Source organism: Schistosoma mansoni, chromosome 1 (assembly GCF_000237925.1).
Source record: "Schistosoma mansoni strain Puerto Rico chromosome 1, complete genome".
Classification (NCBI taxonomy): Eukaryota; Metazoa; Platyhelminthes; class Trematoda; order Strigeidida; family Schistosomatidae; genus Schistosoma; species Schistosoma mansoni.
In genome coordinates, this window is record NC_031495.1 from 14,196,381 (window position 1) to 14,250,574 (window position 54,194).

At 35.7% G+C, this 54,194-nt stretch overlaps 3 protein-coding genes and 1 non-coding gene across 4 annotated transcripts in view; 1 reads left to right on the plus strand and 3 right to left on the minus strand.

Moving 5' to 3' along the window:
• The window catches only part of Smp_035370 (hypothetical protein), a gene marked incomplete at its 5' end in the record, with an annotated part of 10,592 nt that extends 2,960 nt beyond the window's left edge, over nucleotides 1-7,632 (minus strand). Inside the window, 2 exons of the mRNA XM_018793348.1 lie at nucleotides 2,494-2,619; nucleotides 7,516-7,632. Of these exons, the coding sequence (XP_018647870.1) occupies nucleotides 2,494-2,619; nucleotides 7,516-7,632 (243 nt within the window). The remainder of the gene's footprint in view (nucleotides 1-2,493; nucleotides 2,620-7,515) is intronic.
• Smp_tRNA_01597_Pseudo_TTG.1.1 lies at nucleotides 4,367-4,433 on the minus strand. The gene has a single exon. It is a non-coding gene (tRNA).
• An 11,887-nt stretch (nucleotides 7,633-19,519) lies between the features above and the next one.
• On the plus strand, nucleotides 19,520-28,234 carry Smp_035360 (hypothetical protein; the record flags this gene model as incomplete). Its single annotated transcript, XM_018793349.1, has 11 exons — nucleotides 19,520-19,533; nucleotides 20,914-21,015; nucleotides 21,047-21,181; nucleotides 21,216-21,342; nucleotides 21,375-21,595; nucleotides 21,629-21,792; nucleotides 23,972-24,011; nucleotides 24,170-24,498; nucleotides 25,457-25,861; nucleotides 27,969-28,106; nucleotides 28,219-28,234. Exons 2-11 carry the CDS (start codon nucleotides 20,944-20,946, stop codon nucleotides 28,232-28,234), a joined length of 1,647 nt encoding a protein of 548 aa, XP_018647871.1. The 5' UTR covers nucleotides 19,520-19,533; nucleotides 20,914-20,943.
• A 3,774-nt stretch (nucleotides 28,235-32,008) lies between these two features.
• Smp_141230 (serine/threonine kinase) lies at nucleotides 32,009-36,422 on the minus strand (the record flags this gene model as incomplete). The annotated part of the gene is made up of 2 exons (XM_018793350.1): nucleotides 32,009-32,907; nucleotides 35,081-36,422. The coding sequence occupies 2 exons, from the start codon at nucleotides 36,420-36,422 to the stop codon at nucleotides 32,009-32,011; spliced, it is 2,241 nt and encodes a 746-aa protein (XP_018647872.1).
• Between the last annotated feature and the right edge of the window lie 17,772 nt (nucleotides 36,423-54,194).

Consider the following 54,194-nt stretch of genomic DNA (forward strand, 5'->3'; position numbering starts at 1 on the left):
TGGGGGGTCTGGGGTTGGGGGAGCGCGAGCCAGGGGTGGGAGGACCAGCTGGGAGGACCCGCCCGCACCTGACAGCGGGTGCGGCAGAGCGTGGGGTTGATGGGCAGTGAGCATCCGCGATCCTGCATGGTGAGGTTCGAACCCAGGACCTGCCAGTTTCGCACGTGAGCGCCTAACCACTTGGCGGGATCGTGGATGCGTACTGCTGAGGAGCCCCACAATATGACGAAATGGCCATCCAGTGCTTCCAGGTTTTCCATGTTGGTCTAACTTCCATTGATTCATGATTTCAACTATTAAAATTTGATAATTAATTTAATAGTTTATTACTTATCTTTAATTACTTATCAAACTACTTACTCTGTCTTTTTTAGAATTTAAATTTATTATCTGAAATGTTCTTGGTGCAGTTGTATCCACTGTGGATTTCATTTTAGCTAACTAAACTCAAATCATATTGAAAGAATCGATAACAATAAAAAGATCAACCATTTGATCAAAAATCAAACAAACAAACCGATATGTAATGACAATATGAACAACATTAGATGTAAGATAATAGAAAATGTTAAAAGATTTTCGTCTTCCGCTACCATAAATTTATCGTGAATGTAGGTTTTAAACGTTGTAACTGTAACATTTTATAATTGTTAATTTATTCAATTTAAAGTGAAACGATTTTATTATTTCTTATAGGTATCATTGCCAAGTTTTAATTTGATAAACTCTACCCATTGCTCACGTATAAAATGTTAACTTCATATCACATATAATCCCCAAACCAAGTGTGAAACATGAGATTTGCTAGTTTATTGTCAATAGTCTTATAAAAAATTTAGTGTTGCGTACATATGTTGTATATTACTGTGTAAAACTAAGAAAAATTTATAAATAATATATTTGTAATATCCCAATGAGTAGTAGAAAAATTAGATTTTCTGACGTTTCGTGACTCAGTGTAAGTCACTTCTTCAGAAAATAAATAACCAAATCCACATTAATCCAAGTTTAAATAGTACAACGGAACAACACGAATATTAGGTGCGATCAATCAAAAAACAGATCTGAATAAATCAATGTCATATCATTTCGGTCAAGGTGATTCATAAACGGCAGCATGTACATTTGTGTGTATGTGTGCACTGTTAATGATGAAAAATGTGTTACCTTTATAATGACAAAGGATAGAGTTTAATTTGTAATGTAATGGTGTGAATTGTAAGGACTTGAACTCTTTACGTTTATTATAATTTCTTATTATCCACAAATCTATTTCATCGAAAAGAAAAAATCTCAGAGCTTGTATAAATATCACTGAACCATGTGATTAGAGTGAGCTAACCATTCGGAAGCAGAATTCATTGGTGACTGCAGAAGATAGTCTAGCTCTTCCGGGCAACCATCATTAAGACGTTTTGGCTTCATTAGGCAATTGATGAAGTTAGCTGCACATCACGTAAAAATCGTCAAAGATACCTTAATTTATAGATAAAGCTTTTTATAATATAGGTGAACTGGTTTATCTTCTCAGCAGTCTCAAATAGATAATTCCCCTTCCCCCAAAAACCAATTACTATCTTTTCGAATAAAGATAAAAGTCGAAAAAATAAGTTTTATTTTTGAACGGAAGCTGTTTCTTTGACCCATATAAATCATAGATGACATTTCCAAGAATGGAAGAAATATTCGGATCACATAACTGTTTAATATCTTCGAAAAGGTAGTAAGAGGAAAGCATAGTATATATTTATAAATCCCCTACATAATGCATCTAAGTATTTGTCTATTCTCAGTGGTAATCAAACGTTTGGCTCCCACTATTCTCCGAATATTTCACAAAAGTCATGAACATCTGACTTCCAAATCAAATGCCAGAGCTCTGTCAAAGTCATTTCAGGCCTACGTTCATTTTGTCTCCTGAAACAAAATGCATTGTACTCTTGAATTACCTGTCGAATGTAATAATTGTCGTAAACGATCGTAGAAATTACGAAGGATTATCAAATCACCCCTTTACTTTAACATTCTGAAGTCACCGACATTCTAGCAACATCTCTGCTGGACGTACGTGATATCTCAAAGTTCTTCGATCAATGTAAATTGGTAGTTAAGCATAACTGCAGTTCGAGAATTATATGAAGTGATCATAAACCCTCACATCTGTTGATTTGTTAAAAACGAATGAAATCTAAGTCAGTGGTCACTTACATTTTGAATGAATATTAACTATTCTTGTTTTGTGTTAAGTATTTTGTTGTATAAAAGGACTCATATTTTGCAGATCATTCATTATCATTTGACATCCATTCATCGTGAGCCATTGAATCAATAATTTAGATTCGCTATTAGCCATCGACTAAAGCAATAAACCACACAAATCACAACTCATATAAATATTCCTCCGTTATAATAATGAAACATTTATTCAGCTACTCTGTTAACTCGATAACTATGAATAATTTCAATAAATTAACATTTACTAAAAAAACTTACCGCCTTTAAATGGGCATCCTGGTATCTTTTATCAAATTTATATTGGAGGGGTTTATTTTGACAAGGTTTCACTGAATAATGTAGGTTATACATAGTCGTATGTCCAGCGGCAGTGAAGGAAACAGACTACAATGAGTGGAAGACCTAATAAATCACATATGAGAAAGTTATGAAATATAGGAAATAACCAACAATATTAGTTTACCCATTATTTTTGACAATATATACGCTAGTAAACAGGAAATCAAAACAGATTTTGTATTGTTCAATGATCTCATCATTTAATGAATAATTTCTGGAACTAATTTAATATACCACGAGAAATTTTATAACTAGTCAATAACTTAATTAGAAATGTAAAAATGACATTAATTGAATTCAGTGGTATGTAGAGCGTTTAAAGAAAAGCATAAAATAAGTTTTCAAATTAATGATGTCAATCAAATGTTTGTTTGTTTTCTATATTTAAAAACTGAAGTCAGAACTGATACTTGTCTACGCAAAATACTCAAGATTCACTGGTCGGATACCATCAGTAACAGCCTTCTATGGGAGAGGACAAACCATCTTCCAGCTGAAGAGGAAATTACGAAAAGACGTTGGAAGTGGATCGATATACATTAGGGAAATCACCAAACTGCATCACGAGGCAAGCCCTAACTTGGAATCCGGAGGAGAAGCAGAAAAGAGGAAGGCCAAAAAACACATTACGCCGGGAAATAGAAGCAGACATGAAAATGATGAATAACAACTCGTTGGATGGAGAATACTGGCGGGCGGCCTATACTCCTCCAGGAGGGGTAATAGACGTAAGTAAACAACTGTTACTACTGGTCTTAATATTTAATAGAAAAATCTACTTTTCATCTTTATATATCTTTGATGTTCAAGCATATAATAATACAAGTTTCTTGAAATATTTATATACAAACATTCTAAATACAAAAAAATACTTTCAATAAATTCTAACAACAACAACAAATACAATAGAAATTTCTGGATAATCTAATTGTCCATATTCTCATGTTTTACCAGAAAATATGTCACATGTATCAAATGATAATCAAGAACCTGGTACAGTTTTGATGGACGCTGATTATCATAGTGACTCACTATTTACTAGTGGTTTTTCCAATGAATGTGTTGACAAAATTCTAGAAGAACCAAACTCTGACCTCAGGTCAAATGTCGATCCTCATCATCCAGTCAGTCCTACCAGATTCTCTATTGAATGCAGGTAAAATGTTATAAACAGAATCACGTTAAACGTAACTTGCGAAAATGAGGATCCATATATTAAACAGGACACGCACGCACTCACTCGATATAACACTCATTTTAATTAGTAAATAATCACACTCTAATATAAATCTTAATAGATTCCAGCTAAAATTTTAATTAAATAAACAAAATTTTATGTTTTATATTTAAAATGAAGGAAATTAATTTTTCTTATTGATTCATTCAGTTTCCTAACTGAGGTTAAAATGAAAATTTTAATGAAATGAATTACATTCAAAGGAAAAATGAAGGAATTTTTATTTCAATCTACTTGTAAAGAGTTTGTCCATTACAATGCTATTTTCCTCTTGTTTACTGATAGTTATTATCAGAAGGGGGGTTTGTGGAGATTTTTAGTTATTTGATATAGTTGGGATCATGAATCAATTAAAGCCACACCACCATGGAAAACCTGGAGACACTGGACGGCCGTTTCGTCCTATTGTGAGACTCTATAGCAGAGCGCATCCATGATCCCGCCTCACAAGATTTGAACCCAGGACTTACCAGTCTCGCGCGCCAGCGCCTTATCTCTAAACCACTGATCCGGCATCCAACGGTGTTAGCGTCTAACTGCATCTCAGAGTTGATGTTCACTCTGGGACTCGAACCCGGTACCTTTCGCTTCAAACGCCATCGCGTTATCCACTCGGCCACTGAGTTCTGATAGCCACTTGCTGAATGAACATCAACTCTGAGATGCAGGTACATCCAGCTGACGAGTCCCAAATAGGACGAAACGCGCGTCCTGAATTCCACTGCTAGCCACTATCCATCTTTGCTTACAATGCTTGTGAATTAAGGCTATATCGAGGCAATACGCACAGTATGTACATTTGCCAATAAGAGACTGATCAGTTGCAGTCCTAAACATCAATGGGAAGATTCAAACAGACAATACTAAATGAAGTCAAGATAGATATAATTTCACATTATAAAGGTATGGTGCTATTTTAGAATTCATGCCAGATGTCATAATGCAAGTTTATCACTAACGAATAACACATATGGGTGAAATAACTAAAGTAATTGTTCTTAAAATAGTGGCCTATTTTGTGATGTCACCCTTTTCACAGGTACAAAGAGAGAATAATAACCGTAAAATATGAACAAAGATCACTAAGAGATGAATAAACAAGTTTGTATCTAATCTTGGATTCTATAAAATTGACACAAAATCGTTCTTAGATTAGTTTTAACAAATATTCAGCAATCATTTAAATAAAATTAACAATTATCTTGGTCAAAAAACCTAAAATTTCATGGATAAATTATATATTCAGTCGGGTATTTTAAAAATTCATAGAATTCTGTTTTCTAGCCTACCTAAGAAACTATTCAATCCAGTCCATTACAATCACCAATACTCTCCATAGTATATGATAAAGTCACCCCTTGCAATAACGTGAAGCAGACTGAAGAATAATTGCGAGTCACCAAGTCAAAAACACCGATTATATCATCAAGAGTAATAGGAATTCTTGAATAGTTTTATAATTATATGGAACATTCTGATTAAATTGTAACTATATAATTCAATAATATCCGTAAGCAAATTTTTTCATCCCACAATGTAGTACTAACTTTGTCATCTAAAACGCCTGAAAATTCTGAATTTAATTTTTAAAAAGCAACAAAACTTTTATAATACCATTTAATCCTATTTCAAAAAGGACACAAAATATAGTTTTCCCTTTAGAAATGACTTGATAAAATGCATTCCCTGTGTTTAGTGTTTTATTCGTCTGTAAAAGGCATATTTCTTTTATAACCCTAAGGCTGAAGTTTAAGTAGTGCTTTTAGTAGTTCAGACACCTTGTGTGTTCAGATGTTTTAATTTAGTTTATCCTACGAACATGAAATGTTTGCCTCTGGATAACCTGAAAGGCAAGTTATGAGAGGAACAGTGTTTTGATTGTCATATTTCTTCATTATCTCATTATCTTCATGATGAAATAAGAATATAAGAATAAGAGAGTTACTTTATCACTTATAAACGATTGTCACTTAATATGGAATTACAAGCGTGTCAAAAATTTAATATTGTGGTAATTTATCTGGACCTATAAGCCTGTAAATGATATAATTGTTGCTCTTTTCGATGCTCTTATGTTCATTACAAACAGTGTGAAGTTGATTTACCACATTTTTATAAATTTTCTGTTATTCCATATTATTTTTAGTCTCAGTTAAATACTATCTAGTATCTGATAAAATTCGAAAGCAACTGACAAAAGCTGATTTTTAACGAGCATTCCAAAACAAATTATGAATCAGAAACATTTAAGCAATCATGAAAAACAAAATCTGCCTAAATGTAAAACGCTGAGTTATGTATATTGTGAGTTTTCGGGATACATGCATTTGTGACATATTTTAAAAACTTAATCCCAGTTGACTTTATTTGCAGATTTTAATTAAATGATTGCTTTTTTATTATGTGTACAAAACTCACAGTGTTTATAAGATTGTTATATACCGTTTCTAAAACAAAGTCTAACTGTCTAAGGCAGCTGTTACAACTGCCTACAGCAAAAGACAGGCATATTTCTTTCTTATTGTGACGATGCTGCGTAAACGCTAATAGTAACATATAAAATTCTGAGCGGTGAACATCGTTCTATCTTTTAAAGTCGAATCGATAATCAAAAGAACTGAAATATTTGTAACATGCTGAGGATTGATGGAAGTTAAGAACAGCGTTTGTATTGACTTGCACTAGACTTTGAATCGCTTTTCAATGAAATATATTATTATCAGACGGACATATGACCTTTTGTGCTTACAAACGTGCTAAGGGTTGAATAGTTACCCCGTCATGTTCGTATTCTGCAGTATGTAGCTTTACCTTATTATATAATGTATTGTATTTATCTTCAATAAAATAATTATCCCTTCCCTTATTTCTGTCTCGTGAACCAGTTAAATTTCCTAATAAATCCCATACTTTAGTAGTTTAAGGAGCAGATATATTTTTGTCTTCACTGTCAATTATATGTGAATCAAGATCATTTGGTGATGCATGAATACAGACAAACAGATACACATAAAAAGTATAAAACCTGAGATCATGTTTATCAACTCACCAAAAGTAAAAGAAAAGATACAAGCTCCGACCTGACTATGATAGCTATCATCAATCCCGATTAATTCTTTGTATGTCCCTAAACCCACCTAACCAAATGTGATCAATTTTATTTTTTGATAATATGGAAGTACTGAAAAGCATATATCGACACTCACATAGGGTCGTGGTCTAATTTAGACGTTTTTTTATAAATAAAGAAACACATTCATCCAATTCTACAGAGATTTGGAACTTGTTGTGGGGACTAAATTGATAAACCCCAAGTCTTATGTACTTTCGGGCTTAGGGATTTTTGAAACGTATTTTAATAAGTCTTTCAGCGATGAGCCCGAAATTTCATGCATATGCTGCATGCAAAGTGGCTAATCTCGACCAAAGCACTACTTTTGGTCACTAGGTTACTGATGTAAAATTTCAAAGTTCATCGAAGAAGTATTAAGAAATATGCACAGGATCTAGCCACAAGCAAATCTGAATTAAAATATGGACTGTTATTTATTCTTAATTTGAAAATGAGCGACCTCCATCCAAGACACCTTGTAAAACGCCGTAGACATACCAATATACAGTGGAATAAACATCTGTGATTAGTAGATATAACTCTTTTTTAGACAATACTAAGTAAAAATAGGAATAAAAAACACAAAACATACTTTATGTTGTTGTTTTTCATATAAGCTAAGTGGTCGAATTACAAACAATTCCTTATCTTTCTGGCCAACATCATACTCAAATTTCAATATAGACATAGGCAATACAAATTTATCCATGCAGAACATGTTAAATAAGAAGCAATAAAGAAAAAGCATTTGATGAATGCCTTTCAAAAGAGTAATTATCCACTTAACTTTACAAAAGATTGTCACCAATCAGCAGGAGAGAAACCAAATGTGTGGATTAACAAGAGGATCATGCTGCTAAATACTATGTATACATGGGATACCATTTAAGGTTGTTGAGTCCTGAACGTTGCACACAAGCCAACAAGATTACTTCTGTTGAACTTGAGAATGCCAAAAGATGGAATTTCAGAAGGATAAACGCCAAACAATATCCACAAATTGAACATCTCCAAACTCGATAAAAACTATACATGATAAACTGACCACCCTGTTCACCCATGTATACATGAACGTCAACTAGATATCAAACATCACGATATGTAGTTCTTTACATTGATCTATGTTGAATATTGTGGCACACACATTCGACAGGGAAAATGTAATACTTAAACTTCAAAAATACGAAGAAAACCCGAAAATTTTAAGAAGCTTGCCACTAGAGTCGATTATCAATCAATAAACATCGATAACAACTTATTTTATCTACTAAACAGAAAACTTCGAACAGCTATGAGGTTAAAACATGATCAAAAGAGATGGTGATCACGTTAAAATTACGAACGATTACAGAACAAGGACAGTAACGACTAATCAAGGTCGAAAAATGCATAAACATTCGAATAATTCACTTCCGTTTGAATTTTTTTTTGATGATTTTATCAGGAGAGACAATATGATGTTTAAATAAACCAATGACTTCTTCGTATTGATGACTGTTGTAATTTTGAATTCCAAATACAATACATTCGTTCGGGCTCATCTAATACTTCTTGATTACATTGAGTTATTCCTGGGATTACTAGTTTATACTACAATTCAAATACTTCTGATTATCATACTGGCGTCGCGATTGAGCCTGTGATGGAACGGTTGGATATAAATTTAGATTTTAATGCTTTTGAGGAGTACATGGAGAGGTTCGAAATCTGGGCTATGACCAAGGAAGATGATGAAGATTTTAATATTGTGGCTCATTTCCTTACATTCATCGGGAAAGAAGCATACAGCCTTATAAAGACTTTGGCACTTCCAGACAAACCGATTTCACTCCCCTATGAAACTCTCAAGCAACTACTGTTGGATCATGTAAAGTATACAAATTCCGAATGCGGTAAGAGAGAAAAATCCGGCAAAATGACTCGACAGAACATCAGGAATTCCACTACTTTACTAAGTCGTCGCAGTTCGATGCGTAATAAAAGTTATTCAGATAATACTTCATTGAGCTGTGAAAAAGTCCATGAAGATGAGCACGAGTTTAGTAAATGCGTGTTCTGTGGCAAGTTTCACCCATGTAATTCATGTATATTTCGTAATTCTAAATGCTTTAAATGTGGTGAAACTGGACACATTCAGTCAGTTTGTAATACCATACTTCATTTTGCTGAAACTAGTGCTAAGATGGATGCTTCTAATGATCAGTTATCTTTATCTAGAAGTGGTATAACGTCACATAGCAGTCCAGAGTTGAATGAAACTCAGAATCATTGTGAGACAAAAATTTTTAACCAACAAACTTATCGGATTTCTCATGTTATTGAACCAGATATGGTTTGTTGTAATAATTCACATACTTCTGATGGAATTTCTTACAACTCTGAGAATAGAATGTTAAATGAGTCAGATCATGATCAAAAACCAAATTCAGTCATGGTAGATGCTGAATTCCCTGATGATCCATTATCTAATGAAACTCTTAATCAATTTGAGGAAAATATTTCAGAAGAATCGAATTCTGATATCATATCAAGTGTCAGTGGTCCTCACAATCAATTTATCTCTAATGATATTCCTAATGAATGTGAAAAATATGTTCCGAATGAGTCGAATTCTAGTCACATTTCTGATGTTATTGTGTCAGATGTTGGGTACTCTCACGAACAATGTATGTTGAGTAGAATCCCTAGTCAGAGGTATAATGAATCAGAGGGGATAGCAAAATTTACCGAAATAATCAGAGAACCAGCTTGCCCAGAAGTGAAGTTTGCACAGACAGAGAATCCAAATCAAGTCCAAGATTATCCTAATGAATATGAGGCAGATGCATGTTTTCCACTGGATTGTTTCGCAGGTAAATCAAGCCTAGTTGAATCACATGTGTTAATTACATATATCAATGCATATCCATCTGTGTATTCTAATATGAATAACAAAAAGGATATGTATCATGATTTTTATTCAAGTCAAAGTCACATGATGGAATACCTCAAATTATATATCAGTGTGTATCCCCAAATACTCACATACAGTAGTCGATGCGTGATATTTGAGAAGATAATACAAATTGGGAACGTCATATTGGCTAAAACATTGCGACGTAAGGACCCAACATTATTTCGTGGGGGAGGATATTGTTGGAAATTCTATGATGCAAATTCTAAATATCAATGATTTCACTACAAAACCGACATGCCGATTGTATACAATTCCAGAACCCAGATAATACAGAGTCTACATTCAATACTTAGTCGGACAGATGTAAGATGAACTTAAGAAGACGAACAATCGATTACAGACACTTACACTCCAATTCGAGCTGTGGCGGATGTAATGTTTAAATAAACCAATGACTTCTTCGTATTGATGACTGTTGTAATTTTGAATTCCAAATACAATACATTCGGCCGGGCTCACCTAATACTTCTTGATTACATTGAGTTATTCCTGGGATTACTAGTTTATACTACAATTCAAATACTTCTCATTATCATAGACAATCAAAGTCTCACGTTTAAACCACGAAGGTCAGGGAACAAACTACCACCATAATCATCCACTTGGGCCACAAATTTTCTTCACTATGGCAAACGACTACTCCTGGGTATGAAGGCTGTAAATCATGCTAAAACCAATACTGCCCTTTTAAATTATCTTTGTTCATAGTAAACGTCAAACAAATACGCTGATAAATGATCGCTGAAATACAGGTGAGATACTGCAATACTACTGAAACAGATAACAGTTCTGGCGAGACTATAAATTATGGACGAACAAGTTAGATATAAAATTACATGTCTCGGATTTTCATGCAAAACTCATCCAAACATCTAGCTAAACTTTCGCTGTAATCAATTCGTGATGAAAACCATAAATCACGTTCCTAGCCCCAACCATCAGCCTTAAATCCTCATTCAAATTATTCGCACTGCTTTATAACCTCCATATAACCCTAGTTACAAGGTGGACATTCCGAGGGTCACCTTCACATAAATTGTAGTCTCACCGTATTGATAAACATTCTATGAAATAAAAAACTTTACGATTTTGCTTAAGGTCATGAAAGAAATTCACTACAACGTAATATTACCAGAGCCAACCATTGAATGCATTCCCACAATAAAAAAACCGAACGATTGAAACCTATAACAAAAATCCAACAGCCAAACATTTACAAAATACAGGTTTTGTTATTTATCGAAAAAGAAATTTTCAGATTACAGAATTATTATATCGAAAGCAGTTTCAAATCAATTATTTCATACTTATCACAGCTTATATTTGAACTCACAACCTGAAAAACCCTTGAGTATTTATATGTATAGTCTTAAGGACAGACTCGTCAATGAGAAAGTTTTGAGTCTGTGGTGTCGAAACAAAATACAATTTTGAACGCTTTCTCTCGGTTTTAAATAAAATATAAGTAATAGCTAGATTCTCAAGTATTGCAAACTTATGTGATACAATTTTATAAATAGCCTTCGCTCAGATTTAGAAATATAAATCCGTAACCTGAAATCGTTTATTGTAAATTGACGCTGATGAACGTATACCACAAAAAAGTGTTCTTATTAGAAGCCGTATCATTTTAAACGTTTTCATACAGTCAGCACATTGTACAAAAAATCAGTAACCTGTGCTACGTAAAAGCAATTCACGCTTTGAATTTCCTCATTATTAGTTGCCAGTAGTGATCAGTTGAAACAATGTCCAATAGCCAATAAACATCACAACATGCCAATATACGCTCAGCAAGGTTTTTCATTTCGATCACTTGACCACTCGTTTTGCAAAAAGATGTCGCCTCATTCTACGTACTTCATCACTCCAAACAAATACTTTGTGTACAGGTAAATGAAAATGAATATTAGGATACTTCCTATATTTTATCGAAAAAGAGAGCAAGCCATAAGGTTGTAAGCGGTCGTTTTAATTCCTCCTTCTAGAGCTCATAAAAGTAACTGTGGTTGAATTTTTTTGAGTGCATTGTGTAGAAGAAACGTAAAGTTACCACAATTATCCAGAGTGTGACAGCACTTTAAACAGTAACACCTTCTATTATGAACCCATCGAAATTAGAAGTCAGAAGCGAAGAGGTCTGAAAATTTATATCTCAGATTATCAATATATAGAGAAGTGAGTGATCCAAACTGGTTAGCGGTTGCAGGTGAAGTTAAGAACGGCGTTCCCGCTCGTGATCAGATACGGATACACAACAGAGAGCCTTCAGCCGTGCGAGCTAAATAAAACTAATATGGATAGCACCAGATATAGAAGACCTTCAGATTTATTGATTTTGGGGATTTATGTGCCGCTAAGAACACATGGGATGAAAGCGTATTATCACTGATTAATTTTTATACCCTAATAATCACTCTATCTGTAATTGTACGTGGGCTCCAACCCTTTTCGGCAAGTCACTTAAAAAGTTTAAATATCACTAGTCAGCACCCGTAAGACCCTTCTGTCTGCAATAGTCTTGATGATGCAACGGATGTTCTAGTTTTACAACTAGTTACCAGTAGCACCTTCTATATTCGATCGTTCCCAGTCAGATAGAAATCAGAAGTCAGACGAGGAGAGACAGGAAAGATATATTTGATTCGTTACCAATATATCGAGGACCTTTTCTATAAGCTGGCTAATGAAACGTAGGAGCTGTGTCCCACGCCGTGTTGCAACGTGATCTGGTACGGATGCATGACCGAAAGCCTTCAGTTAAACAAATCCACTTAAACAACATGGTCAGCATCCAATGTCGAACACTTAATGAGCTATTGATTTTGGGGAATTATTTACAGCTACAGAAGTGTAAACCCAACGAGTTTGTCGTTGGTAAACACTCTTCTGATAGCTTGCTTCGTTCAGCAGCGTCTGGTCGTCTTTCCTTAAACTATGGGTCCAAAATGTACAACATAGCATTAAAGAAATATAGTACAATGAAAAATTCCGGTTCCTTGCGAAACTTCGTCGTTCTTTTCCAGCCGTCCTGGAAAAGAGGAAAAATAAAACGTGTGAGTGCATGTCAAAAATACACTCGTACTTGCGTAGGGACACAAGATGAGCGGGAAAAAAATGAATAAACTAATACACTTACAAACAGCGTAAAAGCGATCGGAAAAAATGGTTTTCTTTTGGTTTTTTTTATATATAAAAATATATATATACGCTCAAGAAAAATAAAAATGTTTTGTTTTTTTTGTTTTGTTTTTTATATAGATAAACAAAATGAGCATATTAAAAATTTTTTTTATAATAAATTATGAAAGGGTAATTCAAGATAAAGCTTATGTCCTACGTGCAATATTCGTTAAGATGTTCTGGAAATCTTACTCGTCTTCCAGAACGCGTTGTTTTAGGTTTGTCTATCGGCGTTGACGAATTATCAAGTTGCGTGTCGGTTGTCGTGTAGGGTACTACGAGTGTAGTGGCTGTGTCGTTTGCTTGTACCGAAGGAAAATCGATGTAGCTAGGGTTTCCTTCTAAGTACGCTGCTTTGAGTCGATCGATACTGATGCTATCGTTCGTACTGTTCTTATCTACTACATAGTACTTAGGTTCGCGCTGAAGAACTTTGAAGGGTCCTTCGTATGCTGATTCGAGGGGTCGTCGATGTGAGTCTCGACGAACGAAGACGTGTGTACTATGTCGTAATTCGGGTTGAACGAAAACATCAGTTGATTGAGGTCGAGTGTGAGCAGGTTTAACTGAACGCATAGCGTTTGAAAGCCTACTCGTGTAAGAGTTTAGATCCATGTTCAATGAAGAAGCTGAAGGATCCACGAATTCTCCTGGAAGTCGGAGTGTCGTCCCGTAAACGAGTTGAGATGCAGTGTATCCAATGTCAGCTTTCACTGCATTGCGGATACCTAGCAAGACGAGTGGAAACGCGTCTGTCCACTGTGAAACGTTTGAAGCTGATAATGAAGCTTTTAGTTGTCGATGAAAACGTTCTATCAACCCGTTTGCTTGTGGGTGGTAGGCGGTCGTTCGGAAGCGAGTGATTCCTAATAGTGAGGTCAGACAACGGAAAAGTCCAGATTCGAACTGGCGTCCGCGGTCTGTAGTGATTGTAGAAGGGCAGCCGAAATTTGCTACCCATCGTTCGACGAAAGCGCGGGCCACGGTTTCAGCAGTAATGTCCTTAATCGGTACTGCTTCTGGCGATCGAGTAAGACGGTCTACGCATGTTAGGAGATATCAGTATCCGTTCGAGTCGGGTAAGGGTCCTACCAAATCTATATGGACGTGGTCGAAACGAGCGTCAGGGGTTTTGAAAGAGCCTAAGGGACATTTGTTGTGTCCTATGACCTTAGATTTCTGACAGCTTACACAGGAGCGTGCCCACTCCCTCACGTCTTTATTCATGCCAGGCCAGCAAAACCGTTCGGCTATAAGTTTGACTGATGCACGAGCACCTGGATGAGAAAGATTGTGCAACGTATTGAAAACGTTGCGTCGATAATGTTTTGGTACTATTGGATGATCCCTACCTGTAGATGTGTCACACAGTAAGGTTTCCTTACCTGTTCCCATCTGCTTAATACGCAGTTTAAGAGTGGTCGAGGATAACTCATGCTGAAGATCAATGTCTTCTTTTTGAAGCTGAGCGAGTTTAAGAAGGTCGATTCCTTGGAAACCGTTCAAGGAACTTATTCGAGATAAGGAGTCTGAGACTACATTGTTTGCTCCAGAAATGTGTTGTATGTCTGAAGTAAACTGCGAAATGTAGTCGAGTTGTCGAGACTCTCGCGGTGAGTACTTGTCTGAAGATGAACTTAAAGAGAAGGTAAGAGGTTTGTGATCGGTAAAAAGCGTGAATTCTCTTCCTTCGATGGAATGTTGGAAATGCCGTACAGCACAATACATAGCTAGGAGTTCCCTACCGAACGTGCTGTACCTAGATTCCGCGTCTAGCAACCGTCTCGAGAAAAATCCTAAAGGTTGCCAAGAGTTGTTAACCCATTGTTGTAAGACTCCTCCGATTGCTGAGTCGGATGCGTCTACTGCGATACTAATGGGCGCTTGAGTGTCCTGATGAGCAAGCAGGGTTGCTTTAGCAATGTGTTCCTTAACTGTGGAGAATGCTTTACGGGCTGTGTCGTCTAAACTAATTGATTTTGCATTTCCACGAAGCTGATCGGTTAACGGTTTCATAAGGGATGCGCATTTGAGTATGAACCGTCTATAGAAACTTCCAAGTCCGTTAAAAGTTCGTAAGTGCTTGATCGTGGTCGGTTCTGGGTAATCTAGAATGGCCGCCACTTTGCTCCTAAGGGGTCGGATGCCTTGGGCATCAATAGTGTGTCCTAAGAAGTCTATGGAGTTAGTCCTGATTTGGCATTTCTGAATGTTTACAGTAATGCCATGCCTTTGGAGTCGATCGAAAACAATGTCTAGATGCTTGAGATGCGATTCTCTGTCCGGACTTGCTATAAGACAGTCATCAACATACGCATGTACGAAGTTGAGACCTCGGAAGACGTCGTCTATAAACCTTTGGAAGGTTTGAGCCGCATTTCTTAAACCAAAAGGCATTCGTAGAAATTCGTAAAGACCCAAGGGAGTGATGATGGCGGTTTTAGGGATGTCGTCAGGTGCCATCGGGATTTGGTTATAAGCTTTAACCAAGTCGATTTTCGAAAAGACAGTTGTACCTTTCAAGGTAGCTGTCAAATCGTGAATATGAGGCAGCGGGTAACGATCGGGAATGGTTTTAGTATTCAGACGCCGATAATCACCAGTTGGCCGCCAGTCATTGCTGTCCTTTTTAGGGACCATGTGCAATGGGGATGCCCATGGACTATTCGATGGTCGAATTATCCCTAGGTCCATCATGTGGTCGAATTCGTTTTTAGCTAACCTAAGCTTCTCGGGAGCGAGTCTTCGAGCTTTCGAAAATACAGGTGGTCCTGTAGTCGAGATGTGATGTGTAACATTGCTGGTTACACAAGGTAATTTCGATTGCGATTGGTATATCCCGGGGTATTTGTCGAGTACTGATTGGTACGAGGGGTCTATGGTGTGCTTAATCGTGACTGGGGATAACCTGCAACCAGAACAAGGAGTTATGCAAACAGATAGTTTAGTGTTTCCGTCTATTAACCTTCTTGAGCGTGTGTCGATGAGTAGATTGTGGTGTTGTAACAGGTCTATACCAATGATTGGCATAGAGACATCTGCAACAACGAAGATCCAGTGGATGGGTTTGCGTAAACCCACGTTAAGGTAGACGTACCTTTTACCGTAAGTAGCGATCGGTTTTCCGTTTGCCGCCCGTAAACTTAAAACAGACTCGCGAAGTCTGTCGTCGGGATTTGCTGGAAGAACGCTAACTTCTGCGCCGGTGTCGACGAGGTAGCGAACTTTCGTAGTCACATCCGTGACGTATAAGAGGCGGCTGTGTTCGCCGTCTACGGTTGCCGTTAACGCGTGCCGGCTGGGAAGTTTCCCGAAATCTTATTCGTGTCACTCGATTTTGGGGTCGGATAATTGCAAGGCTTCCTGCAATTTCTGGAAGACTTACCGTACTGGTTATGATACCAGCACCAGTCGGGGTTGTCTGTCTCTGGACCACGAGAGACAGATCTCTTACGTAAAACGCTCCTACGTGAGGATTTTGACCGACTACGGTCATTACGAACTCTAAGATATCTTGTAAGCGTGTGACATAGTTCGGCCATGTCAGTCGAGGTCGATTGGGGTTTTTCTTTGATGGAAAAAACCTCAGCCTTAGAAAATTTGGTGATTTCCAAGATTCGATCGGCAGATGCAGCTAGCTCATCTATGGCATTGTTTTGAAATGAAACAAGCACTGCCTGCACCTGTTGAGGGAGTTTAGACAAGAAAAGTTGTCTAAATAGGTCATCATCGAAAGTTCGTTGGCCGATGATTTTACTCATTCTAAGCAACATGTCTGTCGCAGAACCGTGTTGCAAGTCGATATTGTTAAGGAGTTGGTCTAACCGTTGTCGATCAGTTAGGTCTCCTCGTTTTAAAATCGATAGTTTAAGCGTTTCGTAAGGTTCAGGAACATCACTAGTAAACATACTAGGTGTTACGTACCTGTTAAACTCGCGTGGTAACGCCTTAACTACCGCGAGGAAACGTGTGCGCGAGTCCGTGATTCCGTGCATGCAAAAATCGGCTTCTGCATAGCAGAACCAGGACTCGATATTGTCGGGCCAAAATGGCGTTAACTGAATCGAAATAGGGGGAATAGACTTAAACTTAAGAACCTTAGGAGAGTGTTCCGTCATAGTAATATAGATAACGAACAATGTCTAATTAAAATATATCCGCGAAAAAAAAGTACCCAAAAAAAAGTATATCACAATATATAAAATTCAAATAAAGAATAACAATGAATAATAATATTCCAAAATGGAACAGACTCACAGTATATTGACTTGTTGTACCAGATCACGTCGGTCTCATCAATGATGATGCAACGGATGTTCTAGTTTTACAACTAGTTACCAGTAGCACCTTCTATATTCGATCGTTCCCAGTCAGATAGAAATCAGAAGTCAGACGAGGAGAGACAGGAAAGATATATTTGATTCGTTACCAATATATCGAGGACCTTTTCTATAAGCTGGCTAATGAAACGTAGGAGCTGTGTCCCACGCCGTGTTGCAACGTGATCTGGTACGGATGCATGACCGAAAGCCTTCAGTTAAACAAATCCACTTAAACAACATGGTCAGCATCCAATGTCGAACACTTAATGAGCTATTGATTTTGGGGAATTATTTACAGCTACAGTCTATACACAAACTCAAAAAAACCTCAAATCTATTCCAGACTTCCGTATTCAGAAATAGCTCTGTTCAACTGAATAACAGGCGAAGTTTAAAAACTTGTATGCTCTTAGTTAATAATTTTACTTCTGTATGTTGCAGTATATATTGCCCAGTGAACAAGATTTATGATCTTGAAAAATCATGTCATGTCATGAATGTACAAAACTCCCAGTTTTTCTTCTTTTCGACATCTAAATTACAGGAATTCGTAGTAATTTTAGAGCCCCATTTCATTACTGTTTGTAGTCAGAGTGGAATAGTTTCAATTTCGTGTCATTATTGATTCGCACTAGCTGAGTTTATCGTTGAAGTTATCAAGTGTTTTCTCAGCTATTAACTGGCAGTTGTCTAGGCTTTCTGATCTGTACTGTAACGTCCGACTATAATGCGAATATAATATCGTATATCTTTATTGTATTCACTAACTGGTTTTGTAAAGGCAATACATTACAGACTCGCTAGTGATTAGTCTGTGTTTCAGTTTTAACAATCCCTCCATGTTCTCCAGACGGATGAGAACAAAGTTCATTCTCTTTCGCGAAATTGACCTGCCACCGAGCAATCAACTAAGATAAAACGACGATTATTTTTACACCATCGTAACCCACGATGGAGTGCATGTATCTTTTTCTGTCATTTTTATAGGCGTACATGAGAAAAGTAAATTTTTCCACCACCCCATCATTCGACGAATGTGTGAAGTGAAGCGCTCTGTAATTACGGAAAAATATTGCAATATAGTATAAAGCATACCTCTGATTAATCAGTAGATGGCTATCGTAGGCGATCTGCGTCGATGACTTGGAGCCTGCTAGATTTGAACGGTAATTACATAGCCTCCCGGTTTTAGACGCTATCATACCTCATGGTTGGTGGCTGACCTGAATAAGCTCTCCATTATGTCAAGTCACTGTGGTGACACATCGGCACCAGATCATGAGTGGTTACTCCGTACTACCCATCCCATGCAACTGCTAACCGGCTTATACCAATCGCTTCTACAAAATTTAATAGCCTTTCAAATATGTCTTCGAACCCCTTCATTACTGACTCCTGATTTGACTGGGTTGGTAAACTTCTGTTATAAAGGTGTTACGTGTAAAGGCGTTGTCAAACTCCGAACATCTGTAGCATCCTTATTGGGTAGCCCAACGTAACCTAGTACATCAAACAATAAACTGTCAGTTTGATTCTTGTTGGAACATTATATATAATTTTTAATTTTACTTTACCTATTCTGACATCGTTTTCACACTTTTCGAATACCCGTGGTATCTGTAAGTTCGCCTATTAAAACCAAACTTGTCTTGTATATATCTACTGAAAAAGAGTAGATATAAATGTAATAAGCTTATGTTTTCGCATGTTCTTCTCTTTTTAGGATTTCAACGTGTTAGCTACTTTACAGAGTCTATCGAATATCCCAAGTACCCTCAGATTTGGTGCTAAACTGCTATAGTACCTTCCGTTTCACACCAAGTATCAGGATCAGCAAACATTGTTCTGATAGATAAGCCACTCAATCAACAACTAGCTGTGCTTGAAGGTGGCGTTGCAAGATGATGGATTATAGTTGTATGAAATACAAAGATAAACAACCTGGCACTATTGATCCTAGCCAAACACTATCAGTTGATGTCGTTTTGTCTCGGGTTTCATTAAGACCAGGCGTCGCGATTTCAGACAAGCTTTACCTAAATGACGTGGTTATGAGTAAAGAATATGAGTAATCTTTTTAACAATCTCGTACACACATCGGTGCAAGGCCAATTTTTACTGTGACCTCGTCAAGGGCAGATTTGACCTTGTAAGTACTCGTGTGGTAAGATGAGTTATGATGTGCTCTTCGCAGAATTTTTGGTTACCTGAAAGGTAGTTTTGCTAATTGAGTGTTTACATAAACATGTCTTATTTTTCATCATATTCAGTTTGCCCTATGTGTCTGTAGCAATATTGCGAAGTATATACCATATGGTACTTCGCACTATCAAACTATAGAGGGCTTGGATTCATCTAGTAAACACCGACATTTTGACTCATCAATCATCCCGATCAGTTGGAAATAGTTGCGGAGTGTAGTTCTGAGCACATATACGACTATAGCGGCATAGAGGTGGAAATCAGTTTACATTAATGCCGAATTTGGTAAAAAACGAAGCAGCTCTTATCAACCTGTGTTCACCCAGTCATCCTCAGTGACTGTAGCTTAGAAAAATCGACAAATGTGTACCACTACGAAGCAACTTTGTATGCTTATTTGCATAAAAATGCTAAGCAGCCAAAGATATCCTTCAAGTCTGTTCAAAATAATATTTCCTGGCCTATCAGTGTATGTGTATTATTGAGGACCCATCATTACCTAATGCCATCTAAATAAAAACCTTTTTTAACTCATTCACTTCTGCAATAAATGGCGTTTACTGGTTCCGATGCTTCGTTCAAAAGAAAAAACTAATGTTTTTGATATCGCTCTATAAATCGTATTAGAACTGCTATGTTGGTGTCTGTTGGCCTGTAGTGACCGTATAAATCATATGAAAGGACTCAACTGGAATCAGTGATTACGGTTATGTAGCTTAGTATACCTGTAGCGTGAATTATGTATACTTGCTTTTTGTCTTCATGTCAAGTTTAGCCTTTGATATTCCTGTATTTGTGTCCTGAGAAGCATTCACTTTCTGTCTTTCACAGCAATCTTTTCTCGTCTAGTGTTGGATCTCAGTGCTTCATAGTAACCAAATTAATTGTTTTTTAAGTAATCAATATGTGGTCCAACATTTTTTTCGTACAGGAACTTGTAGTGTGTGTAATACCGAAGTATATCCTACTTGATTAAAAGGTATTTAGTACAGCAATAGTAAATTACAGAACTTAGGGATATATTGACAGAACATTACAGTATGTGTGCCGAGACTTCTTGATAATAAGCTCTTTTGATCTTTTACTCTTGTTCTTAATGTAACTAACATTGAACCGAATAAAGTAATCGAACAAGCTTCCCAGTAGTCAACAGAAAGTAGGTAAATTGCAGTAAATAACAATATGTCCTAAATTTTCAAGCGCTGTTTTTACTGACCTATGGTTATTTCATTGATACTTTTCCATATAAAACAATATGAAGTTTTTATTTGATCAAATCAAATGTTGACTCGGATTTCAGTTAAATTCCAAATATCTGGTTGTATAGATATTGTCAAGTTTGACTGAATTCAAGTAAATGAAGAAAAATCCTACGAAAAAGCAACATCGGACATGTGTAAGAAAACCATCTCGCAAGATTACTATATCCGTAAGTCGTAATCGCTTTTTTTACTCGTTAGCGTTCCAAATTACTCAAAAGTGATTTAGAACGTTATGGGAAAGTGGGTGGGGTTTTCGATAAACGTCTGGGTAATCGTAATGTCACCTTGACTGAGTCCGAAAAGTCTTTGCAAAGACACATCGTCGAAAAATTGGTACGTACATTAAACATGTTAATATAAATTATAGAGACAACTTGATAATGTCTCATTGGAAAGTGTTGATGATAGAGATCCTTTATTCAAAGCGGCATTTGACTCAAGTTTTCCAGCGCGAAAACTATGCACGGCTGATGATGTGGAAGGCGGGATTGAAGGTAAAACAAAGAATAAACCACTAAGTTTGTAGGTCATATTGTGGAAAACGTCTTCTTCACCGATGGTTCTACCGGTAATAAACCGGGACATAATTTCAAGGACTCTTTGGCAGAAAAAATTGCAGCTACAAAATTGGAAAAATTAAAACGTGTCGAAGAAAATGAAGAACAACGTGAGCGATTAAAAGTCGTCAATGACGAATGGACAAAAAACATTCGTTTTCTCTTAAGCAAAATCCATGGAGTGAAGAAAGTGAGTTATGTGGTTAATAAACGTCATTTTCAGCGTCCAACTACAGGAACTCAGCAGAATAATAATACGAATGTTTCCCGTTTACTAGAAACATTGAGTACCAACAAAAAAGTGGTGCCTATCGGCTTCTCAAATCCCCACAGCCCACAAGAACAGCTCTTTAGGCTTCAGGATATGGTGAGCGCCCGCAAGCCTTCGTAAGTTCTTACTTTATAATTGTGACAATAAATCGTAACATTCTACCCGTCGATCATTGTTTTGTACTAACTTGCAAGAACACTGCCAGATAAAGTAAGATAAAACACTATACATATATGTATTCACCCGATTTTTTGACATTTCACATCAACACAGAACAAGGAAGTCAACGTAACGAAGGATAAAAATTATTGACAATAACATAAGTCGTAGTGTTTCGTCAAAATGTGATATTTTTACTTGTTTGTAATTGATGTCGTATCTAATCCGTATCATAGACTGAATCTCACCGATCACATCGTAGGGTTCACTAGTCTAGATGATTAGACATCACAGAACAGTATGTTTGATCCCAAATTATTGATGGTATGGATTCTTGAACATAAATTTTGTTCTAGTTGACAATCATTGTAATTTTTTAGTAGTCTTAAGTATGAAATATTGTAGCCAGTGCTTAAAAATCAGGTAACTTCGATGAAAATCAATTCCAATGGTCTAGTTTATATAACGATTCCTTATCTTTCTCATCGTCCTGAACATTTCGCTATCACATATCCTATTTCAATCGACAGTTTAACCCCATTAGTTATTTATTTAAACATAAATATTGGTACAAATGGACACCAGATACATATGCGCCACACAAATCTCATTTGATTTGTGTGAGGGCTGTGATACTGCCCAGGTGCCCAAACCGAAACAGGTGGTTTTCTTAGGGGGCCACATCTGGAATCTTTGACCTAAAGGTCTGATCCACAAGGCAGTGGAGCATCGTAAGGAGATGCAGTCCCATGGTAACCGGTGACCAACGATTGATTCATACGTCATTTGTTCCGTCAGAATACTGGAGCCCATAAGGACCATTGATTTGGAATAAGGGTTTTCCAACTCCCCCAGGTAGACTATCCGTATCCACGAACCCGGTTAAATCGCCGGACATTCGCTTTTCGTCCTCTCAATTTCGTAAACAACAGTATTGCCACGAGAAGGCAGTGAGTAGGACTTCCCTGGCCGAGGCTATATACGCGTGGCCATGTGAGAGCATTTCGAGAGAGAGAGAGAGCGAACTCTTCCCAATCTCGGCCGTACCAGGGCATTTGGGGGCGTTTGCAAACATCCTTTACAGTTAATTACATGAAGTTTGACCTCACACCGTTTGAGATCAAACGGCAGTGATTTCATTGATTGATGCTGTTTCGTGGTCAGACCAACATACTATCTCCATATTCCCTTCATAAATTAGGCTCCACGGTCACACAAGCATTCCGTAGTCTTTTTACCGGAGTCTGTACCACCACAGTTTCGAAGTAGTTAACCATCAGACATTCTTTATTCAAATTATGATCTATCAGAATACAAGCGAATAATTGCTCATTCAAATCAATGATGAAACCAAATAGTCCAATGAAAACTATTAAAACCATCTGAGTTAAAACAGTAGTTGGAGTGGTTTGAGTATATGATAAAATTTAGAAATTCAGAAGAACTTAAGCTGTTGTTCGAATAGCACATATAAAGTGCGGAATATTGTGTTGCATAATATTTTCAAGTAAACCCATTCGGTCTACTTGTTTTCTATTGTCCCTCTCTTAGATGTCACCAACAATAATCATCGAAATTCATCGGTCCTGTTGTCTTCCACATGGTAGGGTAGGTAATAGCACCTGTCATATACGGCTAAAAAGTGATCCGGAAGCTGCCCAGGCACTTTTGTGCAAACTCGTTTCATTATTTGAACTTTGATGCCTTATAGAATACCTACAAGCCCAACTGTTCGTAATTCTAAGAGATAAAACAATTATCAAATGAATTTGGCTTGATATGAATTTATCTTTTACTTAGAATTTCAGGTCCCTTTCTGTAATTAGTAACGTATTTAACATAATGCGCAAGCATTTCATATAAAGTCATTTTAAGTACCTAATATGTCCACAAGTAATTGTGTTCTTGGTGTATTAATTATAGTCTCGCCGAATATATTTTAATTCCTACTACATTTTGCAAGTAGCTTTAATTGTTACTAACAACGTTGGACAGTGTTCTGACTGTAGTTTGTCCACCGAATGGTAAGTCATATATATATATATATATATATATATATATATATATAATTTTAATAATCAATTGTTTATGCTCATTCACTTCTTCCCTCTATTTTTTGTAAATCGATGCTTACAGAATTGAAGCGAACGACCACGTCATTGAGTCAGAAACATTGGTAAGTGTATTGGATAAAAACTATGTGCATTTCAAGTTAAACATTTGAAGCTATCAAAGTTAAATTTACTCCTGACTTATTATTTCTTATACATATGACTTCTCTGATGAGGTTAACCGATTGCCCTCTGCCAAATATTTCCGGTTGCATTGTTTTAGGTTTCTCATCTTCGTATTTTACTCAGACTACCGAAAGAAAAGGTCACTGCTATTACTTTCATTTCTAACCAGCTTTGGACAGCTAGATTGCATCGTTTAAAAGACGTTGTTCGCTATCTTTTCTTAATACAGTTGGCATTTGAATATTGCTCTGAGATATTTGAACGTTTAGAAACTGATGGAAAATCATCTACAAATATTATTGAATGTGGTATTTTTTGTCCGGAAATTGTACATGCACTATCCCGATTGTTTTGTCTTACTTCACTTGGTTCGAATCTACCAAAACACATTTTAGTTTTAAGAAAACCATTGACTACTTTCGAAGTGTAAGTATGTACTATATTAATGATGTATAATTATTTTACATTCAAACCATTATTAAAACAAGTTAATCCATATCAAATCTGTTTTGAGTATTGTGTAGCTTTTGGGGATCTCATGTGAACTATTTGCAAACAAATTTCCATGTAATACGTATCAATGCTTAATCTACATATTTATTCACTTCTCTTTATAAGAAAAGTTCAGAAATTAAATTTATCAAAACTGTAGTATAGTTAATTGATAATGGACTGTTAATTCAAGACAGCCCTTTTTTAAGCATAAACAACTACCTTGTTTATAAGAAACAGGTCAAACCATCGAATAAAACATTCAAAAAATAGCTCATTCACATCTCCATATGCTAGCATAATTTATAAAATTGTCATCCAAAAAGGTAATTTCATATATCCTTAATATATTTCTGCTGTTTTTTGCACTAAATCAAAAGGCTTTTTTTTCTTTCCAAACAACTACCAAGATGTCAGTAGACACTATATGTTAGCTATGCCTAAAGTGATTTAGGCGCATGTGGCGTACATAAGATCTTTTACACAATTGACATCTTCAACCATGGCCTCATCTGTTCCAGTACAGCTGTATAGTACTTTTATGAGGAGTCAATTAATGAAAATTATATATATATATATATATATATATATATATATATATATAATATTTTTACAAGTTTGAGTAGAATCTTTATATATTCACAGAAACAACAGGTGGTTTATGGTTTTTTGCTGAGTAATTGCGGCCGAAGTTGACTGTTTTAAGCACAAGTCAAATGCAGGAAATGTCAGATAGGATTGTGGGTAATTATTGATACATGTATCATATGTTATTGTGTTCGTACTGTCATCAACTTGTTTCCATTAAGATCGTTCACTCACTTTAAATAAAAATATCAGACCTTTCGAATGGTTTGTCTTCATAGTTAAGATACTTCTTTTTCCATTTTAGATCCGATTTGCCGTGTCTCGACATTCGCCTTGTAAATAGATCTTCCCCTTTATCTCTCAATGAAATCCCTGTGCTTCGTTTGACTTGCGTTTACAGGATGATTCGTCTAGCTAACCAAGTTTTCCTACTGTATAATAAATTTCTACCGAAGTGCGTTCTAGTGAACCTGTTTCGTCCTTTGAAAACGTTTCTGGTAGAAAGTAACTTCCTTTGTCACCCCGCTTTTATAGTGAACGAAATCAAAAGTCTTTCCGAATCAATCAATTCAGCAGAGAATGCTCCTACACCTGCTCGATTAATATCAGATCATCGTCTTTTAGTTTTGAATACTTTGAAACCAACAGATTCCAAAGAATTTAAAAAGTTAGGCATTCTGCCTCAACTAGAGCCTGTCTTCGAAGAACGGTAAATTTCAATTCATCTGTTTACACATTTTTGGTGAAAGACAATTCTGCTTTTTTTGTTTTGTAAATGTCCTGATTTTATGTCTACTTACAGGGACTTTTGTGTATTATAAAAATTATTTTGTGTTGCGAACATAAAACAATAATGCAATAATAAATCACGTTTTACCAGGTACTTTGTTACCCTTTCTGAGCACTGTTGGTCGGCTTATTATTTCAAAGTATTGTATTCAATATATTCGATCGCAGAGGTCACTTGCCAAAGCTGACTCATATTCTAAATGTTTAAATTAGTCTATTAGAAAACAGGTAACAAGTCATTCATCAGCCAGGTTCCAGACAGATATGTCGTTATCTAATATCTAAGCTAGTTTCGCTGAAAGACTTTTTGAATTTCTAAATAAATTGACTTGTAAGTATGACGAAAATCTTTCATGATCAGACATATGAACTACGACTGATGTTCTATTTAAATTCTGGAACATTTAATTCTAAAATTTACTTTATATATGGTTTTAAAGCTACCAATTTTTTTTTAAATAAACGGTTACAAAATAGTTGTTGTGGTATGTTCACTGGTACATCGGTATTTGAAATTTTCGGTAATGCAAAAGTATTGGTTCACAGCATAATTGTAATCAGTGACTATTCTACTCTCTCTCTCTCTACAATAAATATATGCAATCCCTTTATGACAGTTGTTTGACCATATGATACAAGTTTACTGAAGTTTTAGATGGATTTGAGCGAAATTCCCTATGAATCCAAAGTGCAATAAAAGAGACTTCATGTTTAATTCACTTATAAATGCAGAACTGATCAACATAAACAGTATTTAATAAACACTTGTCAATTTCCTCTTTTCCTACCCTTTGATGTTAGGTGTTACAACTTGAACTGATACACATGCTTTTCTTGCCTTACATTGATGATGACTGACTGTAGTGTATTGAGAGTAATATAAAATTCATTTCACAGTTCACATTGGTCAGTCATTAATAACAAACGCGCAAACCCCTTTGTAATTCTATAGTAACATGTTCTGTAATTCTGATAAACTGCAAACATGAATATATAAAGTTTGTGAGTATCTCGCTTCAGAAGCACTCAATGTTATGTTTCTAATCATGATCAAATAATCTAAAACGAGTGTAAATGAAATTTGAAAGTAAGAAAATCTTTTGCGATTGAATCAATGATCAGTTTTTTATTCTTCCAGAAGCAAATAAGTCATCCAACAAATTCGAACTGTCACAAACAATCGAAATTACACACTTGCCAACATCAAGAGCATATCATACTATAGACGAGTAAATTGCTATGATTTCGTAGGACTAAAATGTTCAGGTAGCCATGTTAAAATTGTAGCTTAACGAATAATTTCTCGAGAATTCATCCAATCTATCTGTTTTATAAGTGGATCCTAAAAAGAATTGATGTCTAGAGGTCTAACAACGCATATAGTTTTGTCAGAGTTTAACAAAAGAATGATATAAAGGAATTCAAATAATTTAAGTAAATTAATAACCATAATTTGAGCTTGGTAAGTAAATATAAAAATCAAACTAAACACTTTTTAAGTATTTATCAGATGGATAAGGTCGGAGATTGGATACATAAATGTTGAATTAATCGTTCATGATTTTCAAAGCACTCAAAAATGTACTTTCCGATTGTTTCGCGCATAACATATGTCATACACCAGAAACTAAAGCACCATAGATGTAGGTGACTTAAAACCTATTAAAAATATTCATATGTCCAACTTGTGACATTTTACTTAAGAACAGCTACAAAAAACCCATAAAGAAAATATATAGGATTAAGAACAATAACTCAGAAATAACGAAACACTAAAGCCGAAAAGTAGTTTGCCTTACTCTATTAATGATATTGATCTTTAATTGTAGCCTCCAATGGGTATTAATAGGTCGGTAAAAGTCAATTACGATGCGCATTGTGTAAATAACCTTGTTGGTTCTTGTATTACCTTTCACCAGCTCTTATTATCATAACATTTTCATAAAGTATTTTATCAATCAAAGCATGTTGGTAAAAGTTGGATATTTTTTTCGCTTTATTTCTTGTTCCAAAATATTTATTTTCAGATTATGTGTAAATCAGCGTGATAATACTAAACGGACTCTACAGCGAAAAGTTGCAAAGGAAAAACGTTCTGCAATGCGGGCTATTCGTCAAGATTGTCAATTTTTAGCTTCACATCAGTTGAATATTATTAAAAAGAGGTAATTCTTTTCTTCATCATGATATTGTCTATCTCATCGAGTGTCGTCTTTCAAAGGGTGCATAATTTCATCAATCTGTTTTCGTGTTATTAATTTATATTGTTTTTGTTAGGTTGAATATTCCTTAACTTCACATCAATAGCTCTAAACTAATACTAAGATTTCACAATTGTCAAAACCAATCAATATCCATCAAAGGATTTTGAGCTATTGTCCCTATTATCGTAATGTTGGTCGAATTTAGCCTTTTTTCTCACATAAAAATATGGTATCAGATTGTTCTCAGTGTACTGAGCTGAAATTGACGTATTAATGTTACATCATGTTGTTTCGATAGGCTTCATCTTCTCATTAAACCATCCAAAGCTCCCTAAAGCAATAACTGTCTTAAATTGTGACTTAGTTAACGAATGGTTGTTAAAAACCATCCTGTAGAAATGTGTGGATTTTCGTAGATGATATCGTTCAAGAATTCGGCCAGTTATTAAGTTCAATAGTTGTTACTAAGTTCAAGCAGGTTGTGATTATATCACCACTTGTATTGCACCTACTAAACATTTATGAGAGGTAAATAGAGCTTTTGATTTTTTTTAAACTAAGCAAATATTCAATGTGAAGTCAATATCTTATTCGTTGAAGTTAACTCCTTTTTATAATAATCCTGCTAATATATTTTCACTGTTTCAACTGAACTTTGGCTTAGTGATTGTTATAACGTTTGGCCGCCTGGATGCCCTGTTAGTGTACAACGTGATAATACTGTCAATTAGAGAGCAGTAAATTACCGATCGGACCAGTGGCACACGAACCCATACAAGCAGTCTAGAGCACTTGTTGGTCCTGCTTTCTGCTTAGCCCAGCCAGTTAAGTCCAGAACACCAATCTCAGCCTCTGCAGTATAGATTGTTATATTTCAAACATATTGAGTTTATATACCAATCAAACAGACCACATCGTACCATAAAGTAGAAAATGTCATGAATATGAATAGTCTAGTTATTTAGCAATTATACGACAAAAAATATATGCATAGTATTGGTCCATAAATAGTTCTCAAAAGTTGCCATTCTTAATTCTTATCGGAAAATAACAGTGATCTAATTGTCTAAAATATGAGATCGATCTGTATCCGTTCAAAAAATTAATCCACGAGGTCTTCTTGTGCACAGAAGTCTCTGAGAGGCTGTAAAACTTACAACCACATGTATCGTGTCTTAGGTTGACTATGAAGTCAATAGTTTAAAAACAGTGTCATGTTTTCTACAGTATTATTGTCTTGCAGTCTGAAATTAGGGTAAAAAATATGTCCTACAAATAAAACTTATTTCGCAGAGTGCTTGTGTTTTCATACGATTTTAAAATTACTAACCCAGCTTACAAGATATAACACCTAACTTTCTATCTTTCTGTTGGTTCTGTTCTTCGGTTCCTCAACAATGCTTTTGTACCCTCACATTTCATTTTTGTACTTGTCGGTTTACTGTATATGTGAGGATACGAGTCATGGTAATCTGAATGACAAAAGGTGGTGTTGTATCATTTTTTGTCTCCATCTCATGCTCTATTATGATGCTATTGTGCTACAAGTATACGTAGGAATTATATATATGTCATTATCCACTGTTTTTATTGTAGTGACTATACTCGGGAAAAGAAGACAAAAGCCATCTTAAATTCGATGCGTTCAGTTGAAGATTGATGCTGAAATCCTATTGTATCTACAAATAGTACTAATAATAATATGATACAAAGACTAACCTTTTCTTTTTGATATTTTAATGTGAGCTATTGATGTTTTTTCGACACAGAAATATATGTTCACTGAAAACAAAGTGTAAAGCGAATAACACAATATAAATACTCAAAAGGCTTTGAAACTTTTAAGCGCTGTTTTGGCATACGATTTAATTCGCTTTAGAAAGAGACGTCGTAGAAACGCTGCATTTTCACCTCTTCATAATTATGCGGAGGAGAATGAATATACATACAAATTTGTTAATTTTCTGTTCTCATAGCCTAGGTAAGTTAACTTTCGTGTTTCTGTTTGACCTTATAACGAATAAGTGTAGGAATGGATTTCTGGTAAAAGAAAGTAAACTACAAAACTGTTGACACTACAGCTTGTCGACAGACTGAAAATGAGCGTGTAAATATCCCTTGTAGCACCTGTTTCAAAGCAGCATTTTTATATTCAAGTCATAAAGTATAAATACGGCTGCAATATATTCTGATTGCGTTTGAGCCAGTTTGAACTTAACCTCGGTTTGTATTAATAATTTCGTTTATCGTCCAAGTTATGTTATAGCTTGGATTATATAGATTGGTCTGTGTGTTGCAAAGTTGTCAAACTGATGCTGGATACATCCCGCAGTTAAATTCTAATGATAGTTATTTTCAATACTTGGGATCATGAGTCAATTGAAGCTAGACCACCATGGAAAACCTGGAAGCACTGGACGGCAAGTTATTTGTTTAAAAATAACATTTTTAACGACAGACGATCTACATAGCTATATGTTAGTCTTAAAAACGTGAATAGTTAATGTCTAAGTTGTTTGCAGTGAGAAACGTGAGTTTAGTAACATCAATGAAACTGAAAATTGAGAGTAATTTTCGGATTTCCTAGCTGTAAGTTATTTTCCGTTTGCTTGTCATCTTCGGTGTTTGTTATCGATAAGGAATGGTAAAGGCATAGACACTATTCGTGGTGTAGAGAAGTAGTAGTAATGAATACTTTCTCGGAAATATTTCTATCCCTAAACATTCACCGTAATCTGGGTGTATCTCCTCCAAAGTATCTGCATGAATTCAAAATGGACTGTCAATTGTACACTAAATATACGAGTGAATATGCCTTAATACCAATGTGTTATTGTAATAGTGGTGAAAGGGAAATATTTTTTCGTGCTTCAGACTAAAATTTCAGCACACAATATGACAACACAACTGAATTATCCCCACTACTCTAAAACACTCCCGAGTCTACGTATCTTCAATGTAGTGAAAATAAACTTCTCCTTAGTCATAATCTTAAGAGATGGTCAACATAATCTGTGCTCTATGTTGGTAAGTCGAAAGACCCACCTAAGTGTTTTTCAGCTCTATTTAGTCTCCGTACTTGGGTATTAAAATAACGCATCACGATTGTCATGTTTTGACCATCTCGTTTAAAACTCAGTTTTTACTTCGTCACGGCTGCATATACATGTGTCAAACTCAAATCAGTTTGTTTACACATTAAACAAATGAATTCATATTTACTTTTAGTAATTCACTAAACTGGTGTTTTGCTACATGAAATTGTCTTTAATTTACATTACTGATTATTATCATTATTAACATTTTCATTACATCATCCAGTTTTTACAGAAAATAAAAAAACTAAGATATTAACAAAAGCTGAATGTTTGGTTTGGTTTTTACTACCAGCATAATAATTTTGAAATATCACTGGGATACATCTCAACAATCTTGTATGTAATACATACAAAAGTTTAGTAAATTTATACAGACAAGTCAAGATAATGATTTCATGACTACAATCATAACTATTATTATTACCGTTGCTATTGCCATCAATTACTTCGCATTAAAATAACAAATGTGTGAAAAAATAAGTATGAATGAGATTATTAAACTAATTCTCTCACTGTTTGAAATTATCATCAAAATACACTCAGGTAAAAGCAAACTATAAAAAAGAAAATAAAAACAAAGTTTACACAAAATAAAGTCAGAAAAGTGGAGCTAATTGTTTTTTCATCTTATTCTCAAATATCCGTTTGAGGAAAAAAGGTAGTTGTCCAAAGAGAAAGTTCTTCATATCAATGTTGGGAGATGTATCAGCTTATTCGAAAATTGCAGTAGTGTATACCTAATGTCACCTAGTTATAAGTTTTACACTATCGTTCTTTATGTTCAGATTGTCTTATGTTATCGGTGCATAATGTTTTCTCTCTTATAAGTCTTTTTTCACCTATATCTTGAAGTGATTCAGTTGTAACGATCATTGTTATTTTATTTTCTGGAGTAATTTCAGAGTTAGTATACATTTGACTTGCAGATTTATTAACTGATGTAATAGATCTAGGTTCAATTGTAGCTATCGGCGTACTTGTGATAGAATAAGGGGCTGTAGCCTTCGTAGAATCACATGAATTATGAACAGCTGCATGAACAGAACTATTTTCAATTTGATGTACACATCCCTCACCATTCAACTTACTAGCACATTCGGTTTTCGAAACCCTACTTTGAACTTTTCCAAGTGAGTTTATACTTATAGATGTGTTAACTGAAATTGTCGTGGTTGTGTTGGATGCAGTACTAATAGTTGTGGAAATATTATGCGGTAATTGTGTAGTATGAGTGACTTTGTTTATTGTGTTGGGATTCGATACATTAGAAGACATGTTCCTAGGTCCAGGAGGTTTCGGCAGTTTTCTGCGAAGCCACTCATGTTTAAAAGCCTCTCGTGGAGTCATGCGCTCCTCTGGTGTCCACCGTAAACACTTCCTAATAAAATCAAGGAAAACTGTATCTTCACAACCTTTAAGGGCTGTGACTAATGACCGACTTCCAGGAGTACCTCTAATTTTACCCCTTTTGGTATTACTACTGCGAAGTACGACACAGCCATTTGCATCCATAGCCATGCAGTATCTTGGGTATCCATAAGTCGCCGAGAAAAAACTTCTCACTCTTCGACATTGATCCAGTAGCTTTTGAGGTGGCATCCCAAGCAATTCTATTATACAAGCAAGTTGGTCTCCTTCATCTTCCCCTGGAAATATAGGAGCACCTAAAGATGGGAATAAGAATAGAAAGTTTTCACACTCGTTTAGGGAGTTTCACACACTCCCCCATCTATAAAATTGACTCTAGCAAGAACAATCAGTGTAGCAGAATAACATGAATTCACTATATTACGTGGTTTCTTGTCAGCTGCTTACCATCTAAATATAATAGTGTTATTCTTTGAAAATCAGTCTACATACTTTGTCATAACATCGGAAAAGTCCTCTCCAGTAAATATTTTGAAAATAGAAATAATTATGAAACAACGATAAGAGATGTACATATGTTAATTAATGTGGATATTTATGGGTTGGATATAAGAACATTCTAGAATAAACAACTAGGGAGATAGAGATAGAATTATGTAGGAATAATATATTAATGTTATAGTCATGTAACACTCCTAGAGAAATTAACTAAGTGTAGGTCAGATAAGAAAAGAGGATTAATAACTAGTGTCACGAAAAGAAAAATTGGGTAACAAGCATTTGTGAAGGAGTTCACCACGGCGAGGCAAGATTGACAACTGAATTTTAATGGGTAGATAGATTTAGCTTAAATCTTATCATAATTGCTTCGGCTAACCTTAGTAAATTTGACTTTCGTTGATTGTTAATTATCTTGAAGAACTTCGCGACATCAACACCATGACCTCTGTCAAGCTGATGGCGTTCAATTGCACTGCTGAAAACGTACTCCCCTCTTAGTCTAAGCTTTAGTGGAATGTGCTCAGCTACACTTTTCTGTTCTTTCGATATATGTTTGGCGTGTACGTGTAAATTGGTGAATACAGTTGGAGGTAACAAAGTGGGAATTTGTCTTCAAACGACTGTCTTAGCAGGCAATTCATCTGATACAAAGTGGTCAGCTTGGCATCTGGATAAGTCCCTTTATTTTGGCTTTTAATCTGAAATCAGTCTTTTCAGCTATTTCATCACCACTGAGGCCAAGTCTTAGGAATACAAGCTTCTCAACTACAGCATACTCCATTTCCTTCGCTTTAGTCTTCTCATACTTGTTTATGAAATTCTGAAGGTAACATTATCACATAAACAACGTCCAACTATGGTAAGTTCTTCATCAATTTTAGCTTCTGAATATAATCTAATGACGCGATTAAAGAGCGTTCTAACCAAAACTTTTGTAGTTTAATGGACAGAAGCTATTGAATTTTAAGTATAATCCACTCCATATGTCCCTCGAAAAATATATATCTTAATGCAAATAGTCGATTGGGAAGATATGTAAGTGTGTACACTGGTTTTTAAAGAATGATACTATTATATTTAGGGGGTAAACAGTTAACGAGAAACCGCGAAGTATAGTGAACTCATGTTATACTGCTTTAGTCAAATTTAGGGAGTTTTTTATCAAGTCTATAAAAATATATAAACATAACAAAGGAGGCAAATAACGTTTTGGTGGTGAAAACATTTAGCTTTTGTATATTTAAAGCCATAGTTTTATGTCACCATATTGAGTTAAAGTCAGTTACATCACAGGAAGCCATTTTCATTTTAGAGTACTTTATTTTCTACATTTGTGATCATACAACTGAAAGCAAGGGTGCTTTCAAACTTACTAGAATGTTTACACTGACTGTTCAACATATCTATTGATGCTTTATATTCCGAATCTGAGTCCACTAAAATGTTTTCAACTATTGTTACTTTTGGTAGCTCGCATCTGCAGTACTTGAAGCAGTCCTGAACATCCAACTTGACTGCTGAAAAATTCGTTTAATTTTGTTTGTATGGGTTAAAATTGCTTGAGTAGTCACTGATGTTCCGCCTTTGATTCCACCTAAGATCAGTTTCATAATCTGTGCTTTCTCTCCATTCTACACTGACAAACAGATCATGAGCATGTGGGGGGCATCTAGATATTGCAAAGATATTTAAAACTAGTACGCCTTTGAAGTAAGTGAAGTCAATAGGTCTCAATAACCTCATTTTCTTGTGTGAATTGTTCTGCTGCTACTTTTGGACCATCACTTAAACTTATTTTATAGGAGCTCTGCTCACCCAAAGAAAGCCTATAAAAAAATACTGAACATCTGTTGACATCTTTATTGACGTCTTCAGATTAGTGTATCAAATAGACTGCTTTAAAAACATCATACTGATCTTGACATGAGTACAAAGTATTAAACCAAGATCATAATAATCATTTTTTACCTGTTAGTAACTCCGCTAAAATACATCCAAAACTCCACATGTCAATCGGTAGACCATACTTACACCCGAGAATCACTTCCGGAGCTCTGTAAAATCTTGATTGTATATAAGTGTATAGACGCTGACTTTCATAACAACTTGAACCGAAATCGATCACTTTAATCCCACTCCTACCTTGTTGTTTAAGCAAGATGTTTTCCGGTTTTAGATCACAGTGAATAATTTTATTTCTGTGCAACATATCCAGACATACTAAAATTGAATGAGCGAATTTTCTAACTAGCGGTAGAGGAAACCCTTGAAATTTACTTCGTTTGATAAGTTCATATAGATTTATGCTTAGTAGTTCAAATGTTATACAAACATGACCACGAAAAGTAAAGTGTTCGGAAATATGCACGACATTACGTGTATTGTCTACATCCTGTTTTTTCAGTTGTTCGAGAATTCGAATCTCTTCAGTCGCTTGATTCGTAAAACGCCTTTCATTTCTCACCATTTTTAATGCAACATAAACACCATCTTTATGATCGTATGCTTTAACAACCTGTCCAAAACTACCTCTCCCGAGTATTTTTAAAACCTCATAACGATAGGCAACATGATCGTGTGCAGTGTGTATATAGGAACCCTGATCATCGTCATAACCACAATTATTTCCTGTCCCTAAAATTCCGTTTCTTTTCTTTGCATTATGTCCCACAAAATATACATAAGGATAGTTCAATATTTCCTGGTGTTCGTACGCGCTAAGTTTATGAAAATACAACTTCATTGCCATTTCCGGAGTGAGACATGTTTTTATCGTTTTATCTGATGACGACTTTACACACGATGTACTAATCGACTCATATAATGAAACCGGAAGACTAGTTGGTTCATTTACGCAGCTTTTGGGTATTGTTTTTACCGGAACTTCATTAAAATCCACACCACATGCTACAGTCCGGTTTCGAATTTTTGGAGATTTATTCTGATTTTCAAGTTTTGAGCTATTATATGTCCATGGACTGGTGTTTCTTTTGGTCCTTGATCTGCTTGATCGGTTTCCAGGCTTATTAATTTGTGGTTTATTTTGTCCTAATGAAAAATTACTCAAATGCAGTGAAATATTATCTGTTATAATCGCTGAGTTTTCGCTTTGAAATTTGTTTTGTTTCTCTTCACGCAATTGAGCAATATTTAGCAGCGACTTAACATTGCTGCTTTTGCTTTCTATTCCAAAAGAAGAACCGTTAGATGCGAGAAGACTGTATAGACTTTCGTTTTTTATTGTCCCTCCATTCATTTCCATTAAAGGTTGGAAGTGAGGATGACCAAAAGCTGTATCAATACTATACATAGGAGTACGTTATGAGCACTAATGAGGTCGTTTAGTTGGCATTCCAATGGTGAATATACATTTCGGAGAATTCAACTGTATATAATCTTTCATTGAGTGGAAATTATTGGTATCTATGATAAAGAAAAGAACATTAGTGAGGACATCGTCGTTTCTATAGTTTCAAATAGAAGCTAGAGAAAAGTTATTTCTATTAAAAGTTATAAAGCTCACTAAGGTTTTAAACGTAATATAAATGATAGAACTTGGACGCCAGATCCAACCACCAACGTCGGGCTGCATGTCAGTTGTAACAAAGTTTTCACGATTTCGTTCAACCTTAAAAACTCATTGTTGGTTAATATACAAGCGGAAAATTGTTGTAGTTAGAAAATTGATGAATGGTTGTTACTTAAATTTTCTTGTAAGGAAGTATCCATATCATTTATCAATGTAAAGATAAATTATTTAAAACTGGTTTTATTCCTTTTTAAACTCAAATTCTTCAAGACCAGCCAACTTTGATACTATAGTAAAGTAGGATATGGGTTTTTAGGTAAGACGGAAAACAATAGGCTACATTGAAACTGTTTTTTTTCGAAAAAAATAATGTTTTATTTTCTTTCGTACATAATGAGAGAACTATCATGAAAATTTGAATATTTGTCTTTGTGCGTAATCAGAAATCCTGCTTTTAAAATGGATGGCAAAAAGAATTATGTCACACATGTAACTGCCATAGGATGAAATTTTACATACGTTAGGAGAAAATTAGGTAAGTTAGGAAAGTCAGAAGTCCCGTTTTTTCACTGAGAAATGTGAAATTGAAGTTCGAGCTTTAGATAGATACAGACGACAGTATCTGATAAGAGATAAGCTAAAAATGGGTCTGATTTGAATATAAATATTCAGTGTGATCATTATTTGACATAGCCTTGAGTAATAAGTTTATGGACCTCCAATACTCTAGGTTAAGCTAAACCAGGTATTCCATAGTTAATGTCACCAGCTGATCTCAGTCAAGCAGCTATTGAAAAGTAGGAAGCACTGAACAGATGTAAATTTAGAAAATCTCCACAAACCCCCTTGATGGCAAGAACTACCTTAGGTAATTACTTGTGTGTTGTTATTGTGGAGATCTGTAAGTTAAAAGTGACAAAGTCACCAATTATTCTATCATATTGGGGTACTGATTATGCGGTGAAAGACTACCAATTTTATTAGCGGCAAAATTGTTTTGGTAATAGTTGATGTTAGAAAGGGTAAGTCTTCTAAAACGAATGTGTAACCATGTATGCATTTAGAAAAAACTGACCAGAATAAGGGTGGAATTTTACCACATTTTTGCCAACTCCGAGATGCTTAGTCGTTATTTCAACTAAAGGATCCCAAAGTTTCATAGGACAGATTAGTTTATATATCCCAATAAATTTGTTAGAGATTTCCAAAGTTAGTGTTTTAAACATCAACAGTTTCAGTTTAATTAATAGAACGTCAAACCTTTTAACTGAATGTCCTCATTAACTAAAGCAACTGTGATTCAACCAACTGGTAGTGAATAATAATCTGAAGACAGTAACTGCGTATAAATATATATCGTAATGCATATAAAGACCTATCTGATTATTTGTGATTTAAAAAAAGGACTATGTTGTATGACTGATTTTCTGGGATTGATATGACTTAGATTAAAAATAACAGGGTTGAGGAAATAAGGTTTAATAGAAAATTTGTAGTACTACTAAGTACTAAACACTAAAACACAGTATCCCAAAGACGATAAAATTCAGAGTGTAGCTGAAATTCTATAAACATAGCTAACACACGGAAATATTCATGAGGTGTCAACAAAACCTTGCTGAAGAATGAAGTGGAAATGTGGTAGCGTTACCAAAAAGACTAACAATGTTTCTTGATTACGTTCGTTTAATGTAGTGATGGGTAAATCAAACTCAGATTGTCTAGAAAATAGGATACAAACGAAAAGTAGTCCTAAATACTAAAATTTATACGCTTAATAAAGCAGCTAACTTAATGTGTTCAATAGTAATAATTAAACATGAACACAGTTTCCAACCATTTTTACTGACTTACAATCAGCAGGAGTTCGAGAATTTATCTTAATGATGAAGAAGTATAGATTTTAAAAAGTGTACCACGGTGAGAAATATAAGTTAAGGGACATTTGTATCATGAAGATTAAAAATTAAAGACCAAACAGAATATGAAGATATTGTCAAATGCACACTCCAAGGTAAACCAACATTATCTATATTCGAGTTCAAGGTTATGCAGGAGTCTTACATAAAAATAGTTGTAGTTCGATGAAATTCATTTGGAAACATGATCGTAAAATTCATCATCGTAGCTGAAAAATATAAACAAAAAAACGTATTGATGAAACATGCATGGAGTACGCACGAATTTGTAGATATTTATTCGTTATGATAATCATAAATTGAACGTGTCAAAATACTTGTTTCACTCAAATGTACAGAGATTTTCTCGGAACAAAGCTCATGGGTAAAAAAAATATTACAGATATCAGATGTTTGAAGGGGTATATTAAATATCTGCGCCGGACCATTTTCATTTATGTTTCAGCGTAGGAAGAAACTTCGCTTATTCAAGTTCAGTGTGCACTGACAATAAACAATCAGCTTTACTTTCAAAAAACGTGTAATTTTAGGGTCAGGTATGAAAGTAAAATATTTCACGCCTTCTATGGCCATGTTAACTGGCTTCAAAAGCCATAGAAGAAGCAAGCTATTCATTTTTGTGGTAAAATATACGAAAAAATTCGAATAAATGTAATGTAAAATTTTCTGAATAAACAATAGAAACAAGCTGCAATAGGTATGTGATGTTGATCCGTGTATCAAATAGCATTCCTATATTGAAGAATAAATGATTTCTGCCGGGTGAAACTGATACGTTCATTTTTTTAATAATACCAACCTACACTTCCCATCCTTTTCTTCTTCATAACTTTTTACTTTCAATGCTGTCACCTAATGATGGCTTTTATACCTTGTTTTAACTTTTATTTGGAGTGGAAGCATTTCATCCAATTGTCTAGTCTATGAATCCCTTAATTTCTAGTGTTTACTTTTGTTGTCAAACATCTGTTTTGTAGTTCAGATCTGTCCACAACTAATCAAAAACCACATTATAATAGGATAACTTCATTCTATTTGACAGAACCTTGAGACCGCCACTTTATTCAAGAACTATGGTGTCCTTAAATTAATTATTAGTAATATTGCTTTCAAAAATATTGCTCTATGAATATGAATCTACATAATCCACATTAGCGAATACGTAACGTGTATCTCTGATTACTAAGAGACCTTGAAAGTCATATTAAAACGAATAACGAAATTTTAAATGATAACAAACTATTTTCATTGATACAATCACTTGTTTGATAAAAATGATCACTGCGAAATTTCCAGAAATTCGACTTCACTCGTTTATGATTAGCTACATTAAAGTGAAGTAAATTAGTAGTCTTTGTATTGAGAGAAATATACCTTACCTAAAGTTATGCAACGTGTAATGTCGAGTTTCGAAAGTTAGAAAATGAGGAGATAAAGTATTTAAGAATAAGTCACCTAAGCTGCATCGAAACGTATAACGAGATGAAATATACGGTTTTAAACACAAATAAGATTGCGTATTTAAATTGGTGAATAAAAAACATTTGTTATCATAATAATATGTAGTAAAGTCATAAGTTGATGCTTTAGAAACAACGAAACGTTTCTATGAAACGTCAAACATTACTATAAATACAACAGGCCTAAACATATTTCGCCCAGCAGAATAAATAAAGTTAGATTAGCTTTATAAAACTAGCTCCCAAAGATGAGTATCTTTAATGTTTTTGGAAATGTGTACAATTATTAAATAACTGGGCTATTGCACTTTTATGCTTCTGATGTTTAAAGCTCACGTCAGATTCCCTAACCGTCGCTTCACATCACTGTATCCTAAATATTGCCAATTGATTATTCACCCTCTCTTTCATTCTTTGTCACTTATGGCTTGGTTTTATGTAAACTCTGATTTCCTACATAGGTTGTACTGTGGTCTGATAATGTATGTATACAAACTCAACAGTGTTTCAATTTTAATGAACTTGTCTAATTGCCATGTTCTCCTATCAGACTGGTTGTTGGGGATAGAAAGCTGCATTAAAGACTAGCAGATGTGTACTTTATATCGGCCATAGCTTAAGATCAATCATTGTCGAAAAAAGCGTAGGGTGTCAGGAAGACACAATAGGATTCTTATTAGTGAGTCTTAACATTTGATATCAATCGACTCTAGTCATAACAGTTGTCTTTTTCACACTTACATATATTTAAGGACCACGTTTTATCGCCTTCAAATACTTGGATGGATTCACTTGTGTTCAATACATAATGTTTCTTCCAGAATATAAATTGGGACCCTAAGTGGCTTACTGGATGGTTTTTATATCCAGTAACTTCGAATGTATCACTGCCTACTATGCCACTTAATGTGATCCCTTGTAAGATAATGAAAATGACAAAAGTTGTGAAGTATGGTGAAAATGGGATTTTAATACGTGGTAAATCTGAAGAACTAATAAAAGATAACATGATGTGCGGTTTTACCACAAAAGATTTATGATTACCTTTCGTAGTTCTTCTTATAAAACATCTACCTGTAATTTGTAGACTAATAACCTATTCCTCAGATCAGGCACTTCAAAATTCCTTCTATCCTGATATTGATAATATATAGCACTGTTTATTGATAATGAACAAAAATCATATCAAGACTTTGATGAGCTTTTAGTCTGCATGAAAGTTCGGATACTCTATTGAATTTATCTTTCCAGATAAGAGAGAATCATAGTTTTAAATGAGTGAAAAACACCGGAGGTATGCACTAAGTAACAAGTTGACAAGGAAATTCGGATGACGTTATTGCTCTGAACCATCATATTTTGAAAATGGAATTTAATTCACTGAAATATCATAGTTAAAATAAAGTAAATTTTGTATGATCTGATCAGTCACTTTGCCAACAAGTGAACTTTCAAGATCAGGTTCCGAATATGATGTAGGATGCTATATATTTTTAGAGCCCATTTCCAATTTACTACAACGTTAGTGGTTTAGCCTTGTAGTAAGAGTTAAAGCTCTATTATACACTCTGATCTTAGTTTTAGATTTTGATAAGGAGGAGATTTAAGGAAGGTTGCGTTTAAAGCAAAAATACGCAAGATGTTTACGGGTAACACGAGCTATATAGAAGCTTGAACTTTTAAAGTTTCTGTTGTGTATATTTTTATCTAATAAACGGTGTCCGGTCAACATTCTGAGTTCAAAATGCGTTGGTTTATTACCAATAGTTAACCCTTAAATATTTTGAAAGTTGTGTATTGACAATTACTGGTGAAACCCATTTTCAATACACTGTTGTTTCGTTAACTGTTTATAGCTGACAGTTTACAAATTTTCAACCAACTCAATAGAATCAGTATTACTATTGAGCCGTTCCATCTCAATGACTGTTATCAAAATCCCTTCTCATCCACAAATAAGTGAAGCGATTATCTGAGTAGTTGTGTTGATGTATGGACACTATAGGAAGAGTGGATGACTTACGCCATTTCACTAAGATTTAGAAAGGCCCATATATCTCCATAGAGCGCTTTGTCCTGTCATATTGTATTCTATCACATATAAAATCTTTTATGAAGGCACTCGCAACAATTCAGCTGAAGATTTAGCCTGTTTCTGTTGTAGCTGTGAATAAATCCCAAAAATCAATAGCTCTGCAAGTGTTCGACATTGGATGCTGACCATATTAGTTTTAATGAACTCATTTATCTGAAGGAGCTCGGTCATGCATCCGCACCAGATCACTGTTTGGAATGGCGTGCGCAACGTCTCCTGCGATCACTAGCCAGATTAAATCAGTCACTCCTCGATATATTGATAATCTATCAGATATATCTTCCAGCCTCCACGCTTCTGACTTTTGATTTCACTAGGTGGCCACGATTCAATTATAGAAAGTGTTACTGGTAAAGTGTTGTCAAACTACAATACCTGTGGTATCTTCACTGTACTTAATCTATATGAGTAACGCAATCACACAATTCATTACAAAAGACTTATATATTATATCTTATGTTAACTGTAATACGTATCATATTCCCGTCAAGCGCTTGTTTTAATTTCGATTTTCAGGACTAAGAAATTTTCCTGGAGAAAGTCCGAAAAACGTATAATATATGAATAAGCGCGAGCATTTTCTTGATTTCAGGAGTACTCACTTCTTTGGACAGACCTTTGACTACGGCAGTTTTAGCGAGCCAACTATTTTCTCATGGGTAGATTCGATGTCATGTCAAAACAAAATACATCAATGGGAATGAAAACCGGAAATACGTTCCAATTTCATGTCACTGTTCGTGGCAAACATAATTATCTAATAACAGAAACTGTTCACCACTGTTTAATTGTGAACATGAATGAACAAAGGAATGATTTATCAAGAAGACACTTCGAGGATGGAATTTAAAAATAAATTTGACCCGAATCGACACTCTTTTGAAGTGTTATAATTGTGGTCAGTTACTTAGTAGATTTTGTGAGATATGTTTCACTAAAAATCTCAATTTTCATGTATGAGATAACTCGTTCTGATTACAAGAATTTTGAAACAAGCAGAAAACACTCATTATATAGTCACAGAACGACATATAAGCATTCCATACCAAATTACTTCACGAATTGATATTCCAAATGTTAACGTTGTGATGAAAACTCTTGTTCCTCCTCATTAAGTAAGACGGATAAATCTGACCACATCTGATGGGAAAAGAAGTGGAAGAACTCTTCTGTGTGGTCTGATAACTGTTTCTTGTCAGGCGGTGGAAACGCTTGCTTTAGGGTAATCTTACTCATTATATTACATTTGTTCAGATATCGATGAATGAATTAATTTACATATTGTGCCATATCAATATTTTTAAATAAAACTTTGAGTGCCACTAGTTATAAGTTTATGTGCTGTTGAATAAATAAAAATTACGGTATGTCGGTATCTTCGGTACTACTGATCAATGATAATCAAAACTCACCAAATAGTCTACTGTATAAAAGTTGGACATGTATACTGCTACTATATTCGATATCACGACTGCAGAATTGTTACGGTTCGGTAAAAACAACAATGCGGCATATTTAAAATTACGCCACTCGCACCATGACGATATTAAGTGAACAGTGTATAAAAACGCGAAATTGGGACAGAAGTGAAGTCCTGTAATTTTAGCTTACTTTCACTATGGTTTATAAAAAAATGAAACGCAAAGGCATAATTTTGATTTATAAATGTTCGCCTTTTAAAATTTCGTTTCTGTTTTTCTTTGATAAATCCTTTGTTATGTGATGGATAACTGCTTGTTTTGTGTCAGTCAACTTCTTCAAAAACTCGAATCTATTAAGCAATTCCAGTCGCCTGTATTTCAGATGATTCAAACTCCGACAACCTGTCAAAAAGACTGGAAATAAACTCAACTCCGGTTCTTTATTTCGTCCGTCTACTTAGCGACCGAGCAGAATCAAGAGGACATTATCATTTCTTCCATCTTTGTAAGCAGTGGCGGTTGACCTCTCTCGTTCTGTGAGTTTTATCGCTTGTTTTTTTAGTCCTTGCAAAATTTAGTCCTTTAATGTCCTGAATTTCCACAATTTATATAATATTCCAAGTGTTGGTACTGATTTTTTGGAGTCATTTTTGTTTTCCCGATGTTATAAGTGCTACTCAAGTCAGTAAAATCTTTCCAGCATCCTTACGTGCTTCATTTGATATTGTTAATCCGTTTTGTTTTGAACTTTTTGTCGGGATAAGATCTTTGAGTAAGCTCATTTTAGCTAAATACAGAGTTGTTGCTGCCTGGGATCTTCTAACTTTCCACGCACTCATTAATCAGTGTTATTCATAAAGTAAATGTGAAATGTAAAAAAACGACCTTCGGTTTGTTATTCTTCTTAAAATTATGGATAGCTCTCTCCCTCACCTTAATACTGACTGTCCAGTCGTTTTAAATACTAGACACCGGCATTTACATCCTGGAACAAAGTCAGAGATGTTATTGATCTATGGCAGGAGGATCGATATTGGAAATACACCCTAATGCACTATTAGGTGGCTTGGACGCAAAATGTGGTGCGTGAAATCCGTTACTGATATGTTTTCATGTCTGTTATTTTGTCCCTAAAATGAACTGGAAGGGAGGTGGGTAAAGAGTTAAAGGGTAAATAACTGTCATTATGCTTACTTCTTTATAGATATAGTTTACCGGTTATCAAACCATGTTTCGTTTGCGGTATGATCTCATTTAAAATGTTCCACAACTGTCCTTGCGATAAAAATTATCGGACAAACTATTCGTGGTTTAGAAAGCCTACTGGTGATCAGTTGCAAGTTGTTATACCGATGATAACAAGTACTAGTGGTCCTGAGTAGATTGTTAAATATCTTTGATGGCATTTCGGAAAGATCTTTGCCGTTCATTGTATAAATAATTTGATGAATAAAGTTGTCGAGCATAAGCTTTTCCCATAGATCCATAAGTTCTTAGGTTGTGGGAGTTTCAGTGATATGCTTTCAAGCATACGAAATTGTGGAAAGTGTTTGAGTGTGATAGTGGAAACCTCAACAAAGTGACGAGGATAGGATTCAGTACTTATGGGCAAATAAAAATGTATAAGGGGTCTCCCGATGTAATTATCACCGATTCAACATACAAAACTAACAGAAACGTTGATGGTATAATCCTGCTTATCGAATGCCACTGGTTACAAACTTTTTAGCTGGTCGTCAAAGGTAACCGTTTGTGCAAAACCTTGGTTATTTTTACGCGGACAAACAAAGAAAAAAAGGAAGTTATGGTGTGGATCATGGATTAATCCAAACTTACCACGATGAACACTAGTAATGCAGAAACTTTTGTAACAGGTTGTACAAGTTCCGTCATATTAGCCGCGGAAACAACTCACCGTACAGCATACACAGGTTTATGTTCATTTCGCATGTGTAGAGTTGTGTGTAAGAAGACAAGCTCTCCAATCCTAAAGTAATCCTTGACCAACTTGTCCCTTAATTGTCAGTGTACAAGTTTTATCAGATTGGACGCATAATTAGTGTTCGTAGTAGACTGATTATCACGTACTTCAAGGAAAACTGGATGATGCTGAGATGCAATCGGGCTGAGGCATTCAATGGTGACATTACTGCTTTGAGTGACAATACGAATAACCGTGTTGAAAATTAGCATGAACATTTGAAATGCAAGTTCTTTCATAAAGATTATTCATGCAAATGTATACGAATGACATACACGTGGCAATCACAAACTGGTAAATGCAAGTCATTAGAATCTAGCTCGTATTTTAGTCACAAACGTAGGTGCATGGCGCAGGAAGGCTTAATACCTCTCTTAAGCAGGTTGACAATGTTCGCTAGGTCTTTAAACCCTAGAGACTATAAAACAAAAGATATTATTTACATTGAAGTTATTGTGGTCATTTATTCCCTACTGCTGGATTGTTAAACCACTTTAATCTGTGCTCTTTATTTTGTCTTTTCGTTCGTCCCATGCGTTTTCTAGCCAAAACTTGTTAACTGGTTTCATCGGAAAGAATTTTTCATTCGCTACTTGTACAATGGCCTTGTACATATTTTAGAGATCGCTGTTTTCATTGATTAATGTTTTTAGTTTAAATAAAGAGACTTCTGTCGAAGAATATCCTGGCCTTCTAATCACGTTTAGTTTCATTCGTCTGTTTTTGTATCGGTACATGTGTTTGGTAGGTCTTAGTTTGATTATCTATGTGACCATGTAGTGATAAAATTTACCATCCTTTCCCTTGAAATACATTCATCGCTACTAGTAATAATAGTTTTATATTCCCTTCCTGATTTCGTTACGGTTGGTAGATGCAGGTAAAGATCATCACGAAACGACATTGTCGGTGGGGTTTTCTTTCTAAGAATTTCTAAGTGTACAGCCTTGATCTCTGATGGATTTGGTGTGGTTGGGCTCTTAAACAATTTTCATCTGTTTCTTTCGCCGCTCTCCATCATCAGCAATTGGTTTTCCTTCTTTGTTTGGGTGAATGATTTGATTTTTACATTTACCCACCGGTTTCTAAGCCATGTCATAAATCCACCCTTGTATCTCCATCTCTTGAGGCCTTATTGACGTAACTACCAGATCTCTTACATAGTTCCGTATCTATGACTACCATGAAATCGTTTAATCAACCCTGTTATTTGTCCCGACCGTTCATTTTTTCACACTTTTATTCCAATTTTGTTGACCGCAATGATTTCAATTTTCGTCTCTTGAATCTTATTCATTAATTTTACAGAGATCAACTCCATATTTTGGTGCTTCTTGATGCCCATAAACTCCAGATATTATGGAAACATTATAATTTCAGCTCTCGTTTAATTGTTCTCCTTGTTGGATTTCTCCTCTCCCATCAGATCATATGAGGCGTGAACCCTGTTGCTTTGAGCTGCGTTGAGTTCGTTATAACTCTGAGGATCTCAAAAGAGGGCTACATAGAACGTCTACTTTGCAGAACTTTAGCCATACAATATTTATTTCGCCTCCCTTTTGGCTTGACTACCACCAGATGATGTACAGCGTTTTCTGCTTTCGTGTTTGTTCTAACATACTTCGTCAACTCCTGATTTCTTATTGGTGTTGCAGAAGTGAATATATCAATGATTAAAAACCGTCTTATTGGATACCATCATTTTCACTGTGTTTTGATTTATTTTTTCACTCAACATCTGAACTTTTTTGTATACATCTTTGACCTCGGACATTTCGGTTTCTCTTTGTCTTTGGTTTGGTACTTGAAAAGTTTTGCTCCGGGAACCTAAAAAATCAAATATTTGTCTTGTAATTGTTATAATTACTATTGGAACGATATTTAGGTGGGTTATTTATAACTCCCGAATAGACTTTTGTGCCATAATTGGAGTTTATTTCTATTGTTATTTTTGAGTTAAGTTAGAAATAGATCGACATACCGTACTTGACTAACGGAAGAGGGCAAAACCTGGACGTAATATGGTGCACATGTGATTTATTTGATTTGATATTATGGTTCATCGAAACAAATATAGAGTTGTATATGCGCATGTGTGAAAAACCGTGCAGCTTGTAATCGTGTTAATTGAGGCACACAGATCTAGCAGTCTCTCTGGAACGTCCTTGTGACGAGCTGATAATTCACTTCTCTGACTTCAATGCTGCGAACGAAACTAATCCTTCTCTTTTCTCTCATCGCTAGTTCTAGTAAAGCCATCTGTTTAATGGATGTGGCTTGTGATGTTGAACCAGTACGGCCAAACAAAATACACTAGGTTTATCGATTGCACATCAACTGAATATGACAAGAATCATCAAACTGAGTATTTGTCAGTGACAAGTTTCTCATGAGTTTTAACTTGAGATTCTCAGCATCCAACATCCATCACTCTTTTTCCTCCTCCATTTCATATTACCTAATGATGCTTTCGTACTCGATGTTGTCCATTCTCCTTTCACTTGGAAGTCCTCACAAAAATATTTAGGTCATTTTGACCATTTCACTACCATGAACTGCAGCCTTTCCTACAAATGTTCTCTATCATCACTGACACCAATAGTGAATGTATTTCACTGACAGACATTCCCTGGAGTCTTTTCCTTCAACTTTGGAAGGGATTATTTCGTGAGTCTCAAACTTCACAAACAATTCTAGAACTTAGTTGTACAGGGTGACTTTTTGTGTGAGGTGCACTTTATCAATCATGGAAAAAATGAAACGACAGGTATTCTGAAGTTAGTCCTTTTCATAGATGTGGTCGGGTGGATTTCATTCATTTCAAGCATGGCCAGATTCTATCTTCTTTCCCCTGAATTCATCTAAATAGCCAATTAGGTCTCCGACATTGTCCGCATATTTCACAAATATGTACTTGTGGCATCTCTGGTTGTCAGAAGGGGAATGGGCTCGTTGCTTCAAAAGAGTCCCATTTATAAGCATGAAATCCCATAACTACTATATGTGCAACCTTTTAACTCCCAGAGTTGAGTTTGAATGGTTGTTATGCCTTTCATACGTGCTACTTAAGAGAGCCACTTTTGTACAAGGGGGGTCTCTTGACTTATCCCCAATCTTCCTTCCCCGCTAGACCTAAAGACTGGTAGTAACACAAGAGGGCTTCTTAGGTTCCAATTTGTAATCCGTGTTGGCTCTGTGATCTGACCTACTAGATTGATCTTCCTATTATCATTTCAGATCCTTGTGATGTGGCAGCCTAATATCCTAAGTCTTAAGTCGAATTCGTATCGGTGTCTTTACTGGCTGGACTTACGTTGGGAGTCGGCGGTTTTGTTTGTGGTAACCTTTGATACAGATAAGCTTGCTAATGGAATGGTATATTTAATATTGGGATGGAGGAGACATATAAAGCATCCACACCTATCTTATCCAACCATTCAGTCTACATATTTTTATCACGTTGGCTTGTATTGACTCCCGCTATATTTCATCAAGTAGTTAATGAACAATGAGAACATTTTTCGGACTCAAGGGTGATCTGTTGGTAGTTCTTCTAGTTTAATTACAGGCAAAATACTGAATCCATGCAACAAATTGGTAGCTAAACCACTAAAAGATAAATGATTTTCGAAACTAAGAGCTTCAGACAATGTGTTGTGGAGTGTACCGAAACTTATAATAAATATGCTCTCTCTGAAGACATCGTTTTATGTCAGATCATGCTACAGACAATCAAATAAATCCAAATGAATAAAACACGTGTTGTTCAAAAGCAAATGCAACAACGTATTAACAATAGACTTATTTCGCACAGGATGCATGTGGGATTGACGTTCTGGAACCGGAACGATACAATGTCAGTCTCACAACTCTCTCTATATCATCCCTATTTTACATAAACTCAAGGATGGCTCTCCTCGACCGGTTAACCGAGAATATGGAACGTGATTTACCGTGGCCCATTTACATGTATACCAGTGACTCTATATGCGCTTGGAGTTGGAAAGTGCTCGCTGGCTTCTTCATGTACCCTAATTCGACTACATTCAATCAGAGGCAATGAACTATCACATCTTAGAACTGTATAAATCAAGTCTGTTTTGAAATATCCGCATATATAAAAACTACTTTAGATTATCTGACAAGATTTGAGTAGCAATTTGAACTTTGTCGGTAAACTGGCATGCCTTATGTACCAAACTGTTGTTTGAGAACAAATTATCTTTATATTTTTCAACATACACCACTAATATAATTTTTCCGCCATCCTAATTCTTTCAGTAATCACCTTCATCTTCATATCTGCCTCCGCCACAGGTCTTTCTGATGTAGAGAATGAAGCTTTAGTCAGCACCAACCCAGGTTTATCAGTAGCTCAATTATTTGAATCCAGCCTAAACACAAAATTTATTATTACAGCCACTTTACTTGTGGTCAAAGGAAATATTGTAGGCAACTGCAATACCTCTACGTTTTTGATGCCACAATACAGAGGACTAAACACTCATGAAGACACCTGCACGAATGATTTCAAAGCAGTTCTCTTCGACCGCTTTCAGGTCAACCAACATCAAGCACCCAATAGATGTTCTGAAAAAGTTATGAGAAGCAAGACCAGAAGGTATTCCTAAATAATTCGTAAAGTGTGATGGTAGATCGTTTTCATCATTCTGATTTGAACTGCCCAACCCATGTGTGGACTGTGATCCCTGTCCATGGCAGACTTCTCTTACAACATGTAGGTCCGGAAATAGATCAGGTAGTAACGTCGTCAACCGTAGGCTGAAGAACATGGCCGCAGTGCATGAAATCATCCGCAAATAGATATTGTCATTTTTAGTCCCAGAAAGCTTGACAAACCACTATCGTAATGTGTCTATGGCGGACCCATGTTCTCTACACTGTATTTAAATTTTTTGTGAAACTATCCAGTAAACAGCCAGTGATAATCAGTGATAATCCCACTCTTAGATTTTAGTAAGACCTACGACATCACACACAGAATTTATTAAAAATGTTTTAGTTTTTATGTATAGGGCCCTTTGTTACTCTTCTTTTACGGAACATCGCCAAATTGTTCACTTTTGCTCTAACTCCTTTAAGCCTGTGAAAAGCGTCAGCTGGCTTCAACAAAAGTTTGCAATTGACTCATTACTTTCCCTTCTTTTTCTCAGTGACATGATCTTATACTTTCAGTGTGATTAACCCCTATTTTCTATTGCATCAGAAGTGGTTCATTTATTTTCATCTACTAAAATTATTTGGTTCACGTTTTATCAACGGGAAGTTTAATCCTGACATGATTTGCATTTTTTAATCTTTCACTGTGTCGCTACGCAAAAATTTATCACTTTTGTTCCAAAAACTCTGTCCTGAGATTAACATTCAGTAGGTTACATTACCTTTTCATTTTATCTGATTTCGCCTGGGCTTACCTTGAAGCTTCCACGGTTTTGCACGTCGAGGCTAGTTTTAGTATATCTTAAATTCCTATGCTACCCACTTTTATCCGTGTTACCCGTTTTGAGCATATTGTTTTTCACGGTATTAAACTGTTTGTAGGATTTATTTAACAGCTTATATTTCATCATAATCATCGCAAACATTTGCAAGTAATCTGGATGCCATCTCGATGTCGCCTGTGGCATGCAGTGTGAAAAATGCGCTGTTTGGTTTTACAAAGCACAAGCAGACCTTACAGTTACTGCTTACAACAGACCTAATAAGTCAGATCGCAGGTGGGCATGTGGCACACGCAACATGGGCAATGAGAATTTGCCGGGCAATATCATCATTATACGGGTAGGTGTGAGGGAAAAATTGTAAGAAAATCTGAAAGAGGGTAGTACTCAAACGGATAAATAAACTTGAACGAACAGTGAGGCAAAGAAGAGGTTTGTCAATTACACTAGCACACATAGGACATGCATTAACACCAACGAGGATACACTGAAACAGCACTGTCATAGAGTCGGTGTTAGACTCTCAGTAAACTTCTGTCCCCTAACATGAACTCCGCAAGTCTAACTGTGATCCTTAAAACCTCTACTTTAGGCAAGTCTACCCTTGTCAACAAGTTTAAAAGGGATCGAATTTTAAAGTCGAAAATGCTGAACAGCCCGGGCATTGTACGAAAATTATCCAATGAATCGGCCATGAAATCTATCCCCAAGTTTGTTCAACCAGTCAACAAAAAGCACAGGAATCCGGATAGTAATCCGACTTTCCAACATAAGGAATTAGCCACAAAGATTTTGGAAACCGGGAATAATAATCACGGTTTGCAATTATTCTCTCTTGACCACTAACCCCAAACACAGTTATGACCTTCCTCTCCGTCTTCAGGATAAGGATGGTAAGATGCTTTTGCAAGAGTTCAAAAGGAAGCTTAAACTTACGGAGATTGAGCCACTAACGACAATACATATAGGCCGTACAAACAAACAAGAAACCAAAGCACACAGGGAATAAGAAGAAATATGCTTCACTATCAGATAGAGCTAATTGATAAATTTTTCTTCAATTCAAAAGCTCATTCCGTCATACAGACTCTCTTCAACGATCCAAAACAAGAGTCCTCAACCAACAATGACAGTGACATCCAGGCCTTCTGGCAGAACAGTATTTACAAACGTTACAACAGTTCGATAATAAATTCATCGACAGGGGCCTCACGTCCAACTCAAATGGACTCTGAAGTGAACCTTAGGCGCTGGTTTGTTGTATCAGAGACTGCAGCATCTAAGCATGGACACTTCTCCTGGCCCGGATATGGTTTGTTCTGCTATACTGAGGAAATTGACTCCAAATTTGTCAAAACCGCTTAGCTTTACGCTCACAAATTTCCTATGCCAAGGCGCGGCGTCACAAAACTGGGAACTGGCTCACACCTCATCAGTTTTCGGTGCAGGCTGACGTGGCAAGTTTTCAAGTCACCGGCTGATAGCGGTTCTCCCAATATCCTCAGAAATTATAGGGTGCATGATATTTGATGATTTAGATGACTAACTATTACCTATGAACTTCTTTTCGCCCTTGGAGCACGGTATAAGGGAGGGTCGCTTTCGAATAACCAACATACTGGCTGCGTTGTACAGATGGAACATCATCTCTGATCCAAAGGTGAAATTTGGTGTGATATACCTTCACTTCTCAAAAGGTTTAGATGGTCTCAGTCACATAAGTTTCATCAACGAGATCGAAAATGGTTAGGTATCAGGTCATGGTTAGCTGATTGACTTACCTCACATTAAAGTAGTCGACTTCCAAAGGTTGGGGCGAACTTCACTTTTCTCATCCTACGGAATGTACAAGTAGAGTCTCACAGGGTTCAGCATTAGGACCTCTCAGTATCGTCTGATCCACTACCTTTAATTGACGATGTAAAGCTGTGGGGGGAGGTTTTCAAATGTGATGATAAGCTGTCACTTCAGAATGATCTGGCTTGACTTCAAATTTGTACGGATTAAAACTAAAGCTATCCTTGTCTGGAGTTATCTGGAGTTGAAGAAGGTACAAAAGTGTTGATACATTATGATCTGAAGTCCTGCGCTAACTGAGACAAGAAACCTTTCGGGTGAAGCTTGCGCAAGTAACATTCAAGCGTCGTTGTGGCCAGTTTGACGATAGAACTTTCCACGTATTCTTCAACAGTGCTGTTAGGCCCCAGCTGGAGTAAGGAAATATAGTGTTTCCTCCTTCACTCCAAAGGCTAGAAACACATTGGAACGCATCCAACGGAAAGCTAAGAAATCAGTTCGAGTGCTCGGATTTAGACCATGTGAGGAAATACTCGAATCACTGAATTCTTACTCATTAGAGTATGAGAGCCTCAGAGGTGACCTTCCAACAAATTATAGCATGAGAAACACTCCTGGAAACCCCCGTGAATACTTAATTAAGCTCGTTACCGACTCACAACTTTGGGGCGAAACCCAGAAATTTGAGACACAATATTGTAGAACGTACTGTAGATGCACATTTTACTCTTCACGAGTAGTCGAATTCCGGGATCCTCTGACGGCTGAAGTTGTACAAGTGACTTCGTAGGGGTGCTTTGGAGGAAAACTCAACATGTTCTAAACAACTAAGGACAATATCTCACTATAATTAAATAAGATTTTCTTCGCCGAATGTATTTTGGCTTCTTTCTGGAGGCATCTGTAATCCACCACTACTAGATACGGAAGCCGGACAAACGAAAGCTTCTATTCCGTCCAGAACCATTTGAACCATTTAAAAGAAGGCTGTACTCCAAAGGTAATCCAAAATAACATCACTATGCTAACCAAATGCAGTATGTCACGGAATCTGTACGGTAAATACAGATAACAGTCGATTTATTTGCATTTGTCACTGTCCATATCTAAATCTTTTTCTGCAAAAATGCAAACTAAAATCAATCAGGGTTGTTCATGGTTGTATTTTCCAGGCCGCTATCCAAGACTGTCTTTTTATTACTATCATTCATCATGCGATACATCAAGAATTTTTAAATAGTTTTACACTAGCTTTTCAAGAAATTCTGAATAGTAAATGTAGAACTTTTTATTGCATTTCAAATTCATTTTAATTTCTATTATGTAAATATGTTCCCTACAAACTTCTTTTTGTCGAGTTTTTCCACTTTTCTTCAGGACTTTCACTACTGTATTCCGAATTGTTTTTCATTAAACTC